Here is a 60948-nt window from a genome sequence, read left to right as displayed (position 1 = left end):
GACTCTGAACGTAGACTTACACATTTTAGATTTGTTGCATTATTGCCTATCACATTTAAGATCCATCTAATAGGCCGGGCGCGGTGGCTCAAGCCTGTAATCCCAGCACTTTGGGAGGCCGAGACGGGCGGATCACGAGGTCAGGAGATCGAGACCATCCTGGCTAACACGGTGAAACCCCGTCTCTATTAAAAATACAAAAAACTAGCCGGGCGAGGTGGCGGGCGCCTGTAGTCCCAGCTACTCCGGAGGCTGAGGCAGGAGAATGGCGTAAAACCCGGGAGGCGGAGCTTGCAGTGAGCTGAGATCCGGCCACTGCACTCCAGCCCGGGCGAAAGAGCAAGACTCCGTCTCAAAAAAAAAAAAAAAAAGATCCATCTAATAAAAGAATCACCGTAGACACAGGTGTACACACATACATAGGGAAAAAGCCAAAGGAATGATCAAAATTAAGTGTTTAAAAATATTCATGTAACTGATGGGAATTTTATGATAAGTAGCAAGGGAATTGGCTCTTACATTTCAGCACAGGGCTTGCTGAGATACAAGTCTGGGGTTACTCAGTGGGGTAAGCAGGCTCATTGAGCTCATAATGTTTTAGTACCTGTTGGGGGATGAACTAATCAGCTCCAAATGGGCAACAGGCAGTGAAGTGTGTGTGTGTGTGTGTGTGTGTGTGTGTGTGAGAGAGAGAGAGAGAGAGAAGTGGGAGTAGGGGGATGGGGTGTGGGAAGGCCGTGTTCAGCCAATGAATGCTGTTCCAGCAGAGTTCGTTTGGGAAAGTTTAATATTCACAAAGTCTTTTCTGTAACATAAATATTTGTTTTGGTCAAATTCTTAGAAACTCTTTCTGAGATTCAAAGAATATGTACTATTGCACTTGGATTCAGAATGTATCATGGCCAAATTGAACCAAGAATTTCCCTTCATTAGTAAAATCATGTTGCTCTGACAGGTTCTAAATCATTCCTGGGACAATGCAGACATTAGCGGAGGTGAAACTATGTGACTTGCAGACATGCCTGGGGAGATGGGGCTGAGCAGCAGACCTGAAACCAATTCCGGGCTTTGGAAAGAGATACTGTGTCTTCTCACTTCATGTGTTATCTTCCAAGGATTCTTTTGGTATAAGCAGTTTTGCTTATCCTTCCATTGTTCATTTTGCTCTCATTTTCTTTGAGGGATTATTTTTCCAGAGGAAAATGTGGTTTAAGGTCATTTCTAATTCCCTACATTTATTACTGTTGGGTTATTGATGTCTTTCTACTCTGATTATGCATGCCTGTCTTAAAGTTTTCTCTTTAAGAACTTTAACTTTTCTTCTTTTCATACACTTCTTATTACTGGCATCACTGCAGCCTAATTGGGCCCTGGACTCAGGAGAGGAAAAAAGCACGGATTCTACTCATCTGAAAAGTCAGTTTAATGCAAGTTTATTTTCATTTATTCTTTTTGTGTAGAGACAGGATCTTGCCATGTTGCCTGGGCTGGTCTCAAATGCCTGGCCTCAAGCCATCCTCCCTCCTTGGGACTCCCAAAGTGCTGGGAGTCTCCCTTTGAAGTCAGCTCTCCTCTCTCCTGGGCAACCAGTGATCTGTTTTCTGTTCCTGTGGCATTGCCTTTTCTAAACTGTCACAGGAACACAATAATATATATAGCTTTTTGATTCTGACTTCCTTCACTTAGCATAATCTATTTAAGATTTATCCATTTAGTATGTATACCAGTAGTCTGTTCTGTTTTATTACTAAGTGGTATTCCATGGCATGGATATACCATAGGCTTTTAATCCATTCAACAGAGGACATTTGGTTTACTTTCACTTTTTGGTAATTATGAAGAAAGCTGCTATGAACATTCAGGTACAGGCTTTTTATGAACATAACTTTTTCATTCCCCTTGGGTAAATGTCTAGGAGTAGAATTACTGGGTCACTGGAGAGTATATGTTTAACTTCATAAAAACCTGCTAAACTGCTTTCCAAAGGTACTTGTACCCTTTTCCAATCCTATTAGCAACATGTGAGAGTTCCAGTTACTCTGTATCCTTGTCAGCACTTGATGTTGTCAGTTAAAAAAAAAAGGAGCCATTTTCATAGATATGAAATGATATCTCACTGTGGTTTTACTGTGTGTGTGTGTGTGTGTGGTTTTTTTTTTTTTTTTTGCCAAATGACTGGTGATATTGAACACGTTTCTCGTGTGTGTGTGTGTTTGCCATCCATATATCTCTTTGTTGAAGTGTATGTTCAAAATTATTGCTCAATTTTATTTTTCCTTATTGTTGAGTTTTGCAAGTTCTTTATATATTCAGCATACAAGTCCCTTATCTGTGGTTTATCTTTTTTTTGTTTTTGAGACAGAGTCTTGATCTGTCGCCCAGGTTGGAGTGCAGTGGTGCGATCTCGGCTCACTGCAAGCTCTGCCTCCCAGATTCATGCCATTCTCCTGCCTCAGCCTCCCGAGTACTGGGACTACAGGCATCTGCCACCATGCCTGGCTAATTTATTTGTATTTTTAGTAGAGACAGGGTTTCACCGTGTTAGCCAGGATGGTCTGGATCTCCTGACCTCATGATCCGCCTGCCTCGGCCTCCCAAAGTGCTGGGATTACAGGAGTGAACCACCGCGCCCAGCTGGTTTATCTTTTTACTTTCTCAACAGTGTCTTGTAGAAGCTTTTCATGTTGATGAGTCCAGTTTATAACTTTTTTCTTTTGTGGTCCAGCTTTTGGTATATTTTCTTGTTTGTTTGTTTTTTGAGATGGAGTCTCACTCTGTCACCCAGGCTCACTACAACCTCTTGGTATATTTTCTAAGAAATCTTCACCTAAGCAAGGCTGTAAATATTTTCTTCTAAATTTTCTTTTAGAAATTTGTGTATAGTTTAGGTTTTGCATTTAGGTCTGTGATCCGTTTTGAGTTAATTTTCGGATAAGGTGAAAGGTATGGGTCGAAGTTCACTTCTTTTCACTTAAGTTTGTGTCTTAGAAAGCTAGCAACAATGTTGAGAGGGGACTGGAGGGACAAGAAAGTTGAATGTTTCTATATTTATCTCTTGTTGTTCTAGGACTTTGCGCATCAGTAGATAAATGGAAAATCATTCCCAACACAGGGATTGCTGGCATTTATGAATCAATCACATTGATGTGGCCAATATGAAAGGTAAAATATTTTTAAAATACATAACAAGTAGCCTGTTGGACATATGACTTGGTGATTTGGCTGTATAGACATAGCTTGAACCCTTCTTTTGACCCTAAATTTACTCCCTTATTTATCACTTGGGAGTTATAAGGAATTTAAAAGGAAGAATGTTTTCTTTTATGTTCTATGATTGTACATCTGAGTGAGATAATTAGTATTACGCTTTGCTAATACTCCTGGTGGTGTCATGATATTAAGGGAAGATGAATTTACTTTGACTAATGGGTAAGAAAATAATCTGTTTTAAGAAAATCCAAGTGTTGTCTTATGAAAGATGAAATTCCAGAGATTCCTCATTTATGTTGTAGACAACAAAAATAATACATAAGCAAATGGGATTGAGGCAGGAGAATAGGGTCTGCAGTTGGGGAACCTAAAGCCATTTCACATTGACTTCCTAGAACTAAATTGAATGGAAAACTCTAACTTTGCACATCTAAGTAACAAAAGGACCAGAGGCTACTCCCTTTGCAAACCCCCACTGCATGGCAGATGGGAAATTGAAAGTACCTCTGATCCCTTGGTTTTTGCATAGGAGTGCAACTTTGTAACTTCACTTCAGCCTCTGATTTGTTGCAGACAGCAACCAATCAGACTGATTGCCGGCCAAGTCTTCGTTTGCATAGACGTTCAACTTTGTAACTTCACCTTAGTCTCTGATTGAGGGCCACCACTTCATTTACATGAGGTGAACACAAAGTGGCCAATGGGAAATCTCTAGGGATATTTGGACCTGAGAAGATTCTGTATCCAGGCCCTTGAGCTGCTGCCGCTGCTGGCTCCCACACTGTGGTGTGTACTTTCACTTTTCATAAATCTCTGCTTTTGTTGTGTCATTCTTTCCTTGCTCTGCTGTGTGTTTTGTCCAATTCTTTGTTCAAAACGTCAAAAACCTGGACAACTTGCAGTCAAGACCCTCTACCGGTAACAGAACTACTTCTACCCATTCTACAACTTCATTTTCAATGAATAGTTTATGCTATTCTTGAATTTCATTTAAATTAATTTAAATTAATTCATTTAAACTATCAAGTGGAAAGCAGAGAAGAGAGGTTTAGGCTGTGGAATCCAAATACTCAGGTTCAAATCCCAGTGTCTCTAACTGCATGACAGGAAAGCTCCTTAAATGCGGTGATCTCATTTCCTCCTCTATAATGTGTGAAAGATGATACTTAGATATATGGCTCTTGTGAAAGTTAATTGAAATAATGCTTTAAATGCTTAACTAAGACTGCTAAGTAGTATGTGATCAATAAATATCAGCTATTCTAAATATTAATAAAATTGAGAGCTTGCTTTAAGCTATTCTATGCATTGTGAAAGGATATAACCATGGAATAACACAGGGCTTCCTTCCTCAGGGAGTTTGCAATTTGCGACTCATTTAGAGATGCAGATGTGTAAAGAATGATCACTTAAAATTCAACCAGAGGCTGGCTCTGCCTACGGAGTGGCCATTCTTTATTCCTTTACTTTCCTAATAAACCTGATTTCACTTCAGAAAAAAAAAAAAAAACTCAACCAGAATGAAACAAGTGTTGTATTATATTTGTTAGATGAGGTGCGGCTAGAGTGATTATCAACCCCTGGGTGGATTAGAGCATGTTTCAGCCAAGGACAGTGTTTAATTTGGACCTTGGAGGAGGAGTAGGGGTCCCGTAAATGGAGAAGCAGAAGAGAATGACTCAGACATTGGTCCAGAAAGGGTTTGGAGAAGAATTCTCTTGAGCTGAAGAAGGAAGGATGGGGGTGGTGGGAAAGACGTGATAGAAAAAGCAAGTAAAGAACAGATCTTAAAGGAACCAGAATGCCAAGAGGAGAGGTTGGGCTTGGGTTTTTCTTTACCATATGTTATACCTTTTTCATATTAGTTCTCGGAAAAAGCCAGCCTGGAAGACTACTCATGACAGGTTTTATTTCTCTTCCTTTCAAAAAAACATATAAAACAAAAAACAAAAACCACCCTTGTAAATCATTAATGGCCCATTTTAAAAAGGAGATTACAGCCTGGGAGTTACTATTTTTCTGTTAGAGAAATAAAAAGGAATATATTGAATTATATGAAATACGAATTGGCCTCTGTGCTCCAGTACCTATCTGGGACAGATTTATAAATACTGAAATGATATAAATGATGGTTATTCAGCCCATTTAACATTAGAGAACTTTTAATGGCAAAGCAAGGACACTGAAAGAAAAAGTTCTAGGGAAAAGTAGTTGTAGTCTGGAAATCTAAGTTATTCTTTATTCTTCCATATTGATTTATATCTATTTAGAACTTGAAGACTTTTAGTGTTTTGCCTACTCTGCCAATTCTTGGAACATTTGCAGAACTGAGAATTTCTTCATTTATTACTTCCTAACTACATTTTAAAGGTAATAGTGAAATCTTAAATTGTTCGTTCTCTTTTCATTGTGCAATGTCATTGAGGTAGAACTAATACTCAGAGAATTAATTTCCAAGATTTTTAATTCTGAAAATGATACAGATTATTTTTTATCAAGTTTAATCTGATGTCTCCTAGAATAATACTGGGGAATCGCACTGGGAACAGAAGATAAAATATTGTTCATATTCTAGATTCGACAAGCTATACTTTAATTAACAGGCTACAGTTGAAAAAATGACTCCAAGAATTAAATGTGAAAACCATCTATTAATTCTCTTAGAAGAGTTTATCTATGTCACAAATGGGAGTGATTTAAATTGTCTGTGGCACCTTTACGTTATTATTGAAAATGGAAAAAAAGAAAAATGCCCACCCTCACAGGCTTTTTGAGGCAAAGTTTGGTGGCACCCACAATTTTAATTCAGCATTGACAGTCTTTCCCCATCTTAGTTGGCACTGGTTTTCAGGGTTTCTACCAAGGCATTTCTTTGGCTTACTCTCTAAAAAGATGTTCTTGTTTCATCAGAGCCAACCTAGTTAGTGTTCCATTTCCACAGGACTCTGATAAATGGTAGAATTTCTGATAAAATAATTTCAGGGTCTAGTGTTTATCCATTTGTTAATTCATTTGGTGTTTATTGGTTGTTATTGGATAAACCTATTTTCATTTGAAAGGAAGTGTGAGAATAACATAGGCTTTAGAGTCTGAAGTTCTGAGTTCAAATTGTGAGTCTATCCTTAACCTCCCAAAGGTCTCTGCTGAACTCATATAACTTTTCTGAATTTCAGGCCTTTCATTTATAGAGTAGTGTGAGAATAACAACCACACAGGGTGATTGTGACTACCCTGAAGGGGATTTGCCAGGTGTAAAGTGCTATTTGACATTTTTTTAAATTAATAAATCCTGCTGAGGGAACACTTTATCATCACAGATTGTTTCTTTTATGGTGTTAGTTTCAGGCATAGGAAGGTGGATATAGAATACTACTTGGGATGTGTGGCAGATTATATGTTCTGAAGATGACTGCAGTGTTCTCTTGTCCCACACGTTCTTTTTGCAATGTGATCTTGACAGTCCCCACATTGGGAGGTCTGTTTCCTCCCCTTGGACCTAAGTGATGTTTTCTCCTGTCTTTGCTTTCTTGGGACACTCACACTTAAAACCCAGCCTTAATGCTGTGAGGAAGCCCTGTTCCACTTACGTGGAGGAAAGGCCACGTGTAGGTTGGCTGGCGGCCTACCTGAGGTCTTAGCTGACAGCCAGCATCACCCAACAGTGGATGGAGATGCTTTCACATTTTGAGTGTCCCCAGCTCGGGCCCTGGATGACATGGAGCAGGGATATGCCATCTATGAAGTATCCCCTTCAAATTCCTAACCTACCAGTAAGGCAGAAGAATAGGGTCTAGACGCAGGAAACTTAAGGCCATTTCATGCTGACTTCCTAGAACTGAATTGAAAGGAAAACCCTAACTTTCCAGGCCTAAGTAACAAAAGGACTGCAGGCTACTCACCAACCTTTTCTGCTGCAGATGGGAAATTGAAAGTACATCTGATTGGTTTGCTTTTTGCAACCAATCAGACATTTGCATAGGAGTGTAACTTTGTAACTTCACTTTAGCCTCTGACTGGTTGCTTTCCACAACCAATCAGACATTTGCATAGGAGTGTGACCTTTGTAACTTCACTTCAGCCCCTGATTGGTTGCTTTCCACAACCAATCAGACTGATTGTGTGCCACCACTTCATTTACTTGAGGTGAACACCTAGTGGTCAATGGGAAACCTCTAGGAGGTATTTGGACCTGAGAAGATTCTGATCAGGGGCCCTTGAGCCCTGCTGGGGCCTGCTCCCACACTTTCACTTTCTATTTCTTTCACTTTTCTATCTCTGCTTTGGTTGCTTCATTCTTTCCTTGCTTGGCTGTGTGTTTTGTCTAATTCTTTGTTCCAAATGCTAAGAACCTGGACAACTTGCTGTGAAGATCCTCTACTGATAAAACCAGAATGCACGAGAATAATAAAATAATTGTTTCATGCCATCAAGTTTGGGAATGGTTTGTTACACAGCAACAGCTAACCAGAACAAGATGGGAGGATTTATCTACACAAAACCTGTTTTTAACATTTTAGTAAGGTTGTAAAGAAAATGTGAATAGTATTTCTATTGTTTCAATAGCTTTAAATCATGATGACAAGCTATAGTTATTTGCTTAATGAAACTTCAGAGTAAAATAGATTAAGAATTACTGGAAATTAGGCTGGGCACGGTGGTTTACACCTGTAATCCCAGCACTTTGGGAGGCTGAGGCGGGCAGATCACAAGGTCAGGAGATCGAGACCATCCTGGCTAACATGGTGAAACCCTGTCTCTACTAAAAATACAAAGAATGAGCCGGGCCTGGTGGCAGGCACCTGTAGTCCCAGCTACTCAAGAGGCTGAGGCAGGAGAATGGCGTGAACCCAGGAGGTGGAGCTTGCAGTGAGCCAAGACTGCACCACTGCACTCCAGCCTGGCCGACAGAGCAAGACTCCATCTCAAAAAAAAAAAAAAAAAAAAAAGTATACTTTCTCACGTAGGATCAAATATCATGAGGCGAATTGTCATAATTGTCATTTTCATTCCCACATCATCTCCTTAGATTTTGAGTACAGGGGCTAGCTGTATTCCTGTTGGCTTCTACTTCTGCAAGGAATGAGAAGTAAGCTTCTCCTTTCTTAATGTCTTCAGAGTGGGATCCCACACACGAACTGTTCTAGCAACTCCTCTCCCTGGCATTCAATCTTTCAGAATCAGTGGCAGGCAGAAAGCAGATGCTCTGTGGATAATCTGGGAAGAGACAGGGGAAGAATTTTATCACTTTGCAGTTCTAAAAGATACTTTAGACTATTGGCTTTTTCTGAACCCAGATGTTTCAGCTCTGTGGTTTATCTCCTTGTCTGTTCAAGAAGATTGTTAGGTCTCTCATGAGCTTTCTCTCTTGAAACCTCAGGGCCTTTGCTCGAATGGTTTATTTTACCCAGAATGGCTCCTTTCAATCCCTAGCCTTCTAAGTCCAGTAGAAATTCCATCTCCTTCATGAAAGTTTCGTGAGTTAGCAGCAGCACTTAGGACTTCTTAGCACTTTGTTGGCACTTCTTTTAGAATTCTTAACGCCGCCAATGCCTGTTTCCCTGATGAGATCGCGATGCCATTCTTGGCAGGGTCTCCATCTTGTTCTCCTTCCTGACCCCTACTGTGGTTTCTTAGGAAATGCTTGTTGAATTCCATAAGACGGCCGGGGGGAGTGCCAAAATTGTGCAATCAGAGTCGAGACACTTGGCTCCCAGTTTGAGGTCTGAGCCAGGTCTGTCAAGAGGAGATTCTGAAAATGGTCTTGTGACCCCAGAAGATTCTTCATGCTCTAGGCCTCCTCAGTTTGCTCCTCTGTAAAGGGAGACATTTAGAGCAGGGCAGTGGTTCTTAACTAGGTACACTTTTTCAACACCATGGTGCCCAGAGGGTCTGATACATCCTTGGTTGTGCATCTTTGGCTGGCTATACAATTTATAAGATACCTTCCCATTCCAGAAATATATGTGGGCTGTTGAATATTACTGTAGCCTGTGGAGTTAGGTGGAAGGAAGTAAGCAGATTGGAATTACAGGTTAGGACTTCAGAGATATAACAAAAAAACCCTCTGAATAATAATAGCTAATATTTATGAAGCTGGGCTTGGAATGCATTATTTCACTTACTAAGGCATAATGCCCTTATGGGGCAGGCACTACTATTATCCCATTTTATAGATAAACTGGTTTAGTGAAGTCAAATAACAACCCAAGTTGCTGAACTAGGTTGCTGAGCACTGGAACTGAGATCAAACCCAGGCTCTCTGACTTCAGAACCTGTATTCCTAACCATTCTCTGGCTGCCTTTCTCTTAGTTTTTGCTTTTATTATGTGGAACTGATCATATGGTTAAGAAGTATTGACTTGATCAGTCTTTGCAATTCTACTCTGTGTTCTGTATAATATTTGGTTACTGGTAGTTAGGAAGTGATGTTCACTTATAACAATCTTTCATAGAGACAGTGCATGGAGGCATGGTTTGGCCATTTAATTTTTGAAAATTGCAGCATACCATACCAGATTCGTACAAAGGTGGCATTTTATTCTTTCACACATACAGTCATGATTAGCTTCATAAGAGGGATACATTCTGAGAGATGCATCACTAGGCAATTTTGTCATTGTGTAAACATCATAGAATGTACTTACACATACCTAGATGGTATAGCCTATGACACACTTGGACTATATGGTACAGCCTATTGTTCCTTGGCTACAAACCTGTACAGCATGTTACTGAACTGAATACTGTAGGCAGTTGTAACACAATGGTATTTTTGCATATAAACATACCTAAACAGAAAAGGTACAGTAAAAATGTGGTATAATCTTACAAGGAGCACTGTTGTCTATATGGTTTGTCATTGGTGGAAAGGAATTTGAAAGGAATTTACTTTCTGAAGGAAATACCTAGAGTTAAAAGAACATCTGGTGTTACAAGGTCATCAAAGACCAGGAAATGTATCAAATCTTCTGGAAACTCACCCAGAGTTCTCATTAGTGATGAGGGAATTGCTATTCTGTAATTGCATAGATGGAACAATGATAACTCATTTCCATTGCAAAATGTTTCACCCCACAGAGTGATTAAGCAATTGGTATTTATTGCACCCAAGATATTGTTCACGTTTCTATTTGTGAACAACTCCCATATCTATTCTTTTACTCCCCATTTCCCTATCATTGGATAATTTCCAGCTGCATCTGTAATGCCTCTGCCTGGTTAAGTGGCTCTTGGCTCCTGCTGAGCATGACTGATGGGCTGAGTTTCCCCTCAGGCTCTTCTAGTGCCCGATTTCCTAGTCTCCGTTGGCGTAACTCCTTTGTCCTATACATACTCTGTCTTAAGGTCAGCTCTGCTCTCAGCTGTGCCCTATCTTCCAGTAGTGGTTCAATCTGGTTCCGTTTGCCTCCGTGACATTACTAAAATCTCTTTCCATCTCTTGGATTCAACAGCTCGAAATCACGTTGTTGTTGTTTTTTTCTATAGAATCATGACTTCCTTTCCCCCACCCCCAGAGTTTACTTTTAGACCTCAATCAGTTTTATTTTCAGCTCCAATCAGTTAAAAAAAAAATTCTGCTCTAAAGTGGTCATGTGATGCCTTCCCTTCCAAGGAGAGTGTGGATAGTGTAAATGGGTCTGGTGTGACCAGCATTAGTGCTTAGGATCACAGGAAGGAAAGGCAATCGGGAAGGATTCCAGTAGAGTAGGTGGAGGAAGGGGCATCAGGCCATTGGTCAGTGCTTCTGGCCTCCCACAAGTCTGCTGGCAATGCAGAGCACATGGTATAGAGGTCAGAATATTCCAGACCTGGCTGTGAGACAGCTCGAAGACATGGGCAAGTAACTCCCTGCCATCTTAGAGTTGCAGTCTCTATGAGAGTGGCCCCCCTGGTGGCCCATCTCCCTTCCTTATATTATTGGGGGTAACAAAGTGCCTCACTAAAAAGTGTACTTTCCAGTCTCCTGGGAAGTTAGATTTAGCCACATAGGTCTGGCTTAGAAGAACTAAATGAAGTTCTGTGGGGACTTAAGCAGAGGAGGCTACTTAAAAGTAGGAGATAACTGAGTGCAGAGCAGCACCCTTTTGGCCTTTTTCCCTTTCTTCCTGCAGCCTGGCATGCAGATGGTGGAATTTCCACAGCCGACTTGCACCATGAGGTGCTTGGTAATAGAAGTATAGTGTATTAGTGCATAGCGCCTAATAGGGTATTTGTGCACAATGCCTATAGGGTATTCGTGCACAGTGCCTACAGGGCATTAGTGCACAGCGCCTATAGTGTATTAGTTTTCTGTTGCTACATAAGAAATTACCAGAAATTTAGTGGCTTAAAACAACACACTTATCATCTTACAGTTTCTGTGGATTTGGAGTCTGAGGATGGATTCTCTGCTCAAGGTCTCGTGAGGCTGAAATGGGCTGTGCTCTCATCTGGAGCTTGGGCCCCTTTTCCAAGCTCATTCAGATTTTGGCAGCATTGAGTTCCTGGCAGTGGTGGAGCTGAAGTCTTGGTTTCTTCTGGGCTGTTGGATGGGGGTCCACACAGCTCCCTGGGGCTGCTCTCACATCCTAGCCTCGTGGCCCCTCCCACATGGCTGCTTTCTTCTTAAAGGCCAACTGGAGAATCTCTCTTAGAGAGGCTCAAAAGTCACCTTGTAATTTCTTTAGGATGAGCCCAATGCCTTTTAAGGGCTCACCTGGTTATCAGGCCCACTCAGGATATTCTCATTTTTAATTAAGTTAAAGTCAACTGATCTGGGTCTTTAATTACATCTGCAATGCCTTTGCAACTTTGTCATGTAATGTAACCTAATCATGGTAGTGAGATCCATCTTATTCACCATTCTGCCTGTGATTGAGGGGAGGGGACTATTCTGAACACCAGGGGCAGGAATCTTGGGACCATCTGAGTTCTGCCTCCTACAAATAAGATGGTGCAGTAGAAATATAGAGCTGGGCTTTCAGGAAGTGTGGCACTTCCTCAGCACCTGTAAGCTGTTTAACTCTGAATTTTTTTTTTTTTTTTTTTTTGATGGAGCGATATCAGCTCACTGCAAGCTCTGCCTCCTGGGTTCACGCCATTCTCCTGCCTCAGCCTCCCAAGTAGCTAGGACTACAGGCGCCTGCCACCACACCTGGCTAATTTTTTGTATTTTTAGTAGAGACGGGGTTTCACTGTGTTAACCACGATAGTCTCGATCTCCTGACCTCGTGATCTGCCAAATGAGAGACATGTTCTTGGTTTATTGAAGCCATATTCAGGCCTCTTTTACTGGCAGCTGAAAACATACCTAAGTGATTCAACACTGAGGTTGAAGAAGCTATTTCTTATTTTATTTTGAGACGGTCTCACTTTGTCGCCCAGGCTGGAGTACGGTAGTGTGACCACAGCCCAATGTAACCTTTAATTCCTGGGTTCAACGGATTCTCCCACCTCAGCCTCCTGAGTAGCTAGGAATACAGGCATGTGCCAACACGCCTGGCTAATTTTTAAATTTTTTGTAGGAATGGGGTCTCACTATGTTGCCCTGGCTTGCCTCGAATGCAGAAGCTATTTCTAAGATTTAATCTTTCCCTTTCTTTGGGGGGCATTCTCTTTGCTGTGTGTATACTGGCTGATGCCGTGTTTGAAATTCAAAACTCTCTTGCTTGCCAGTCGTAGCTCTATGCATCCCAGGTGTACCTCGTAATTCTCCAGTGGCGATTCTGTTTGTTGTAGAGAAGAAGGCGTGGAATTTGAAGTTAGAAGACCTTGCTCCCGGGGTAGGCTTCTTCACTGATCAGCTTTATAATCTTGAGCAAGTTACTTCATATAGTTAAACCTGAATGCCCTTTAAGAAAATAAAGATAATAATCTTACCTCTCTTGCCTACTGTATAGGATTGATGTGAGGAACAAATGAGAGAGAAATATGTGAAGGTGTTTTGAGCCCTGTAACGTTTGCTTGAGCAAATGTTAATGACGTGCCATGACTATCCATGCATTCATCTGTTCATTCTACAAACTTAATCTGAGTGCATTATTTGTTAAGCATTGAACTGGTGCTGGGAATTCTAAGATTAGTAAGAGAGAGTTCCTGCCCTTACAGGGTCATAGTTTTTTGGGGTGGAGGGAGGGACAGACACATAGAGTATGAGATGTGCTAGGATAGAATAATATATGGATTAGTCGTAATCTAGACCTAAGGGGTCATCAGAATCTTTCTAGGGGCTTGGGCAAATAAGAGATAGTCTGATGAATAAGTATTAATAACAATAATTACTATGCATAGAGTATTTGCTATGTATCAGGAACTGTTCTAAGTATGTTTTATGTAGTCGTATGATGTAGGTACTGTTATTCTAGCCTCCATTTTGCAGATAAGGAAACTGAGGCACAGGATAATTAAATAATTTGCCCAAAATAACACAGCTAGTAAGCTGGTGGAGCCCATCTAGGCTGATCCCATAATTGTTCACTCCAGAGCCTGATTTCAGGCTCACTCCAGAGCCTGATACTTTACCTATTATGCACTGAACCAGGTGGGGTGGCCTGTGCAGACAGATGTAACAGAAAGCCTGTTCTGTGGAGAAACTGCAAGTAGTTCATCAGGGTCCCAGCAACTTACCAAAAAGTAAGGATGGGAGAAAGAGGGAGTTAAGGGTAAAAGGGCATAGAGAGGTAGGACAGAAGCTGCACAGCTCTGACGTTCTACCAGCAAGCTTTTATATTATGCAGAGGGAAGTCAGGTAAGGGTCTTGGCCAGGCTTGTTCTTTGTAAAGATCACTGTGGCACAGACGGATAATGGGTTGGAGGAGTAATATTGGACACAGGGAAAATAGTAAGGAAGTGCTGGCAGCTGGGTTTAGGGGAATAGTGAGTCTGGGGACAAAGGCGTGGATATGCAACACATGAAAAAGTTAGGATGATTTGGGTGGTGGTTGACAGAAAAGGAAGAATCAAGAATGAGTTGCAGTATCTGGTTTTACCTGAGAGAAGGGTCCTTTGCAGAGATGAATGCTGGAGGAACAAAAGGAGGAAAGGTGATGAGATTTGAATATATGGAGTGCGAGGTGCTTTTGATTCGTGTAAATAGGCAGTGAAATAGCTGTGAATCTGAGAGATCTGGAATGTGAAGATAGGCTTGGGAATCATCAATATGTGGATTATAATAGAGGTCATGGGGATGGATGAAATTGGCAAGGAGAGTAATGTGGAGAGATATGGACCAAGGACAGAAGCACAGGGAGCACCCATCCTTGAAGTGTGAGCTGGGGGAGACCAGGTGTGCAGAGAGACAGGAGGAGCTCTAGTGCAGGGAAGTTAGAGATGCAAAAGCACTAAGTGCATGGTTTTATGCAGAAAGGAGACTCGATGCACATTAAACAAATAGGACAAGTAAGCGAAGGAGTGAAAAATACTCGTTGGACTTGGCCACAAAAAGATAAGAGCAATTCCAGTGATTGCTCTGCATGGATATCAGGTTGCAGAGGGTTGAAAAATAAATGGAAGGTGCAAAGGTAGAGCTAATAAGTACAAAAACAAATGAACAAAACCAAAAAATAAGAAACAAGCTTTTTCTAGGACTTTGTGACAGAAAGAGGAAGTCCATCGGATAGGTGAAGAGGGTATGGGATCCAAGGAGAGTTTTTTCTTTCTCTTTTCCTATAAGATGGGGACATATGAGCAAGTTTTTAGTGTGAAGGAAAAGAACCACTGGAAAGAGCCTACCTGCGTGGGCAACATAGTGAGAGCCCGTCTCTACAAAAAAATTAAAAACATTAGCAGGCTATCGTTGTATGTGTCCGTAGTCCCAGCTACTTGGGAGGCTGAGGTGGGAGGATCGATTGAGTCTGGGAGGTGGAGGCTGAAGTGAGCTGTGATTGTGCCACTCCATCCTGAGTGACAGAGTGAGATTCTGTCTCAAAAAAAAAAGAGCGGCTAATATAAAGAAAGAAGGATGATAAAGTGAGGTTTCCTGGGGAGGCTGAGGGAACAAGGTTCAGCAGCTGGGTAAGAGGATTCATCATAGGGAGAACGTTTTCTTCCTTTAGATGGAGAGAGAGGAAGCTCTCCCTAGGCTCCCACCGACCACCCACCACCCACCTGACTCTGCCAGGTCCAGGACACTGACCTGCCACACCAACCTCTGCCTTGTGCTGTTGTCATTCAGACATGTGCCAGCATACGTCCATTCAGCAAATACTGGTTGAGTACCTACTAGGAGCCAGCCCCTCTTTGAAGTGCTGGAGATACATTAGTGTTCACAGTAGACAAAAATCCCAGCTCTTGAGTTTACCTATTCTGGTGGGAGGGCAGAGGCAATAAAATAACTGAGTAAATTATGCAGCAGATTAGAAGTTGATAAGCCCTAGGCAGAAAAACAGAAACAAGAGAAAGAGAGGAATGAAGAAGGGTCTGCCTGAGAAGGTGAGACTTGAGCAAAGACATGAAGGAGGCAAGAGAGGAAGTCCTTCCTATGTTTGGAGGAAGAATATTCCAGGCAGAGGCAACAGCAAATGCCAAGGTCCCAAGGCAGGAGTAGGCCTGGCATCTCTGAGGAGCTGAGTGAGTGAGTGGTGAGGGCTGAGAGGTAATGACTGGTTGGAGTGGCAGGTCACTTAGGACCTCATGGGTCATTTGAAGGATGTTGGCTTTTATTCTGAGATGGGAGACCATTGGAAGGTTGTGAGCAGAAAACTGATTTAGGCTTTCTTATGGTTTAAAGGATCGCTCTGGCTGCTATGTTGAGGATTGACCGTGAGGATTGAGGAGGTTGGGGACAAGTGTGAAAGGTGGGAAGCCAGTGAGGAGGCCATTGCAACAATCCAGGTATTGAATGATGTGGCTTGGGAGAGTTGCTTTAGAGGAAATTATGAGCAGTGGCTAGACTTTGTATATATCTTGAAGGTTGAATCGGAAGGGTTTATTGACAGTTTATGAGGAAGACTCCAGAACTTTTGTCTTGAATAATCAGAAAGCCTCTTATCTGTTCCTTGTGAAAAAGAAGCTGGTTTTAATTTTCTTTGTATGTTTCGTAGTTCCAATTGCAATTCTGGGTGAATTTCAAGTTTTTGGTAAAAACTATTTAAATTTAATTGAAAGATTTGTAGCCCTCTAAACTCATGCCCTGTGGGATGATTAAAGTAGCTAATTTGTTGTTTTAAATACACCTTTTCCCTACACTCAACACTAAATCTCTCAAAGTAACATCTACTTTCTGGAAGCAAATGGGACTCATATGGTATGATTCATAGAACAGGTAGGGATTGCTCAGGAATTTTGGGTGGAGGAGAGAAAGAAAAGAGTTGGCCCAAGGAGGCACCACATTGGAAACCTGGAGCAGCTGAGGGCCGTCAGCTGACAGGTGACTGGCAAAGTAAGGGTGGGAATCTGAAAAGCAAGAAAGAAAACCCAGATTTTTTCCCTAACACCTTCAGTGTCTGACAGTGTGTATTCTGACAATGTACATGCCTCTGTATGGCTTGCAAACAACAAGGACTTCGTTGCATCTTAAGTTCTTGAATTACAAGCAGAAGGAAGACAACATTTGGAAATGTGTCCTACTTTTGTGTTCTCTTAAAAAAAGAAAAGCATCAATTTTTTTCTTTCCCCCATGATTTTTTTTTAATTTTTTAAATTTTTTTATTATTTTTTATTTTTTTAATTTTTTTATTATACTTTAAGTTGTAGGGTACATGTGCATAACGTTTATATCATGTATAACTCCCCAATGCAATCCCTCCCTCCTCCCCCCTCCCCATGATAGGCCCCAGTGTGTGATGTTCCCCTTCCCGAGTCCAAGTGATCTCATTGTTCAGTTCCCACCTATGAGTGAGAACATGCGGTGTTTGGTTTTCTGTTCTTGTGATAGTTTGCTAAGAATGATGGTTTCCAGCTGCATCCATGTCCCTACAAAGGACACAAACTCATCCTTTTTTATGGCTGCATAGTATTCCATGGTGTATATGTGCCACATTTTCTTGATCCAGTCTGTCACAGATGGACATTTGGGTTGATTCCAAGTCTTTGCTATTGTGAATAGTGCCGCAATAAACATACGTGTGCATGTGTCTTTGTAGTAGAGTAATTATAATCCTTTGGGTATATACCCAGTAGTGGGATGGCTGGGTCATATGGTACATCTAGTTCTAGATCCTTGAGGAATTGCCATACTGTTTTCCATAATGGTTGAACTAGTTTACAATCCCACCAACAGTGTAAAAGTGTTCCTATTTCTCCACATCCTCTCCAACACCTGTTGTTTCCTGACTTCTTAATGATTGCCATTCTGACTGGTGTGAGATGGTATCTCATTGTGGTTTTGATTTGCATTTCTCTGATGGCGAGTGATGATGAGCATTTTTTCGTGTGTCTGTTGGCTGTATGGATGTCTTCTTTTGAGAAATGTCTGTTCATATCCTTTCCCCACTTTTGGATGGGGTTGTTTTTTTTTTCTTGTATATTTGTTTGAGTTCTTTGTAGATTCTGGATATTAGCCCTTTGTCAGATGAGTAGGTTGCAAAAATTTTCTCCCATTCTGTAGGTTGCCTGTTCACTCTGATGGTAGTTTCTTTAGCTGTGCAAAAGCTCTTTAGTTTAATTAGATCCCATTTTCCCCCATGATTCTACTGGCACTAACGTGCCAGTCACCTGTGTGTTTGCCCTCAGATCCATCCCCACTCTTATCTTTGACTGCTCTGGACTGCGGGTAGCTTCCACTGCAGACTTCACTTCCCAGCTCCCTTCCCCACTGGCTCCAGGTTTAGTGGCTGTGAAGCTCTGCAGGGGATTGCAGGGTGTGAAGTGCTGTGCTGAAGAACCAGGGTATTTCTTCCCCTCCCTTTTCTTCAAGTGATGTTCCAAAAGTAGCTATGTTTTCTCTCCTAAAAGTCACAGATTCCACTGAATGGCTCAGACTACTGGCTCTGTTAATATCACCTCTTCTCTTTTCTCTCCCACTACTAGCTTCTTGATTCTGCTAATTGCTGGACTGCCCTACTGCTTCCTGTTACCTCATTGTTTCCTGTTACCTCTCATAAAAGCTTTGTAACTTGTTCTCCATATTGAATTCCTAATATTGAACTACCTGGTATGTACTGTTTTCTTAGTTGGAACTTGACTGACACATGTATTTATTGTTGAAATTTGGCAAAATGAGAGTTTTGTAGAGCATACAAAGAAGAATATAAAATCACCACTAATCCCACCATCCAAAGGTAGCTATAGTTAGTGTTTTGGTGTGTATCTTTCCAGTTTATTTTCATGTGCATATAAGCATTTTTTTTTTTTTTTGTTCACAACTTTGGAGACATACTGTACTCTTTGCTTTGTAATCTTTTTTTCCCATTTGATATATTGAAAAAATTTCTCAATTATCTGGTATTCTTGTATAACATGATTTTTAAAAATGGTTACTTCTGTGACTTCAAATGGATATACTAGAATTTATTTAACCAGTGCACCACTGCTGGTTGTTCACATCATTTCCAATATTTTGCTGTTATAATACTATATGCAAGTTTGGGGGTATATTTCTGATTGTTTCCTTAGAGTAGATTCAAAAGGTAACTTCTACAAGAGCAGAGGTGTTATCTGGCCTGCCCACTGATGAATTCTCAGTGCCTAAAGCAGTGTGGGAAGGGATACATACAGTCTAGGGATCTCATACATGTTGACCTGCCTCTCATTTGGGGGCTGGGGCTGATTCATCATACAGAAAGCAGTCGGGTCAGAACTGGCTGGCTGCCTGATGTATTGTACAGGATGGAGCCTCCAGGCTACCACAGCTGCTAGGATTCATTCAGCTGGTGGAATTTGCCTTGTTGTAACTGAGAGCCAGCTGGACTGAGAGTGAAGGCCAGAGCTTTGTGGATTCCTGTGAAGTCCACTCTTGTTCCCTCAGGACATCCATTGGCTGTTCTCATGAGGCTCTCATAACTATGCCATGCCAACGCCCAGGCCCTGCCCCAGCTGAATGAAGCCTGCAGGGGTGGGTACTTCTGGTCTCAGATCTTTCTGATGGAATTTTCAGGCCTCTTCGACTCTGAACTCTTAAAAACTGAGATTTTCTTAATTTTAGGCTTTCAACTACACTCTTAAATACACTATTTTGAGGGTTAATTCAGGTCTCAAAGAAAAGCTTGGCCACCAAGTAGATAGTAATTCTGTCCTTTTTGGTAAAGGAAGTTTAACTTAACCTTTACCAAGTTAATCAGCTTGCAAGTTTTTTTTTTCCTTCTTCAGCAAATGAGTCACCACAGGAAGCTGGAACCTGCTATCAACATTTATCTTTGGTTTGCCTAAGACCAAATAAATGACTTTATGCCTCAGGCTAAATAACAACAACATCCCAACAAAATAAAAACCACAAAGGCAAAGTGGAATGCGGAGGACAAGAAGGTTTCATGCTAGGGATTAAACTAGAACATGAAGATGTATCTGGAGATCTCCAGTTCTGAATACCCTGGTCACGGTTAACAGGTTCCAAATGATTTAAAGTACTAATTGAATTGGATAATTGTTTATTGATCATGTAGTATATACTCCATGTCAGAAGCTGCTCTAAGTAGTTTCACCTTAAGCAGAGGAGATTGAGGTACAAATTCACATCTCGGTAAACACTAAAGGGCTTGGTTAAGAGCCCAGGATTGCATTGCCTGTCTAATCCTAGCTCCACCATTACTCGCTGTGTGATCTTGGGGAAGTTGTCAGCTCTTCCTTGGCTTCAGTTTTACACTCTATAAAATAAAGGATGTAATATCCCACAGAGTTATTGGGATAATTAAATGAATTAACATATATAATGTATTTGGAACACTGCCTGGGACATGGCATATCTGCTTTTTTGCTCCACAGCTTCTCTCCAATGCCAAGTTTTCCTCTGGGTTGGGGTGGGGTGTGACTGGGGGAATTGTTGCCCAGCCATTTATTTGGTGTGTGTCCCCTGCATCTGCAGGGACTTCCTAGCTTCCACCTCTTTGTGGCTTCCTAACCTTGCACTTGAAATACATGACCTTTGGTCAACCCCCAGCTTGCCCCTCAGTGAGTGGTTAATGTAACACACTAGGCTAGGGAACATAGAAGATAGGGAATTGTAAGGAGTGGTCTTTCCTTGACGTGTTCGGCCTGTGAGGGTCTAACATACCTGGTCCAGGAGGAGATACCTTAGAGAAGGATGCTGGCATTGGTATGGGGTTCCTTAAAATCGTTGAAAGGAGGCCTAGTCCCTGAGAATGATTCTTAGCAACTGAACAGCCTGCCAATATGAGGACAATGTACTCAAGACAATCTAGCCTTTCACCCAAATTCAGGAATCTTTGGACACTATCCCTTGGGAGATGATCATTTAATTTCTGCTCTAACATTTTATTCATTTGTTCACTCACTCACTGAGTTAGGCCAGTCATGGGGACTTCACCACTTTGTCCTATCAGAGCATAGTGAATTCTCCCAAACGACTTCCAGCAGGTCGTTCTTATTCTGGTTTTTCATACAACAAGTCAAATCTCTATTTTATATATTTAATGGCATACATTATCTTCCTGAATCTTTTCCTCTTCAGACTTGTTTGTTCTAATTCAGGTCATTCAATAAATATGGCATGATTTCCACACGCTCTGACATTCTGATTGCATTCTTGGGAAGATTCTCAGTCTGAGAATCTCCTTAAAATAAAGCACAGATGATGGCTGAATAGGAACAGCTCCGGTCTGCAGCTCCCAGTGAGATCAACGCAGAAGGCAGGTGATTTCTGCATTTCCAACTGAGGTACCCAGCTCATCTCATTGAGTCTGGTTAGATAGTGGGTACAGCCCACAGAGGGTGAGCCGAAGCAGGGTGGGGTGTCCCCTCACTCAAGAAGTGCAACGGTTGGGGAACTCCCTCCCCTAGCCAAGGGAAGCCATAAGGGATTGTGCCACGAGGAACAGTGCATTCCAACCTGGATACTACGCTTTTCCCACCGTCTTTGCAACCTGCAGACCAGGAGATTCTCTTGGGTGCCTACACCACTAGGGCCCTGGTTTTCAAGTACAAAACTGGATGGATGTTTGGGCAGAAACTGAGCTAGCTGCAGAAGTTTTTTTTCATACCCCAGTGGTGCCTGAAATGCCAGCAAGACAGAACCATTCACTCTCCTGGAAAGAGGGCTGAAGCCAGGGAGCCAAGTGGTCTAGCTCAGCAGATCCCACCCCCACAGAGCCCAGCAAGCTAAGATCCATTGGCTTGAAATTCTTGCTGCCAGCACAGCAGTCTAAAGTTGACCTGGGATGCTCGAGTTTGGTGCAGGGGAGGGGCATCCACCATTACTGAGGCTTGAATAGGCAGTTTTCCCCTCACAGTGTAAACAAAGCTGCGTGGAAGTTCCAACTGGGCGGATCCCACCGCAGCTTGGCAAAGCCACTGTAGCCAGACTGCCTCTCTAGATTCCTCCTCTCTGGGGAGGGCGTCTCTGAAAGAAAGGTGGCAGCCTTAGTCAGGAGCTTATAGGTAAAACTTCCATCTCCCTGGGACAGAGCCCCTGGGGGAAGGGGCAGCTGTGGGCATAGCTTCAGCAGACTTAAATGTTCATGCCTGCCAGCTCTGAAGACAGCAGTGGCTCTCCCAGCACGGTGTTCGAGCTCTGCTAGGGGACAGACTGCCTCCTCAAGTGGGTCCCTGACCCCGGTGCCTCCTGACTGGGAGACACCTCCCAGCAGGGGTCAGCAGACACCTCATACAGGAGAGCTCTGGCTGGCATCTGGCAGGTGTCCCTCTGGGACAAGGCTTCCAGAGGAAGGAGCAGGCAGCAATCTTTGCTGTTCTGCAGCCTCTGCTGGTAATACCCAGGCAAACAGGGTCTGGAGTGGACCTCCAGCAGACCTGCAACAGAGGGGCCTGACTGTTAGAAGGAAAACTAACAAACAGAAAGGAATAGCATCAATATTAACAAAAAGGATGTCCACACAGAAACCCCACCTGAAGGTCACCAACATCAAAGATCAAAGGTAGATAAATCCACAAAGATGAGGAAAAACCAGTGCCAAAAGGCTGAAAATTAAAAAAACAGAATGCCTCTTCTCCTCTAAAGGATCACAACGTCTCACCAGCAAGGGAACAAAACTGGATGGAGAATGAGTTTGACGAGTTGACAGAAGTAGGATTCAGAAGGTGGGTGATAACAAACTCCTCTGAGCTAAAGGATCATGTTCTAACCTAATGCAAGGAAGCTAAGAACCTTGAACAAAGGTTAGAGGAATTGCTTACTAGAATAATCGGTTTAGAGGAGAACATAAATGACCTGATGGAGCTGAAAAACACAGCACGAGAACTTCATGAAGCACACACAAGTATCAATAGCTGAATTGATCAAGTGGAAGAAAGGATATCAGATTGAAGATCAACTTAATAAAGCGTGAAGCCAAAATTAGAGAAAAAAGAATGAAATGAAATAAAGCCTCCAAGAAATATGGGACTATGTGAAAAGACCTATGTTTGATTGTTATACCAGGAAGTGATGGGGAGAATGGAACCAAGTTGGAAAACACTCTTCAGGATATTATCCAGGAGAACTTCCCCAACCTAGTAAGACAGGCCAACATTCAAATTCGGGAAATACAGAGAACACCACCAAGATACTCCTTGAGAAGAGCAACCCCAAGACACATAATTGTCAGATTCACCAAAGTTGAAATGAAGGAAAAAATGTTAAGGACAGCCAAAGAGAAAGGTCGGGTTACCCACAAAAAGAAGCCCATCAGATTAACAGTGGATCTCTCTGCAGAAACCCTACAAGCCAGAAGAGAGTGGGGGCCAATATTGAACATTGTCAAAGAAAAGGATTTTCAACCCAGAATTTCATATCCAGCCAAACTAAGCTCATAAGCGAAGGAGAAATAACATTATTTTATGGACAAGCAAATGCTGAGAGATTTTGTCACCACCAGGCCTGCTTTATAAGAGCTCCTGAAGGAATCACTAAACATGGAAAGGAAAAACTGGCACCAGCCACTGCAAAAACATACCAAATTGTAAAGACCATCAACACTATGAAGAAACTGCATCAACTAATGGGAAAAATAACCAGCTAGCATAATAATGGACATGATCTAATTCACACATAACAATATTAACCTTAAATGTAAATGGGCTAAATGCCCCAATTAAAAGACACAGACTGGCAAATTGGATAAAGAGTCAAGACCCATTGGTGTGCTGTATTCAGGAGACCCATCTCACGTGCAAAGACACACATAGGAAGTTTACCTTAACCTTTACCAAGTTAACCAGCTCACAAGTTGGTTGTGATGGAGGAATATTTACCAAGCCAATGGAAAGCAAAAAACAAGGGTTGCAATCCTAGTCTCTGATAAAACAGACTTTAAACCAACAAAGATCAAAAAAGACATAGAAGGGCATTACCTAATGGTAAAGGGATCGATACAACAAGAAGAGCTAACTATCCTAAATACATATGCAACCCATACAGGAACACCCAGATTTATAAAGCAAGTTCTTAGAGACCTACAAAAATACTTAGACTCCCAGACAATAAGAATGGGAGACTTTAACACCACACTTAACACCCAGATTCCTAAAGCAAGTTCTTAGAGACCTACAAAAAGATTTATACTCCCACACAGTAATAGTGGAAGATTTTGACATCCCACTTTCAGTATTAGGTAGACCAACAAGTCAGAAAATTAACAAGGATATTCAGGACTTGAACTCAGCTCTGGACCAAGCAGACCTAATAGACATCTACTGAACTCTCTGCCCCAAATCAACAATATACATTCTTCTTGGCACCACATCGCACTTATTCTAAAATTGACCACATAATTGGAAGTAAAACACTCCTCAGCAAATGCAAAAGAACAGAAATCACAACAGACAGTCTCTCAGACCACAGTGCATTCAAATTAGAACTCAGGATTACAAAACTCACTCAGAACTATACAACTACATGGAAACTGAACAACCTGCTCCTGAATGACTCCTGGGTAAATAACAAAATTAAGGCAGAAATAAATAAACTTTCACTGGTTTCTTCAAAACCAGTGAAAACAAAGACACAATGTACCAGAATCTCTGGGTCACAGATAAAGCAGTGTTCAGAGGGAAATTTATAGCACTAAATGTCCATAGGAGAAAGCGAGAAAGATCTAAAATTGACACCCTAACATCACAATTAAAAGAACCAGAGAAGCAAGAGCAAACAAATTCAAAAGCTAGCAGAAGACAAGAAATAACTAAGATCAGAGCAGAACTGAAGGATGTAGAGACACAAAAAACCCTTCAAAAAATCAATGAATCCAGGAGCTGTTTTTTTTTTTTGAAAAGATTAACAAAAATAGACCACTAGCCAGACTAATGAAGAAAAGAGAGAAGAATCAAATAGATACAACAAAAATGATAAAGGGGATATCACCACTGATCCCACAGAAATAAACTACCATCAGAGAATACTATAAACACCTCTATGCAAATAAACTAGAAAATCTAGAAGAACTAGATAAATTCCTGGATACATAAACCCTCCCAAGACTAAACCAGGAAGAAGTTGAATCCCTGAATAGACCAATAATAAGTTCTGAAATTGAGGTAGTGATTAATAGCCTACCAACCAAAAAAAAAAAAAAAAAAAAAACCCAGGACCAGATGGATTCACAGCCAAATTCTACCAGAGGTACAAAGAGGAGCTGGTACCATTCCTTCTGAAACTATTCCAGACAATAGAAAAAGAGGGACTCTTCCCTAACTCATTTTATGAGGCCAGCATTATCCTGATACCACAACCTGGCAGAGGTACAAAAAAAAATTTCAGGCCAATCTTTCTGATGAACATCAATGCAAAAATCCTCAATAAAATACTGGCAAACAGAATCCAGCAGCACATCAAAAAGCTTATCCACCACAATCAAGTTGGCCTCATCCCTGGGATGCAAGGCTGGTTCAACATACACAAATCAGTAAATGTCATCCATCACATAGACAGAACCAGTGTCAAAAACCACATGATTATCTCAATAGATGCAGAAAAAGCCTTCGATAAAATTCAACACCACTCCATGCTAAAAACTCTCAAACTAGGTATCGATAGAATGTATCTCAAAATAGTAGCTATTTATGACAAACCCACAGCCAGTATCATACTGACTGGGCAAAAGCTGGAAGCATTCTCTTTGAAAACTGGCAGAAGACAAGGATATCCTCTCTCACCACTCCTGTTCAACATAGTATTGGAAGTTCTGGCCAGGGCAATCAGGCAAGAGAAAGAAATAAAGGTATTTAAATAGGAAGAGAGGAAGTAAAATTGTCTCTGTTTGCAGATAACAGGATTGTATATTTAGAAAACCCCATTGTCTCCGCTTAAAATCTCCTTAAGCTGTAAGTAACTTCAGCAAAGTCTCAGGATACAAAATCAATGTGCAAAAATCACAAGCATTCCTATACACCAATAACAGACAAACAGACAAATTATGAGTGAACTCCCATTCACAATTTCTACAAAGAGAATAAAATAAGTAGGAATACAAGTTACAAAGGATATGAAGGACCTCTTCAAGGAAAACTGCAAACCACGGGTCAAGGAAATGAAAGAAGATGCAAACAAATGGAAAAACATTCCATGCTCATGGATAGGAAGAAGAATCAATATCATGAAAATGGCCATACTGTCCAAAGTAGATTCAATGCTATCCCCATCAGACTACCACTGACTTACTTCACAGAATTAGAAAAAAACTACTTTAAATTTTGTGTGGAACCAAAAAAGAGCCTATATAGCCAAGACAATCCTAAGCAAAAAGAAAAAAGCTGGAGGCATCATGCTACCTGACTTCAAACTATACTACAAGGCTACAGTAACCAAAACAGCATGGTACTGGTACCAAAACAGATATATAGACCAATGGAACAGAACAGTGTCCTCAGAAATAACACCACACATTTACAACCATCTGATCTTTGACAAACCTGGCAAAAACAACCACTGGGGAAAGGATTCCCTATTTAATAAATGTTGTTGGGAAAACTGGCTAGCGATATGCAGAAAACTGAAACTGGACCCCTTCCTTACACCTTATACAAAAATTAACTCAAGATGGATTAAAGACTTAAACATAAGACCTAAAACCATAAAAATCCTAGAAGACAACCTAGGCAATAATTCAGGATATAGGCATGATGGTCAAAGACTTCGTGACTAAAACACTGAAAGCAATAGCAACAAAAGCCAAAATTGACAAATGGGATCTAATTAAAGAGCTTCTGCACAGCAAAAGAAACTATCATCAGAGTGAACAGACAACCTACAGAATGGGGGAAAATTTTTTGCAATCTATCCATCTGACAAAAGGCTAATATCCAGAATCTGCAAAGCACTTAAATTTACAAGAAAAAACCCTATCAAAAAGTGGGTGAAGGATATAAACAGACACTTCTCAAAAGAAGACATGTGGCCAACAAATATATGAAAAAAAGCTCATCACTGGTCATTAAAGAAATGCAAATCAAAACCACAATGAGATACCATCCCACACCAGTTAGAATGGCGATCATTAAAAAGTCAGGAAACAACAGATGCTGGAGAGGATGTGGAGAAATAGGAATGCTTTTACACTGTTGGTGGGAGTGTAAATTAGTTCACCCATTGTGGAAAACAGTGTGGTGATTCCTCAAGGATTTAGAACCAGAAATAACATTTGACCCAGCAATCCCATTACTGGGTATATACCCAAAGGGTTATAAATCATTCTACTATAAAGACACATGCATATGTATGTTTATTGCAGCACTTTTCACAATAGCAAAGACATGGAACCAACCCAAATGCCCATCAATGATAGACTGGATAGAGAAAATGTGGCATATATGTACCATGGAATACTATGCAGCCATAAAAAGGATGAGTTCATGTCCTTTGCAGGGACATGGATGAAGCTGGAAACTATCATCCTCAGCAAACTAACACAGGAACAGAAAACCAAACACTGCATGTTCTCACTCATAACTGGGAGTTGAACAATGAGAACACATGGACACAGGGAGGGGAACATCACACACTGGGACCTGTCAATGGGTAGGGGTTTAGGAGAGGGATAGCATTAGGAGAAATACCTAATGTAGATGATGGGTTAATGGGTGCAGTAAACCACCATGGCATGTGTATACCTATGTAACAAATCTGCTTGTTCTGCACATGTATCCCAAAACTTAAAGTATAATTTAAAAAATGCAGCACAGAGATTTAGTCTCAACACTCCATATGCAGAATAAGAGTCTCCTTGGTGGATCTACTAATAAGGCCTAACACTGTTTTAGCTTTTAAAGGAAAATTTTAAATGAGTCATTATTTGCCCAATTTTCTTCCACACGATAGCTATGTAATTGACTTTGTAAATCTACATGTAACAGTTTAATTTCACTGCAGCTCACTTATCCTCTGATGTAATTTTGAATTTGCCAGTTAGAGGTATTTCTGGTGCCCATAATTTTGATAAGAACAAGGCTGAATTAGAAAGGCAAGGACGGCATACTCTAGCACCCCAGTACAAATTTTGCTCTGAGATGAATACCCATCTACTAATCAACACTCTTTGACTTTGGATTCAACTAGTTGATTCTTCCCACAGGTCAGTCTATAGTTGCTACTCATGTGTCTGATTCAGTTTGGGTTGCTGTAACAGAATACCATGGACTAGGTGATTTAAACCACAGAAATGTGTTTTTAATAGTTCTGGAGGCTGGGGTAGTCCAAGGTCAAGGCACTGGCAGGTGTCTGGTGACATCCTCTTCCTGGCTTGCAGTTGGCCATTTTCTTTTCTATCCTCACATGAGGGTAGAGCAGAAAGAGAGGAAGCTCTGTCATGTCTCTTTGTATGTATATATGGGCACTGATTTCATCGTGACACCTCAACCCTCATGACCTAATTGTTTCCTGAAGGCCCCATCTCCACAGACCCTCACATTGGAGATTTAGGCTTCAAAATGCAAATTTTGGGGAGACGTAAACGTTCAGTCCGAAGCACCAATTTTGAAGTTCTTCGCTTATTAGTAGGGCGACATTGAGAAAGTTATGTATAATAACTTCTTTGAACCTCACTATCATCTGTAAAGTGGAGGTGCCTTGAAGTGAGGGCTAAGATAAATTATAGCAAAGGTTTATCACAGTGTCAATCATTTAATAAATGTCAGTTATTTAATATGTTATTTCTCCATCTTGTCCACTAGATACCACAAAATTGATCTGATAATTCACAGTTTCAATATTTTCCTGTCTTTTTTTTTTTTTTTTTTTTTGAGATGGAGTCTTGCTCTGTCTCCCAGCTAGAATGCAGTGGCACGATCTCAGCTCACTGCAAACTCTGCCTCCTGAGTTCACACCCTTCTCCTGTCTCGGCCTCCTGAGTAGCTGGGACTACAGGCACCTGCCACCATGCCCAGCTAATTTTTTGTATTTTTAGTAGAAACAGAGTTTCATCGTGTTAGCCAGGATGGTCTGGATCTCCTAACCTCATGATCTAACCACCTCGGCCTCCCAAAGTCCTGGGATTAGAGGCATGAGCTACCATGCCTGGTCGAGCTTTTCCTATTTTTAATGACTTTTAAAGGATTAATTGGCAATGATCTTGATATGAGCCTAGAGATTTGTTTAACAACTAAGAGCAATTATGACTTCCTATAGAGCACTAGATTAGCCTAGTGACTGATACAAATAATATCATTAATTTGGGTGCTGGGGAGAGGAGCTCCACAAGAGCTGAGAATCAGACCTGGAAGTCAGACAGTAGCTTTTTTTTTTTTAAAATGTGGTATGCAGAAATGGAAGACCATGCAGGATAATTTCTATGAGATTTTATTACAGAACATTCAGCAGGAATGTTACTGCTCAGATTGGGGTGGGTGATGGTTGCATTTACTTGGACATTGTTTATCTAATAGTATCATGATGATTAGGAGGTTCTGGGATCAGACTGCCCTGTCTCTATCATTTGCCAGTGTGTGTAAGGTCACAGCTGGAACCTTGACTGAGTCTCAGTTTGCTCATCACTTAAATGGTATCTAGAATATAAGACGGTTTGAGGATCATGGGGAAATGTGTGTCTGAAGCGCTTATCCTGGTTCCTAGTCCAAAGTAATGGACTCAGTAAATGGTAGCTGTGATTTTAACTATGGTAAGAGAAAATTTCACAAAGGAACTGGCCACTGAACACCACTAAAAATTTAATCATTGCCTTTTTTACAGCAGGCAGATTATGTGAATACTTGCTTCCTTTTCTCTCAAGGATGTAACACTGTGACGAAAAGAGAGTGTTTTCTCTCAGTGACTCGCCGACTTCCCTTTCACTAGAATCCAGCTTATTAGCTGCATGGTTAACTCTTGGAGTCAGGAAAATGTCCTGCACATGACACTGCCATCAAGCAGAGGAGACCTGTTTCTCAGCCTCCCCTCTCTGAGACTTAATAGCTTGTGAAGGCTAGCCTTTACTGACTCATGAAGCTGTGTCTGCCTGGGGTCAGTGGTGGAGACACTGTGTTAACCCCAGCAAGCGAGCCATCACCAGAGCTTTGCACAGGGAGAGATACCACATAGCGAGAAAAGCAGGTGAGGCAACACACACCCCATCCCCAGATGGCTGTGGGTCCCCAGAGACAGGAAAAATACATGTTTTCTTAAAGAATTAGAAAATAAAACCTCTTGCTTTTTTCTGTGTGGCTCATTGGTAGGAGATCTCAAATTCTAACCCTTGTTTTCTCTTTTACCTCTGTGTCTGCTGAAAAGCAGTGCTTAGATCCAGTATCTAGGATGGTGAACCTCCTGGATGCAGTGCTGCAGTGACCACGCTGGGATAAAAAAACAAAACAAAAACCACTGGGAAAGGAGGAAAATGATGTTTTTCTCTCTTTCAATAAAGCATTTGAAATATCTAGTTCTGTTTTCTCCTTTCTCTCTCTGGTGTCCCATGTTTGCGTTGATGAGAAAGGAAGTCCTTCCATCTGGTGTTTGTGACTGAATTATTCCTAATCAATGTTTATGCTGCTCTATCAGTAGTAGTTCCACAGGTGCAGGTCACCTTCCTCTCTCAGGACTCCCTTTACTCCAGGCTGTTTCTGGGATAGGTGTTCATGGTTGGGGAGAAACTGTACTCTCAACATTATCAGAGAACATTTACTGAGTGACTGTAAATTGGTCCCTAGAGAGAGGTCCTGGGACATTTTCTTAGTGAGCCAATGCTGACTTCTGGAGAGCATTCCTTAGTAGGTGTCAGGATCAGCTTCATAATCACCCGTTCTAGAACTTTGTTAAGCTCAAGCTTTACAATAATTTGTGTCCATTTGTAATTATCACCTCTAATAATCATCTGGAAATGTAGAGTTCAATTTGTGTGCAAAGGTGCCCACTGCCTTGGTTTTCTAGTCTGTTTTATGTAGTCTATTCTGTGCTTTATAAGTTGACATACATTTTCTTTGGTAGACAAGGAATGGGTCTCCTGTTAGTAATGAAGAGAATGGTCAAAAAAGGCTGGGGATATGGTAGGGGTTAGATTTGTGCTATCCACATATGGTGGGTGGCAACCATATTGGACGGTGTAGATACAGAACATTTCCATGATCACAGAAAGCTCTACTGGGTTTGTCAGATCTGTGTTAGATGACCAAAAGAGTAGGACCACCTCCTGCTGGCCTGGAAGTCTCCATTAGTAGAAGCCAAGAGAGTGCTGTAGAATTCTTCAGACTCCTATAAAGACCACTGTCACTTATGTCTTCTCTACCTCTGCTGCTGGAGACCACAGGGCTACTCTCATCATGTCACTTATCACATGAAGCCCAGGACTGCCTGGCCATTTTCATGCCAAGACTCCTCCATGACTTTGTACTTCTCTTAAAGGATTTCACTGGTGCTTTGGAATTTTAAGGTCAACTGTCAGCATAATCTCCCAAATCCTCAACTCTTCACTGAATCTTCTCCTCACTTCCTTGCTCTTCCCAAGACACCGCTTCCCTTGCAGCTCTCTTGAAAGATGGACATTTTCTCTCCCATCCTTCTTATACTGCTGGACCTGGAGGTGGGTGAATTATTTTGCCTTAATTTCTGCCAGCACAGTGGCTCACACCTGTAATCCCAGCACTTTGGGAGGTGAAGGTGGGTGGATCTCTTGAGCCCAGAAGTTGGAGGCCAGCCAGGGCAACATAATGAAACCACTTCTCTACTAAAAATACAAAAATTAGCTGGATGTGGTGGCGCATGCCTGTAGTCCCAGCTACTTGAGAGTCTGAGGTGGGAGGATCAGTTGAGCTCAGGAAGTGGAGGTTGCAATGAGCTATGATTGTGCCACTATACTCCAGCCTGGGCAACAGAGTGAGACCCCTCAAACCAAAAAACACTTCTGCCTCTAGACCTTTATCTCTCTCCTCTTTAAAATCTGTTATAAATCTCATGTTATCAATTTAGATCACCCTATATCCCTGCTCCCTTGCTGTAGTCCGTGAGGATGCCTTGGGTCACTCTGCCTGGTTTCTTGACCTTTTAGCTTGTGGTTCACTGCCATTCCCTCATCATTATTTCTTTCTTAATTGTTAGTAATTTAAAGAGACATGTAAAGGATTCTTGACTTTTTCTCCTCTGGTTATCTTGTCCTCTGTCTTATCTTAGTAACTCTCTTTCGTAGTTGTCAGCCTAAATAACAGAGCTCTCTAAGAAATATGTTTGTTTGCAAATAGAGCACTGCCTTGTGAATATGTGTGCCATGATAAACTATGTGCATATTCAGGGAGGTGAAGGAAGACAAAGGTTTATTTTTTATGTTTTAATTTTTTTATTTTTATTTTTAGAGACAGGATCTCACTATGTTGCCCCAGCTGGCCTCGACTTCCTGGCCTCAAGTGATCCTGTCATGTCAGCCTCCTTAGTAGCTGGAATTACAGGCATGTGCCACTGCAGGTAAAGGTTTTTAAAGGAAAAAATGAGGAATACATACTCATTTTGAAATAATTATCCTTGGCTACAAAGATCAATAACAACAGTGATACCAGTTCAAGGTTGGACAAGCAGTTGCTGGGCCAGTGTCCTTGCAGAAGTATTTTTTTTGTGTGAGGTTGCGATGGCCTTTGTGCAAGGTTGTAGTTTTTGCAGTTTTTCGTGATAGTTTTTACTGTCAGGCATCCTAGCCAGGAGAACCCTCACTTCTTGGCCTTCCCTGGCTCTGTAAGGGTCTTTAAATTTGTTTTTTTTTTTTAACATTGAGCATTTTTTGTTACTGTGTGGTTGTTTATAACACAACATGGTAAATAGAGATTTATGTTTTAAATGTTTAAACCTACATGCAATCTTTATATGTTTCCATATTCAGCCTTTATATACATTTGGTAAGACTTTGGAAAAGCTGTCATTAGATAAGGATGTTGAGTGCACAGGTTGCTGTTAATTCCAGTGGAAACAAACTCATTTTTTCTACTTTGCTGATTTTCTAAACAATTGCCATCTTTTTAAATTTCAAAATTATAATTTTGTTGACATTCAGAAATATTGACAATGCATTTAAAGGTATGCACAATGCATAGAATATATTACAGCATGGAATGAAATTGCATATTAGTCTACATTAATCTAATTGTGAATTGTAAAAAATATATAAATTGCATTGAACAATAAAATACATTTTTAATTTTATCTTTTTTATTTTAAACAAGCTCTATTTTTATTTTACATGTGGATTACATTCTGTACCACACCTGGATTCTTCATTAAATTTTCTGTCATATTTAAAGGATCATTTTGTGCAGCAGAGTAACAGCAGCTGTTTTGCAGATCCACTTAAACCCCTGTCTTCATGCAGTGCATAACTTCACAAAAACATGCGTCCCCGACACAGAGTCCTAAAACATGTTTTGGGAAATTGAAAATAGTTCCTTAAGGCTAAGGTGTTCAGTGAGGAGGAAAGAAGGGCAAGGGATAAAACTTCGTAGAAAATATCCACACTTACTGTCTTTACTTTCTTTGGTTCAGTGTCTTAGTGAGCCAGGCTTTTGGACTCTCAACTTTGAATGGAAAGATCTAAGGCTGGGTATGCTTACGTTTCAGACAAATCATCTGTCTTTGCTCCTTATGGTTCACACTTGGCATCTGTCAGCAGGGCCGCCTCCTTGGGATGCTGACTGGTGGTCACAAAAGAGAAGCCCCACAGCCTTTCATGAAACGGCTGTATATCCCTGCACCATAGATCACAGAGAACCAAAATGTGTGGTTTAGGAAATGTCAAGCACGTTCAGGAATCTTAGACTTAATTCATTTGCCATTAGTTGACATTTGATTGGTATTTCTTTGCCCACAATTGGCTCCTTGAAAACCGAATCCCAACTCTTAGAGCAGTGCTTGCACAGTCTTTCCATAAGGATGAAATAATATGGGTGATGCAGCCACAAATTAGGCCTCTCAAATTTTTCAGCTGATTTTTCCTCCAGAGGGTGTCTGTAGGCTGTACAGGAAGCATGGCACGGGCATCTGCTCAACTTCTGGCAAGCCCTCAGGTAGCTTACAATCATGGTGGAAGGTGAAGGCAGGAGCCAGGGCATCACATGGTGAGAGAGGGAGCAAAAGAGATTTTTTTTTTTTTTTTTTTTTGTTGAGACGGAGTTTCACTCTGTCGCCCAGGCTGGAGTGCAGTGGCCGGATCTCAGCTCACTGCAAGCTCTGCCTCCCGGGTTTACGCCATTCTCCTGCCTCAGCCTCCCGAGTAGCTGGGACTACAGGCGCCCGCCACCTCACCCGGCTAGCTTTCTGTATTTTTTTTAGTAGAGACGGGGTTTCACCGTGTTAGCCAGGGTGGTCTTGATCTCCTGACCTCGTGATCCGCCCGTCTCGGCCTCCCAAAGTGCTGGGATTACAGGCTTGAGCCACCGCGCCCGGCCGAGATTTTTTTCTTTTAAACACTAGTAACTCCATTTTGGTTCTGAAAATTTTCACATGGTCTTACACCAGTAGATCTTGTGCTTACTCTTAACTGGAACCTTGCCAGAAACTTAATTTCAAACATTCAGCTCCTAGATCATGTCTTTCATCTTAATAGCCCACTTTTTGCAGCAGCCTAACTCCAACAATCTTTCAACACACCCAGGATGTTCAATCTAGTATCTCCACTAGTCAAACAGCAGAGGCAACCCCTCTGGGTGGATGAATTAAGAAAAGGTGTCTTCTCTGAGCATGAGACACAGACTAGATTTTGGCCCTCTTTTACCCCTTTCAGACACAGCTTAAAAAAAAACAACTGTGCTGCCCGTTCACTCTTCGAATTCAGGATCATTAACCTCAAGTGAGCCATGATTCCTCCCATCAGTTTGACTGTATTTCCTTTGCATATTATTTTCTGTTTGCCTAGACAATGATTTAATTTCCTCTTTCTTCTCTTCAGACCTTTAACATCTCCTCCCTCACTGAGTTTCAACGGATGACCTTGCTTCCCAATCCACCAAGGAAATTGGAGCTATGACAAGAAAAATTCCACAAGTTCTTCTCAGCACATCTAATCACCCATGTACATGTCTGTCCACATGCTCTGCCTTCTCTTTGGCTTGTGTTCCCTCACTTGCTTTTGCCTACTCAAGGGCACTGCTGCCAGAATTCTCTCTTCTCCTTTTTATCACCAAATAATGTCTTTACATTGGATCATTCCTACCAGAATCTAGGCATTATTTCCTTCCTCTTCAACATAGGTCTCTATAGACCTTATTTCCCTCTTCAGTTGCTCTGTTTTTCTATTTTCTTTCATAGGAAAATTTCTCAAATGTATTGTCTGCACTTGAGGTCTCCATGACTGTGGTCAGTCTTTTACCTCTCCACTCTACTGCTCTTGTTAAGGTCACCAGTGACAACCACATTCTCAAATACAGTGATCAACTTATCAATCTTCCTCTCCTTGGCCTATTAGAGGCATTTAACATAGTAGGTTGGTCTCTCTTCCTTGGAATATTTTTCCATTTAGCTTCATGGACACCACACTATTCTGGTTTCCATTAACCTTTTTTCAAAGTGATTTCTCCTCTACTGGTTCTTCCTTAACTCTAACCTCTAAATATTGGAACGCCCCAGCGTTCGTTCTTGGTCTTCTCTTTCTGTCTCTCTCTAAATGATCTTATCCAGTCTCATGGCTTTAAGTAACATTTTCATGTTGATAATTCCCAAATTTATATCTATCTTCATACTGGACACTCCATAGAATTTCAGACTTGTACTTCATACCCCCATTGCCTAATCAGAATTTTTACTTGGATATCAAATGGGCATCACAAATTGAACAAGATCAAACTGAACAACTCATATCCATCTCTCCTCTCAAAGAAACTGCTACTCCCATGGTCTTCTTTATCTCTAAAATGGCAATTCCATTATTTTAGTTGATTAGCCCCCAAACCTTGGAGTTAATTCATCTTTTGTCTCACACTATCAACAAATCCTATTGACTCTAGCTTTAAGATATGTCCCGAATCAAGTCACTCATCTCCTCCATGGCTACCATCTTAGGTGAACCACCATCATCTCTCATTGGATACTTGTAATAGCTTCCTAACTGGTCTCCTTGCTTTCACCTTTGCTCTGTTTTCTGTTTTCCACACAGCAGCCAAGGTAATCTTTCCAAAACAGGCCATATCATGTCATTCCTCTACTCATAATACTGCAATGTTTTTCCAGATTGCTCAGATAAAAGCCAATGCCCTATGCATGACCTACAAAGCCTTACATGATCTGGCTCCCTGTTACTTCTATCCAAAGTTACTCTCTGATCTCCTCTTCCATCACATTTCCTTCCTCTGTTTTAGTCACACTGCTTTCCTGAGTTCACCAGATAGGCTTTCGCCTCAGGACATTTACACCTGCCATTCCCATGCTCAAAATGTCCTTTGTCCAGATACCCATGTGGTTCAAGTCCTCACTCCTTTCAGGTGTTTATTCAAAAGCTTTAGTGAGGACTTTTGCAGATAACTTCTCTAAAATTTCATTCTCCTATGCATACTTTGTTTCCTTCTCTGCTTTTTCTCCTTAGCACTACTTATCACTATCTAATGTACTTTATATTTTATACCATCTTGTTTTTCATCTGACTGTTTCACCAGAATTTAAGTTCCATGGCAGCAGGATGTTTCAGTTGTCTGTATTGTTCGTTTTGCTCTCTGTTGTGTCTCCAGTGCTTAAAAACGTGTGGGGCTCCCAGCAGGTGGTTAAGAAATGTTTGTTGAATGACTAATTGAAGTTAAAGAGGTATCAGCCAATACTGCCTCTTTCTACAAGGCATTATAACCTACTGATTAAGAGCATGGGCTCAAAATCCTGCCTGTGTAACATTAGGTAGGTTATTTAATCTGTTTTCCCCTGTGCAAAATGGGGTAATAAAAGTTCCTACTGCAGGCCGGGCGTGGTGGCTCACGCCTGTAATCCCAGCACTTTGGGAGGCCAAGGCAGGCAGATCACGAGATCAGGAGATCAAGACCATCCCGGCGAACATGGTGAAACCCCGTCTCTACTAAAAATACAAAAAAAAAAAAAAAATTAGCCGGGCATGGTTGCGGGCACCTGTAGTCCCACCTACTCGGGAGGCTGAGGCAGGAGAATGGCATGAACCCGGGGTGAGGAGCTTGCAGTGAGCCAAGATTGTGCCACTGTACTCCAACCTGGGTGACAAAGCAAGATTCTGTTTCCAAAAAAAAAAAAATTTCCTACTGCATAGGGTTATTGGGAACATAGAGAAAACATATATGGAGAAATAACTGTAGAGATGAAATATTTAGACTAAGTGCACGATAAGTTTTTGTTTGGTTGGTTTTTTTAGAGACAGGGTCTTACTCTGTCACCCAGACTGTAGTGCAGTGGTGTGATCATGGCTCACTGTGGTCTTAAACTCTGGAGCTCAAGTGATCCTCCCACTTCAGCCTCCTGAGCAGTTGGGACTTTAGGCATGGGTCACCACACCTGGCTAATTTTAAAATTTTTAGTAGAGACGGGGTCTTGCTATGTTGCCCAAACTGGTCTCAAACTGGTCCCATGAGCAATCCTCCTGCTTCAGCCTCCCAAAGTGCTGGGATTAAAGTTGTAAGCCATCGCAGGCAGCCAAGGAGTCTTAATTTTCATTTTTATTGTTGTCCTCTCTTAATATTATGTCATCTTCCCATCTGTTCATTACACCATCCTTACAAGTTGTTTATACACTATAAACCTGTTTATAGGAATTCCAGCTCTGCTGCTCATTAGCTGCGTGATTTAAGGCAATGTGCCTAATCTTTCTGAACCTCAGTTGTCTTATCTTTAGATTAGAGATAACAGTACTTACTTTGCAGAGTCATGGTGAGGATTAAAAGATATTTAAAAGCAGTTAACAACTTGCCCTGACTCATAGTAAATGTTCGGTAAGTAAAAGCTCTTAGCTGTGTTGTGAGGGTGCAAGATATGGAGGAGGCATTCTGGCTAGGCAAGCGCGAGCCAGGTTGTGGAGCTGGTTGGACTGCTTGTGTTCAAGTTCTTCTAAAATTGAAACTCATAAACAAGCAGCCTGTGCAATCACTGTCTTTAATTCAGTTCTTTACCTAAAGATCGCTCAGGAATTTTTTTTAGTAGAGATTGTAATTTTTAGACTTTCTGGAGATGTGTTTCTTTTTATAGTTGCATCTTCCATAGGCTCTTGTCTCTGATTTCAAAATATTCTATCTAGTGTCTAAGAGAACACACATGTATCTATTCTCCCTTTCTTTGTTTTTGTTCAACTTGAAGATAACACTATCTCTTCCAAGGTTTTAGTAGCTTCCTTATCACCAGTTCTTCCTTGTTGATTGGAATCACACACAGAGTAGCAAATTCACTTGTCTCCCCTCTACCCTTTGAGCATCCAGTAAAGAGATGGAGATTATTTTTATGTTACAGAGCAACTACGTGAAGTTGTCTAAACTGACCTGTTTTAACCTAATATTCCCTTAAGCCAGACCTAACTAGCTTTTGTACAAGCCTGAGAATACCTAACAAGCTGATTTTCAATACTACCCACTTCACCCACATACATTCTTAGGTATTGTTGCCCAAACTCATCTTCTGTCCTGATTTCAGAAGGAACTCCATGAATGGAAGAATCCCTGAGGGGACAGAAGTGAAGGTTAAATCCTACACTAAATACATGAGCTCATCTTTTTAGAATCCTGCAGAGCTGAGAGTGGAATTATGCCAACATTTCACATTGACCAGGCAAACTGTCAACATTGTCTATTTCCTTTTTATTTTACACAGCGTAAATATCTTTATTTTTTTTTTTTTTTTATTTTTTTTGAGGCAGAGTCTCGCTCTGTCGCCCGGACTGGAGTGCAGTGGCCGGATCTCAGCTCACTGCAAGCTCCGTCTCCCAGGTTTACGCCATTCTCCTGCCTCAGCCTCCCGAGTAGCTGGGACTACAGGCGCCCGCCACCTCGCCCGGCTAGTTTTTGTATTTTTAGTAGAGACGGGGTTTCACCGTGTTCGCCAGGATGGTCTCGATCTCCTGACCTCGTGATCCGCCCGTCTCGGCCTCCCAAAGTGCTGGGATTACAGGCTTGAGCCACCGCGCCCGGCCAGACAGCGTAAATATCTTTAAAATAACCTACTAAAAAACTACAGAGTGAGAAAGACCACCCTCATCCTAGTCATGATTTGAATTTTAAGTGGGTGTGCACAATGAAGTAAAATGATTAGACACAGAGAACACATTTTAAATATAATTTTAAAATAATTTTTCCTGTAAGTAAAAGTGTTGAGTTTGGGTGGTAACAGAATTCTTGGAGCTAAGGGACTTTCCAATTGTGGAATATGACATATTTTGTTATGAGCCATAGTATGGTACAGTTTTGGAAGGAAGTGAACATGATTGCTAATTAGCTTGAATTTATTTAATGCATGAAATAAATCCTCTTCAGTATTTTGATTACATATGGCGGTGTACTACCTCCTGCAGAAATGAAATAAATACTAATTGAACTGACAGTTTTTCTTCTAATGAAGTAAGAACTTGTTAACTTCTCCCCCTCAAATCTGTCATCTTCTCTTTATGTAATTCTTAAGTATCCATCCTGATTCTGTGTCTCCCACATTCATCCAGCCCTTGAAAGCAAGCTTAAAAAAAAAGAAATGGAATTTTCAAAGTTGTTTTGCATTCTCATTTAGGTTTTTAAAGAATGTCATCAACGAGTTTCTCCGGAAACACCATTAGCTGTGCCTCTGTTGGGTGGGTCATGCCATGGGAAGAGCTCAAACTTCTGAAATCAGGATACATTTTTTCTTTTCTATTTTTTCCCCTTTTCTTTTTATTGAATGCATTTTTTTTTTTACATACAGAAAAGTACTTACCCTAGGTGTCCACTCAATGCATAATCATGAAAATCACATACATTAGGGACTTGCCCAAGGTCACAAAGCTTGTGACAAACAGGGACTACAGCTTCCTTATTCTTCATCCACTACTTTTTTATGCCCCATTCTACTCAAAACCCCTTTAAACTGTGTGTCTCATCCATGAAGTTATTCTTTAGAGCTGACCACAATGGTCTAACAAAAGATCCTGGGTAGAAAGCAAGGCTCACCATGACCTTAGTGGGCTCCTAAAAATGTTTGCCTCTCCTTGAGATTTACAGAATCTTTACCCCTGTGCTGTCTTACAAAATCCATACCAGGATATAATTTTTTCTGAGATGTTGAGAATATCAATAGTACTGGTAGGTAACTCACTGCTCAGTCAAGTGGCGTGATATACAGGGGATGCTTTTTTAGTTCTAGTTTTCTGGTCCAGTAAGGGAATGGCCTTTCTCCTCTTATTTTCAAGCTAAAGAGTGAACTGTAGCCCCAGAACCCATCTAGACTTCTCCTTGTGTGCATTCCCAAAGTACTCTTGCATTCCTATGTCATTTTAACCCTTGAATATGCCTTGCACTGCTCTATAAGGGTTTACTGTCTTATCTGCCCAACGAGATTGTCTCATCTCACTACGCAAGAAGAGAGTAAGTCTTAAATGCCATCTCAGGAAATGGACACTTCAAAGAGCATTTCTCAATGCGTAGTCCTCAACATCATAATCAGAAACATCTGGGACAGCTCAACAAAAATGCAGATTCTTAGCCCCTACCCATGTTGCTTATAATCCAGTAATGGCTGTGGTGAGAACCATGAAGAGTTTCACAGTGTCCACAGTTGATTCCTATGCACACTAAACTTTGAGAAACACAGGCTTATATGCATGAGGCAGATTCTTGATGATTGGTCTGAACAGCCTCCCACTGTTTCCCCATGAATACCTTCAGCAGAGTATCTCGAAGCTCACACAGGCCAGCATGGCTAGGCCTACGAGTAGAATTCATGCATACATTCACTTAACATATATTAACTCTGAGTTTACTCTGCCCAATGTAGGTATATGATGGGCCATATGGTTTGGCAGTGTCCCCACCCAAGTCTCATCTTGAATAGTTCCCATAATTGCCATATGTCATGGGAGGTAATCTAATCATGGGGGCAGTTACCCTCATGCTGTTCTTGTGACAGTGAGTTCTCACGAGAGCTGAAGGTTTTATAAGGGTCTTTTCTCCCTTTTGCTTGGCACTTCCTCTTGCTGCTGCCACTTGAAGAAGGACTTGTTTACTTCCCCTTCTGCCATGATTGTAATTTTCCTGAGGCCTCCTCAGCCACGCTGAACTGTGAGCCAATTAAACCTCTTTCCTTCATAAATTACCCAGTTTTGGGTATATCTTTAGTAGCATGAGAAGGGACTAATACAGTGGGGAACTAGATAGATAGACACAGTTCCCTTGTGGATCATACAGTCTAATTATATAATGTAAGGGACTGGAAATAGTTCCTTTCTCCATCAGCATCTTCTCTTTATTTTCCTTTTATATTCCTCACATATTTTATGAATACCTTCCATTAGCCAGATTCTTTTCTATGATGAACAAGACAGATAAAGGCTCCTTTCCTCTCATGGGGTTTACCCTTCAGTGAGGAGAAAAAGAAAATTAGTAAACCCAAAGCCCCAAGTTAATTATAGATTGTGACAATTGCACTGAAGTAAATAAAGTAATGTGTGGAGAGACTGACTTCAAAGGGTGAAGGTTAGGCAAAGTCACTTATGAGGTGCCATCTGATGAGAAGTGATGGATGGAGGCCTTTGGGTCATGACTAGAACTGGGGCAGACTGTGAGTCATTTGAGGCACACATGCCTTTGGTGGAATACTACCTCTACTACTAACACCACCAGCTATTATTTATTGAGCATTTCCTGTGTACCAGACTGTGTGTTAAACATTTTGCATACTTTATTCAATCTTTGCAGGAAACCTAGGAAATGGGTATTATTACTTCTATTTTCCGATGAGGAAACTGAGGAAGCTCAGAGATGTCAGGTGATTTGTTCAGGGACACACAATAAGTGGCAGAGTGGGCAATTAAATTTGGCTCTGTGTGGTGGCAAAGCCTGCAGTCTTTGACACCACAAGATTTCCACCTTTGGTGATACAAGGCTGTGCTGCTGACTGCAGAGGAAGCATGACGAAATAGCAAGTACACAGCCTTGCTATGGTAAGGATGGTTAATATTAAAAAGAGTAATAGTAATGATTTAACCCTATCGAGCACCTACCCTATTCAAGGTTCATGCAAAGCACCTTAACATTCATTAGTTCATATGATCTTCAAAATAATCCTATGAAATACAGATGGGGAAAGTGGGTTTTAAAAAGGTTAAGCAACTGGGCCATGGCCACTAAACTGGTAAGTGGTAGGACCAGATTCACACCATGAGGTCTGGTTCTGAATCTTGGACTCCCTGCCCTTCTGCTTCCCTAATAAAAGGAGTTAATGCCTGTGCAATGGTCTTAGACATAGACAGAGTAAAGCTTGAAATAACTCACCTCCTTCATTCCTGCCATAGCTCTCTTTTTTTTTTTTTTCCTGGCCTGGTTCCTGATTTGTGTGACCTTATCTTCTTGACTTGTGGGACAGTTGCTACAGAATTGCTATGCTCTCTTTCCCCATTCTGATTTATGAGGGTTGACAGTTATTGGCAAGTACCTGGTCATGTCACAGGATAATTTGCCACTTTTTTCTATCTTTAGAATGCTGTCAACCCAGCATTAAATCACCTTCAATCATGAATAAGCTGGTACGGGTTATCTGTCATCATCTTTCCATAGACGGGGGGTAGCAGCAAGCAGGACACAGAGCAGCTAAGCTGGGATGCTAAGGAGGATGCCTGGCCAGGTTCAGAGCCTGTGGCAGGCTCGGGAGCAAAGCCTTAGCAAGGACTCTGAAAAGCCAGGGTGGAAATGAAGATGGAGACTCCCAGGGATTGTGGTCCCTCCAGGAAGGAAAGAGGCTCCTTGAAATGCAGGAAGAATAGAGAAACAAAGCAAACTTCAGTTTTGCCCAGTGCAGCCTTTCCATGTTCACATTCATGCTGAATCCACGCTGGTGCCACAATGGTACCAGTCTATATCATATTGCTCTATCACAGCAATGATGGCATCAGATGGCAGTGAATACTGGGTGAATACAGGGTTTACATCTCCATGTTGCTCTTCAACTGTGGTTAAAATCGAGCCTTACCCTGTTTTTGGCAAATCTACTTTTGGAATGTTTGACCTGTTCTGCTTGGGCTAGTCCATGGCTTGGATTGGATGACATGTCAGGGGAAGACCTGGCAGCATTCCCTTCACCCTCGGGATTGATTTGTTTTGGGGTTAGTGGGATATGGCCTCATTCTCTATGATTTGGGACTGAGCTGCACTGGGTTTGGGAGAGAAATGAAGTTCATTCTTTATCCGCCAACCCTAGATTTTCAGGTCTATACCACCATGGTTTCAATACCTGCCATGCGGCTGCACTGTTTGAAATTCCTTTTATTTTTAAAAACTTAAATCTGAAAAAATGGTGGGAAGTTGTATATTCAAAGAGTGGCTTTATGCCTCACCTTCATCTTGGATTTTTGTGTGAAAAAGTATTTTGGCATCAGTGTTCCATGTTCTTTTCAGGCTAGCTGTATATAATAACCAGGTATCCATGCTAGATACATGAAAACTGTTAATTGGTTCACTGTTGAAAAAGGATTAGAATTGGGCCTGTGAAATGTTTTACAGAATAGCTTTATGTGGAAGAAGTTCTCAGTAAAAGCTAGAACAATATCAGCATCGTCTCTAATGTTTGAAGGTTGATCAGCACAGTAAGCCAGAAGTCAGTGGATTCTGCTTTTTGCTTTGGCCTTAACTAGCTGTGTGACAGTGCCAAATCTCCTTGCTCTTTAAGTCTTATTTCCTCAAAGTAAGGTTTGGGGGTGGAGTGTGGAAGACAGGAGGCTGCAGTAGCTGAGTCCTATGCACCCTTCTAACCATGATTACTTTTTAATGAAAGTGAATCTAGACTTCTACAAACTGTCTTTTTGAGTCACTGTCAGAGGCAGCAACTTGACTTTGAAAGCTCTTGTGTTTTCACATTCTAACATATAGTTTCTATCTGTATTTTAAAATCATGATGGCAATCTTTGCCATGAATTCGGGGTTCAGCATTCTATTTCAGGCTCTGATAGTTGTGTGATAACGGGGTGAAAATATTTTCACTGAATCTTTTAAATTGTAGGGTATCTTCTCTTTGGGTTTTCAAATTATAACTTTGAACATAATCTTTTCTCATTAGCAGAGGCTTTGTTGAAGCTTTAGACACAGATATCAAAAATCAGTCAGCTTTCTGGACTTTAAAAAAAATCTTTTTGGCAAGCTTCAATGTGTTGGAACAACCATGATACATAAAGGGACTACTTTGCCCGTTAATAGAAGTGCTAAAGACCAGGCTAACAGGTTTGCTGCTGTGCTAATACAGAATAATCTCTGATAACTATAATTAACTTGAACGCTCCTGTCATAGGTTGACTCACCAGAACACTCACACCCTTCTGGACTGATATTCATTCCTCTTTCAGATACGAGCAGATGCTTCCAACAACTGTCTACAGCCACGATGCCTTAGCCTTGGTTTGTACGCATTTATCCCTGGCAGGCGCACTATCTATTTTAGGAAGGTATTTTGACACTTTACCTCTTGGCTACAGTGTCTCCAAAAATGCACTCAGTGGACAGAACAGTCTCTCTCCTTGCAGGCGTGCAGGCGACAGTCAGCCCCAGCATGTTCTGTGGCAGAGTCAGCTGGCCCAAGACCAAAGCAGCTCATCAGCATTGGGTCTGTTCTAGGGCTCAAGGAAGATGCCCTGCCATTCACTGACAGCTTTTCTCTGGGCTTTCTCTCCTCGCAGCCATTCTTATTCTGTGAAAGGGCTACACAGCTATGCTTGGAAATTCTAATCAAGGTGTCATTGGATAAGGATGATCGTGTTGTGGGGCTTCAAGTCTGGACTCTTCTGACTGCTCTCTAGTTTTTCCTGGCAATCCTGTAAACTGATTGGCTTTTCAGGGAAAGCTGTTCTTTCTCTGCATGAGTTTAGCAGAGAGTTGGGGAGACTATCTGCTGCTTCCTTTTGGGGCAAAGGTAGGAATCACGATGATGAAACATTTAGCAAATGAGGCAAGTAACGAATGCCTCTCTGACATGCAAATAAATGTGCATAGACACAAAAATTAAGGGATTTATGTGAAATATGGTCATAGTTTATTTTCTAGATCTGGGCCAGATAAGTTATATCAGGAGAGACAAATCTAAGCCAATGAGAATACATTAGTGAAGTTTCACTAGGAAGTAGTAGTGAGGAGGTGCTTCAGTGAGGCTTCTTAATGGAGTGGGCTTCAGGAATGATGTGATGGTCGTATTTTCTGAACAATTTTTGGTTTGCTAGAAATCCATCTTCTCCATATTCTCAAACCCTAACCTCATAGCACGTAAACCGCACTGTCAAGTGAACCTGCTGATTGGTGCTAATGACATTTACCAAAAACACAAAGTGCTTTTAGAGGAAAAAGAAGTCTATTCTTAATGCTGTTTATAGGAAATATTTTAAAAAATTACAGAATAGCAGCTGTCAAGTTTTCTGGCATGAAACATAGTTTTATTTGTTTTCGGACATCTTGGGAAAGTCTTAATTTGTTCTTTATTACATTTTCCTTATTTTTTTTCTTAGGCTTACACGTCCCCTCTAATGGATTTTTGTAAGTCAGTCATTAGAAGGGGTAAGGATTCATACATTTCTTTAACATTATCCTGCGAGAAGGAAAATCTCATTACATTATGTGTCCTGAATAAGAAAAGCTGTACAAATTGTTGAGAATAATATCTATGTGAGCAATCACATTGTCAAAAAACCCAGAAACAACTATTAGACGGGGCATGTATTCTTTTGGAGTTATCAAAGGTAACTGATGAGATTTGCTGTGAATCTCTATTAGTGCCAGCAAGACTGGAGGAGAAAACAGAGTTTTCCCAGATCTGGAAAATTTGGGCAATGTCTCCCAAACAACCACGTAAAGATCTCCATGCATTGACAGCTCCAAGATTCTAAGAGAGATAATCTGTTCCAGGATTTAGAAAATAGTGGTTGAGAATCAGGACATTTCCTGAGGATGAACGACCAGCTGGAAGGAATTAATTCACAGCATTAAGTTCAACTAAGTGCCATTAACCCACCTGTTCCTGGTATTGCTCTGGACTGGTCATCATTTCTGCGGGACACATGTGCTGCTTTCCATCCAGGTGAACTGGAGACAGCAGAACAATTGTTCCTGGATAAGATGTCCCATAATACTATTCTTGTGAGTTTGAAAGTTTCCTTAAATGGCAGGGGCCATTAGCAGGGAAGTTTAATGCTGTTACTGGCAACTGAGGCTGGAAGGGTGGATCTAGCAGGCAACAGGGCAGAGAACTGGCATGGTGCCTCTAGTCTGTTGGTTGTGCCAACAATCTCCAAACTCCACGTGCCTAGGGGTGTTCAACAAATCCATAATCTTGTAAATCTCAGCACTGGAACCTATCTCAGGGCAACTTTTTGAAAGTTAAATAAGTTTGAGAGGAGGTAAAAGGAGTGATTGAATTAAATTAGAGGAAAAGAGAAATAACTGCCTGGGAGTATTCATAAAACTATTGTTATTACTTTTTAGGCCTTTGCAATTATAATTCAAAGTCAGGGAGCATCTTCAAAATTTCTCTATTTTCTTTTAGTCATTAATGATATCCTCTATTTGTTATTCTTTTACAGTACAGCATTTTTCAAAGTGAGTGAATTGGAATTTTTATTAAGCAGATAAGCAGAGCAGTAAAGTAAAGAAGTCGGTGCAATTTCTAGATGGGAGAATCTCTTGTTACTTTAGTTACAATATCTGCAGTTAAATTGTTTTGATTATTAGTCTACTGAAATATACAGTACAATTTACATTTTGCTTCATTTTGAGAGCTTAAAGCATATTTCAAATGATAGCAAAAATCACATTTGAACATTTTTACCTTTAGAAATTCACATTTTAGTTTTCTACTGATTAAATGCATTCTCAAAAAAACAAAAAAACAAAAAAACAAAAAACAGTGTATCTGAGTATAAAAGGGAATATCTGGAATACAATTATTTAAAATATTCCACTTTGCATTTATAATACATTTCAGAATGTAGAATGAATATTTTATGCAGAATCCATTTTTGACTTGAAGATGGTTTTATATTGAAAAGTCTCTACTCAAGTGTGTCCTCAAAAAGAATTCATTCAGCTATCCCTTGTTTTCATGTTGAAGCTATTGTCAGAAGGGAGTATTCAATGATAGTCTAAGAGTAATTTTTTTTCCATTTGTAGAAAAAAATTATTGGGGCTTTTATGTTAATGTGGTATATTTAGCTGACCTTTGATTCTCTGCAAGGTCAAGTAAGCAGATAGTAATATTTTTAGGTTTTCATCTGAAAATGAAAGCATGCCACTTCTCTGCAGACTTTAAGGTAGGAGATTCAGATTGAAATACGATTTATTGAATTCCAAGATTATGCTACGAACTCCCCTTACATTGTCTTTGTTTTCACAGAAAATAGGTGAATGTGAGTAACATAGATAAAGACAGAAATGGCTTGATGTTTTAGGTGACATCTGTCTCCTCATGTGGCCCATCCTGGGCCCTGCTCTTTAGTCCCATCTCTTTGTGCTCTGCAACTGGGGATCCTGCTCTCTGAGTTCTTTCTCTCCATGCTCTGTTGGTGGGAAGGTTTATGATCCCTGCCTAAGGTCACTGAGCTGAAACCTGTCCTCTGTTGAGCAAAAGACTGAAAGGGCTAACATTTTCTGTGAACAGCCACAAGAAGCCTCCTGCCAACACCGGACTGTAGCAGCCAAAAGGCATTAGTTACTGTTTAGCCATATCATATTCTATATAGCATGAGCTACAAATATACACGAACAAGTTTAGCTTACAAATTCGCAGAAAGCTGGGTCCAGAAGAAGGCTTTGAGCTCATTTAGTGCAGTGAGTTTCAGACTTTCCCCGTGGTATGGGGGTTAGGGAAGGGGATAGGAAGGAAGGCTCAGCCCCTCTCAACAAGAACAGGTCAGCGTTTGTTTTATATATTGTGGTTTTGAGTAGGATTTCTTTAGGGAAAAAGCATTATGCCTTTGCTTTCCACTAAAATATTTGAGAACCTCTGGTCCTGTCTTTTTACAGATGAGGAGATAGAACCCCAGAGAGATGTGCCTTTATTCAATGTTGCTTGCAAATACAGAGATTTTCCCGAGGCCTACATTTCTAGTTTAGTATGTAATGTGTTACCCTTTTCTCGAAACTTCTTGGCTGGAAAGACATGAGCAGAGCATCTATGTGGCCTGTCTCTGTGCAGTTGCTTCACTCTTGCAAGCGTACCACCTCAGCGTGTGTCAACATGTGTGTGCGTTACGCTCATGCTTGCTTGCACGAGGCTGTGTGAGCCCATGAAGTCTACAAGCCTGTAGAATTTGGGGATCAAGTGGACCACCTCAGTAGCTGAGGGGACAGTGCTCATAATACTTCCCTGAGTTTTCCATGATATGGCAGGTGCTACTTGCTGTAGGAAGCAGATGATAAATACAATCTCAAACTCCTTGGCTCCTATCACCACCAACATGGTTCTGAAATTGGTGTTGATTGGAGACCTGTGGATGGATTGGGGGCAGCCACTAGTTTAATAAGAGTATTCTGTCCTGGGTGCTGTATGCAGGCCCTTTAGTGCAAGCTTGTCAGATAGGGGGAAAGGGCAACAAGACACTACCACTCCTTTGCTGCCAGTGCAGCCAAGGATCCCATACCTATAGTTGCAATCTGATCAGAAATTGCTGATTTCCAACTTTGTTTCTGAAGATCGTGAAATGGGCATCTAATTTCCCTCTTGTGTATTGTAGTCTGTTCAGTTTGGTCCAGCAAACATTTCTGCAAGCCTCCTCTGTGCCACACATAGGCTATAAACCACATGTGAAGAGAACACTCCTCTGAGTTAACATAGGCCATGATGTTCATATTTCTTCCTAAAAGATTATTTTAAAACCGTTTTTACATTGTTGGTGGAAATGCAAAATGGTGCAGCTTCTATGGAAAATAGTATGGAGATTCCTAATAAAATTAAAGATAAGACTACCATATAATTCAGCTAATCCCAGTTTTGGGTGTTTATTCAAAAGAATCAAAAGCAGCATCTTGAAGAGAGATTAGCACTCCTATGTTCATTGCTGCACTATTCACAATAATGATAATGTGTTCATCAACAAATAAAGGGATAAAGAAAATGTGGCCTATACGTGTACAATGGAACACTATTCAGCCTTAAAAAAGTAGAAAATTCTTTAATAGTAGACATCATGAATGAGCTGTGAGGACATTATGCTGAGTGAAATAAGCCAACAGAAGGACAAATAGTGCATGATGATTCCACTTATAGGAGGCATCTAATAATAGTCAAAGTTTTAAAGTGAGGAGCTGAGGAAGCCCATCTAAGGGGCTAGCCATTTCTGGTCAATTGTTAGCATGTAAAATCATGGTGTTATTGTTGCCATATCTTACGATTCAAATCCAGATTTTAAAAAATGTTTCATATCTCATTTTGTAAATGTTGGCAATGAAGTAAAAAAAAAAAAAAAATTGCAAAGCCCACATCTGTGAGCTGCATCTAGTTCACAGAAAGCCCGATTTTCCAACGCTTTACAGTAACCTTTGAATGTGATCGCAGCATTTGTAGTTGACTGTCCTGCTATGTGAAACATATTGTCTCTGAGTCCATGATGCTGGAAGGCTTGCGCTGCACATATGGTTTTGTAGAAATATTGTGAGCAGCCAGTGAGTATTAATCATTAGCAGCAGTTTTATCACCACCATTATGCAAGTTTGGGAAAGGTACCATAGAGCAGTAAGTAGCAAGCCTGCAACAGTAATCATGGGACTACTTTGGGCAGTGATGATCTAGAATTAGATTTCACTCACACACTTAAAAGCAATTATAAGTAGTAAGAGAGATATATGATTATACCATGGTCAAAAGGCCAGGATATTTTAAACTAGTTTTTAAGTTTCTATAGATTGAAGAATCAAGCAACTTGCACTCCATGAAGCCCTAGTACAGTTTGATTATAAAAATATATATTTTGGCTACTCGGTTTTATAGAAAGAGTGGTGTTTATTTGCTCAATTGGCTATGGCTGCTGCAGCTGTTGCTGCTCTATTATATACAATCATAAGCATAAGCACTTGCTTTCTAGATTTTATAATTGTATAATAGAGACAAAGTTTAACAGGCTATTTCCTGAAAATAAAAAAATATATTTTTATGAAAATGAGTTGAGGTGATAATGTGTATATTACTTTAACAAGATTAAAAGATTACAAGTTGTGATTAAGATTAAAATTCACAACTTCAAATCTGCATTTATACAAAGTCGAATCAGTATTTAGAGCCAGGAGAAATCTTAGAGATCATCTACTTTAACTCTAGTCTTTCTGATGGGTAAACCAAAGCACAGAGAGGTTAAGTGATCAATCCAGTGCCACACAGCTATACAGCACTAGAATTCAAACCTTCAGCACTGAGTGTACAAACTTGCGACATTTATAGATTTAACACTGTGGTCTCAATTACATGCCAATGACCTAAAATCCATGAACTGTAGTACTTATAATTTTGCTCAACCAGGGATTTGAATGCACATGTAGTGATGCTGATACAATGAGATGAGTCACTTCCCTGGTGAATGAACCCAGCTGACTACTTGGTATTTAATCTCAATCCAGCTGTCTTGTTTTCTGCTCCAAAGAGGTCACTTAAATTGTTTGATTATATTTTATTGCCTGGCTTATGTAGCAGGCTTGCAATAAAATGTTTCTTAAATAAAGCAGGGAATAAAATATTGCATTTTATAAAGAGTTATTTGCTGCAGAGGTATTTGAAAATATGAGCATTCAAAATTTCTCATGATGTCAGTCTTCGTGAATGTTAAGGGTCAGCTGTAGTTTCTATGAATAGAAAAGATCCTTGGGTACAGAGGTAGAGTCCCCAGTGGTTTCTCCAAAGGGAATTTGCTCCAGACTCATAATTTGGTGGGGCTAAAAGGTAAGACTGAAACAGAGACTTAAAATTGTTGAATCAAATTCTTTCAGTTCTAAAACTAGTCCCTGAGATTAAGTTAGGGACTTTGAAAACTCCAGCCCTTTCCAGTCTTCTGTGTCCTGTTCAATAAATTATTGCTTTAGGGATAAAAAATGTCATGCCTAGATGCTGTATGGTGTAATATGATCAGGATTCCCCTTCTAAATGTATGTATTTGACTTAGGCAAGGCACGTAGCCTCTCTACTTATTGGTTTCCTCATCGGTAAAATTGACAATGATGCCTGCTGCTAGAAAGGTTCTTGGAAGTTCACAGGAGCCCCTTGGGAAGTCTGGGTTGGGCACTCTCCAGTGTTCCTTCCCATCAGCCTCTCCTTCCTCTATGCACAACATTGCAGTTGTCCCTTGTTTGTGTGTGACATTTCACATCAAGCTGTTAGCTCTGGGAGGAGTGGGAGAATGTCTTGCTCTCTTTTCTGTCCAGCTCGGTAAATATTTATTGAATGAATAAAATTTCGCAATGCGAATGTAAGCAATTGTTGTAATTTCATCTAGGAAGTCTGGTTCCTCAATTTGATGGTGTTAGTACTTCCTTGACTCTGGGCATGCTCTGACTTCCTGTATTTAGTTTTCTCACCCCCAAAAAGGCTGATGGAGAATCCTTACAACCCAGATAGAGGGGATTTTGGCACATGATTTCACTGTGCCAAAATGTTTATTGGATTGGCATTTTCTGAGCAGGCCTTGGGATTAGCCTACCGTTGATGAAATCTGTTCTTTTTTGTACTTTTCTAATGGAATACACTGATCCAGTCTCTCACTCAGGGTTAAATAACAAACCTATAGAATAAATATTAAATAATATAGCCATGGGAAGGACCGGCACAATCTATGGCTCATAGTGAGTTTCATGAATGCTAGTTTTACTGCCCCCCTTGCAAACCTTCCAAACCCAGTTTAGTATTTCTGCTACTGATGATTTTCCTGTCTGACTTAGATGAAGATATTTATGACTTGAGCAGGCTTCTCTCCATAGTAGTCATAAATGAGATTCACCTTGGCCTCACTCTTCTAAATTTTGTGTTGGCTTTAGTCCACCCAATGGTAGATTGAAAGCCAGTGGTGACTCAGGGCAATGTTGGATCTAAAGGTTGATTTTTGTAAGTTTCCTGGATGGGGTCCTCACAGTGGGTGGGGCTGACAGCCTTTTGTAGGTGTCTCCCTTTCCTGATAGGGTATGGGAATGTGTTCTCTGGCTCCTGGCAATGCCCGCTTGCTTGTCTCTCTTGCCACGTGATAGCCTCTTCCTGGGCTCCACAAAGACCAAACCCTTCCTGCTCAAAAACTTGCCCCTGTTAGCCAAAGCAATGTACTCAGCTCAATGAAGAAAGTAGGGGAGGCTGTGTCGTGTGTGTGTGTGTGTGTGTGTGTGTGTGTGTACATAGTATACATCAAAGAGGGGGCTGTCATTGGATTTTGTATTGGGTACCATTTTGCTGCATTATGTCACTGCCCCTACACTGTAATAAGGATCATTGTTTTGAAGACTGGCTTCTCAGGGCCTTTGTTAAGCTAAAAATAATAAAGATTATAAGAAATTATTGAAGTAGAATTGGGAAAGTTCACGACTCTGAGACTGCTTTTAATGCAATAAAGCATTCACTTGCTATAATATTTTATTGTTTTATTCTCCCCAAAGAACAATTTACAATGGTTTTGTTAAAGGGTTTCAAGTCATTTTGGTAAGTGATCTTTTGTTTATGTGCCTTGTAATTACCCAGATCAGTTTTTCCTTGACTTCAACTCATCTTAAAAATTTTCAGCCGGGCGCGGTGGCTCAAGCCTGTAATCCCAGCACTTTGGGAGGCTGAGACGGGCGGATCACGAGGTCAGGAGATCGAGACCATCCTGGCGAACACGGTGAAACCCCGTCTCTACTAAAAATACAAAAACTAGCCGGGCGAGGCGGCGGGCGCCTGTAGTCCCAGCTACTCGGGAGGCTGAGGCAGGAGAATGGCGTAAACCCGGGAGGCGGAGCTTGCAGTGAGCTGAGATCCGGCCACTGCACTCCAGTCTGGGCAACAGAGCGAGACTCCGCCTCAAAAAAAAAAAAAAAAAAAAAAAAAATTTTCAAAGGCTGTGCCAGGATAGCTTAGGGGGCACCAGGTTTCTTGCTAAAAAGCCAGAAACCACTATATATTTATTTGTTCTGGGGAATTGTAAAAAATTAAAAGGTGTAAGGGAGTGGTTTTTGTAATCATATATTCTTCTTGGGCCCTAAACCAGTTGCATGCTCTCTCCTAAGCCTAAACCCAAGGCTGTCTTTGGCACTGGAATGGAAAAGCATCATGCCAGAGAAAATTATGCTGAAGTCTTTCTTGGGGACTTGACACAACCAGGCTGACACTTCGTGAGGAAAGCCTTGTGGTTCTGGAGCCTTTGCCTGGGGCTGTTTACACAGTCTTCTTTTAAAGACACAGGCCCTTCTAGGAGAAATTGTCAGTGTCCTTGGAACTCCTCAAACCTTTTCACTGTAAGCAAGTTGCAGGCTTTCTTATGGGCATGGAGTCAAGTAAATAAACACTTTAAAATGAATTTCTGATGTCCACTCATGAATGTTTCATGTCTGTAAGACATAACATTTTTTTGGAGAGCAGAGGTCTGGTGTAACCACATTTTCAAGGTTGCTTCATTATTGTAAAACTCAATCTGCAATCCTATGACACGTGTCCCCAGGGGGAAAAAAACAATGAACACCCATTGTTCCATCAATCATGGATAATCGAGTCCAGTTGCACAATGAGTGCATTGTGCAGGAGAGGAAGCAGCAGCCTAGACAGTGTACATGTCTTGCTCAGCATCCCCCAGAGCTTTGTTCTCTCCCCTCTATTGTCTTCTCTAGCTGTTCCCCACCCCCTGCAAGCCCAGCCCTGTCTTAGTCTCTAGGACTAAACCCCACCTTAGATACCTTAAGGAGCTCCACCCCAGACCCTGAGGCTCAGAGTAAAGTCACTGTTTCTGCTGGATTGGCTTTGAGTCTGACTTAGACTTTGCACTCCAGCTATGAAAACTGACCTTCTGAGACTCTGCCCTTGTTTCTCATCCAGTCCCTGTATTTGTGTTCCATCTTGTTCCCATGTGCCTGACTCCTCACCAAGGTCACCCAGGGCCCTACTTTCTCCACAACGGGTCCTTTCCTGATCCTGCCAGTTTCCTTTCTAGTGCCTGGAGCCTTTTACTGAGCACAGGCAGGTGACAGAAGCTCTGATTTAAAATAACAAAGAAAAAGACAGTAGTTAACATTTATGAGGTACTTACTATGTGCTGGGCACTACACTTTGCATATGTCATCCTATTTAATCTTCACAGATATGCTGTAAAGTATATATTACTGACATCTCCACTTTTCATTGTATAAACTGAGGTTCAAAAAGGTTGAATACTTTTCTAATCATGACTGTGCTTTTCAGTATGGAGCCCCTTGCTGAGATGAGAATGCAGCCTTTACTCTGAGACATTGCACTCTTGTGCTGTGTGAGGACAGACTTATGCTCAATGCCTGTCCAGATTGCCAAGTGCCACCCCCTCCTGAGCCCCCTGTAGCTCTGCTCTATCTCCTGTTGGGGCACCTAGACTCCATGTCAGGTCTGTCTGGTGAGGCATCCTGATGCTAATGAAACCACCTTTGCAAAATTACATCAGAAAAATCTGACATGGTTGACCCCATCTTGCTTCTGACTGCTAAGCTGTCCTCGGTCATTCCTGAGCATATGCCAAACTAACTTTGGGAGGAATTTAGTCTATAGTTTGTCCTTAAAGCAAGGATGATAATAGCCCCTCCCCAAACTAAAGTGTCTTTGGAAAACTGAGAGGCCACAGGGTTAGGATTATGTGAGGTGTCTGAATTCTGCTGAGACATAGATGTAGTATCTATAATCCTTTACTGCTCAGGAGTCATGAGGCCAGAGGTCGCAAGATTTGTGACTTCCCCAATTGCTCCTATGGATAACATCATTGTAGAATCTAAGATTGGTCTTTTGAGACTTTTTTAGACTTTTTGGCAACTGATTGACCCTGCGTGGACGTGTAACTCATGACTCAACCGGTCCTATAGCCTCACCCAATGGTGAGGAATCACTTGACAAGGACTTTTTCCACACTCCTGTGACTTCATTCCCCAACCAATCAGCAGCACACATTCCCTAGCCCACCACATTGTCCATAAAAACTCTAGCCTCCAAGCCTTCGGGGAGACTGATTTGCGATTTGAGTGATAACTCTGTCTTGTGTGTGGCCAGCCTCACATCAATTAAACTCTTTCTCTGCTGCAATGCCTCTTTCTCAGTGAATTGGTTTTGTCTGTGCAGCAGTCAGGAAGAACCCAAATGGTGATTACACTGACAGCCCTACTGGACCACAACTGTTGTCTGTTGCCTGGCACTTTGGATACTGTTTTGCTTCCTTGAATGCACTTCTTCCCATCACAATCACCTGTCAGGGCCAGTTTCAACTCAGCCCCCGAGTCTGCCCTGTTCTATTGCTGATTTGGCTTTGCCCTTGGTATGATGGTATTTAGCTTGCAAGGGATTGAATTGGGTAGTAGGAAAAGAGATGGACATTTAGCTTGAAGCCAGCATTCAAATCATACAGAGAAAAAAACCCCACAATTTTAAATGATATCAATGGTTCCTTTGCATTATAGGAAGAAAAGAAAATTTAGGAAGTAACTCTTAAAGTTCAGGAACACAACTTCTAGAGATCTTTCTAGAATACTCATAGATAACTTCATGAGTTTTCCATAACTTATTATATTGTGAACATTTTAGATGGTCTGAAAAAACTTGCTTTTTTTTTTCAGTCTAAATATGGTAAAGATTATCCCTTATCTCTTACAGTTATAATAAATTTAGTCCAGAATTACTCAAAACTAAACTGTTGGTCCATCATTTAAGCTCCGATCAGATTGTACCTATATGAATGCCTGTGTACATGTTCCCAGCTGCCTGTTCATGTCTACATATGTTCTCACAATGCTTAAGTTTTAACCCAAATATCTAAATATCCTGTATCAGTCCCATATAATTTGGGCCACTTCCCACACCTGATCCCTCTCTTCCCCACAAAGAACCTCAGTGCCTTGTATATCTGCACTTTTTAAATGTTTTGCACATAGTTCTTTTTTTTTTTAAATGATTTTTAAATTTAATTTAATTTAATTTTATTGAGACAGAGTCTCGCTCTGTCACCCAGGCTGGAGTGCAGTGGCCAGATCTCGGCTCACTGCAAGCTCCGCTTCCTGGGCTCCCGCCATTCTCCTGCCTCAGCCTCCCGAGTAGCTGGGACTACAGGCGCCGCCACCTCGCCCGGCTAGTGTTTTTGTATTTTTTTTAGTAGAGACGGGGTTTCACTGGGTTAGCCAGGATGGTCTCAATCTCCTGACCTCATGATCCGCCCGTCTCGGCCTCCCAAAGTGCTAGGATTACAGGCTTGAGCCACCACGCCCGGCTGCACATAGTTCTATTTACTCTGACATCTGCATCCCGTCCTCCTCACCTTGACTTGTCTCTGCAGTTTTTAGGTGGGTGGCTTTTTATTAGTCAATCTATGCTTCCGTGACATCATCAATAAGGTGGGGAATAATAACCTTACACAGAGTGCTTACAGGAGTGATTGGCCTCTAGGAAGTTGTGAAGGATAAAGGAACTCCATCTTGGATGCTAATCTACCATGTTGACTTCTGATTGACCCCAGATCTAGGAAGGCCTCTAAGATTTTATCTATTGTTCGTGTTCTTACTGTAAATCCTGCCCTTAAGTCAAAACAACCTTGATGTTATTGTACTTAATATAAATCCTGCCTTTGAGCAACTGTCCTATACATTCCTCCCCTATCCTATAAGAGCTCTGGGTCTGATGGGTAATGACCCGGGATGCACCATTTTGTCTCACCACCCCCTAAGACACAGACATAGCTTCTGTTTATAAGTCCCCATTAAATGTGTGTGTGTGTGTGTGTGTGTGTGTGTGTGTGTATGTCCTGAGAAACTGGATATGTGAGTCTCTTTCTTTGGCCTCTCAGTTTCCTTGGACTTTGTGCATAGGTTTGCATAGCCCCACTCACATTGGTATAGAAGTGCTCAATACTGGCTGGCTAAATCTTCTCTCCACCACAAACAGGTAACTCTACTTTAAGAACTGTTCTGTCTCCCATTCTACTATATGGGCAAAGGACCTCAAATTGTGGGTAGAATGAGATTAATACCATTTTCTGAGCACCTTCTCAGCTTTAGCCTCACTACTAAGCACCTTCTATTAATCATTTCACTTAATCCTCACAATGACCACAAAGAGGCAGATGTCATCACCCCTGTTTATGGACAATGAGTTTGGGGTTCAGAGAGGATAAGTAACTTGCTTCTCAGAGACCATGTCTTGGACCACTTTCTACACCTTGGGCTTGCTTGATGTTGTTGGTGTGGTTCAGCAGTGTGTTTTTGGTTTCCATGTAAGATAAAGTTGGTGAAGCAGGAGCAGTCTTTGGGGACACTGTAGTCTCCCCCAAACTTTTAACATTTTGGAGAATGTAGGAAGTTTTTGGTAATGTGGTTACAGAGGTATGTATTCCTTGTGGGTACTCCAGGAAAAAGAGGATTGTTGGAGTCCAGAGAAGACCGGGGAATGGCAACCATCATAGGATAATATTAACAAAATCCCAGATAATTTTGCAAAAGTAACTTATTTAGTTACGTTCATTTGACGAATAATTGAGGACATTGGAAAAAAGCTGGAGATGTCTTGCAACCCCGTGATCTGAGAATGAGAAACTGAATGGCAGGGTGCCCTGGAAACTGTCTGTGATCCCTTCACTGTGGTGGCCCTGCCAAGACCCTGCAGCATGGAGTAGGGGGACTCCAAATCTGTAAGATTTGGAAAGGGTCTGGATGAAGTGGCTCTCAGGGACTCTGCTGTGTGTCTGATGGAGAAAGTGACAAGGCAGGGAATTGTGGGTTAATTTTGGCACTATTTCCAAGGTAAATATATATGATTAGTATTAAGATTTCTGTTAGATGGAAAGAAAACCAGAACATTTGACCCTAAATCCCTAACATCCAACTATTATTATTTCACAGTTGCTACTATAGGTTCTAAAGAGAGAAGAGCAGAGGAAACAGTTTGGGCAAAAGTACCCAGTTTGTTGCTGTTGGGCTTTGGTCTCAAATCCTGGCGTGTAGAATGAGCTGGATTGGAGCATGTGTTAGCTGTGAGCATGCCCTTTGCCTGTCTAGGTTAAGGTGGAAGATTGATAGCTTAAAGATAGAGTCAAGATAGAATGAGAATAAGTCTAATTGGAGTCAGAGCCAAGAAAGCACAGTCCTAAAGACAAACTTGAAAGGGAGGGAATGCTATGCTCATAAATGAGACAAGCATGAGATTGGCCTCATTGAAGTTTCTGGCTTCTACTGTTATGTCCGGAGCCGTGAGGCCCGGAAATTGCTGCGGCCTCTGTTGCTTAAGCTCCGCATTGCGGAGACAAGATGGCGCACTTCCTGGTTCTTCATCATCAACTTTTCCCGCTTGCGCGAACTTTTCCCGGGCGCGCGTAGATAACTTCCCGCGCCCGGGAAAGACTAAGTCTACCGAGCATGCGCCTGGTGACGTCTCTCATTATTCTCCTCCCCGCCTGCTCTGCCGCACTTCCTCTTCCCTGCCAGCCTATATAAGGCATTGCACCGCCGCCATTAAACGAGACTTGATCAGGATACTGCCTTGTCTCCATTTCTTGTGTCTCTTGTCTCTCTAAATTCCCACCCCCTCCTCCAAGGTCTGTGTTAACGATCCCGCTGGACGGGACACTGTTAGAGGTAGTGAGGTAGTGAGACCAGGTGGGAGAAACCTTCCACTTGTCCCAGTAGCTGGAATGCGCCTAAAGCCCTAACTAGAGCATTCTTAGAGTTCTTGCAGGAAAGTTTGTGTTCTCTGGGGCTCTAGATTTGAGTCGACTACAGTGGTTTTCACACTTTTTCTTTTGTAATAAAATACTTCTTTTTGGCATAAAAATTTGCTGAGATATAATATATAACCTGTTAAAAAGTATTTCTATTGGTATAAATTTATTTTATTTTGTATTTTATTTTTTGAGATGGAGTCTTTCTCTGTCACCCGGGCTGGAGTGCAGTGTTGTAGTTTCGGCTCACTGCAACCTCTGCCTCCCATTTTGGGCAATTCTTCCATCTTGCCCTCCTGAGTAGCTGAAATTACAGGTGCACATCACCAGGCCCAGCTAATTTTTGTATTTTTAGTAGAGATGGGGTTTCACCATATTAATCAGACTGGTGTCGAATTCCTGACCTAAAGTGATCCTCCTGTCTTGGCCTCCCAAAGTGCTAGGATTACAGGCATGAGCCACCACACCCTGCCATGAATTTATTTTATAAATTCTAATGTGTAACACTTGGATGCACACCCTCTTTACAAGATACATAATAATAAGACAGAGGGAGAGAGACAGGGAAGGGGAGCAGATATCCACTCATTTAAAGGGAATCTGCAAACCAGATTTCCAAAAGAAGTAAAAAGTTCAGTAACACAGTTAAAAAAGCAACAATCCAAACATAAGTCTGTCCCATGGAGTAGTCTGAGGAAGACATTAACATAAATATCTTTAGAATGCTCAATGAGATAGATTAAAGAATGATTTTGTTTAAAGGGGCAAGAAATTATGAAATAATTCTGATAAAAATGAAAAACATTGGGGGGTTGGTGAAGAAAAGCTAAGAAAAATGGAGAATAGATTAAAAGACTCCAGAATATTATTCAATAGGAATTCCAGAAGAATAAAATGGAGGGAATGGAATGGTGAAGAATCTTTCTTTCTTTCTTTCTTTCTTTCTTTCTTTCTTTCTTTCTTTCTTTCTTTCTTTCTTCTCTTTCTCTCTCTCTCTCTCTGTCTTTCTCTTTCTCTCTTTCTTTCTCTCTCTCTCACTCTCTCTCTTTTGACAGAGTTTTACTCTGTTGCTCAGGCTGGAGTGCAGTGGCATGATCTTGGCTCACTACAACCTCCATCTCCCAGGTTCAGGTGATTCTCCTGCCTCAGCTTCCTGAGTAGCTGAAATTTCAGGCTCCTGCCACTATGCCCAGCTAATTTTTGTATTTTTAGTAGAGACAAATTTCACCATGTTGGCTAGGCTGATCTTGAACTCCTGGGCTCAAGTGATGCACCTGCCTCAGCCTCCCAAAGTGCTGGGATCACCGGTGTGAGCTACCGTGCCTGGCCAAGAATCAGTATTCTAAAAGATGATCATTGAGAAATGTACTGAAATTGAGGAAGGACATGAGTCTTTGGATTGAAATTGTGCTGTAAGTACCAATAAGAATGGATGAAAATAAATTCATAAGTAGATACATGATGGTGAAACTGCAGAGTATCAAGGATAAGGAATGAATCTTAACAGCTATCAATGAGAGAAGATTCTCACAAATGAGTAGACATCAGACTAGCAGCAGACTTTACCTCAGCAACAACATATGCCAGAAGGTGAAGGAGCAAGAACTTCCATTTACTGAGGAGGAACAGTAACTACTGATTTGTGTTTAAAACTAAGCTAAACTATTATTATAAAATGAAGCATAGTTAGGTAATTTTGTCAAGGCCACAACATTGGTAAATAGTAGGGCCAGGCTTTGACTTCAGACAGTCTGACTCCAGAACCTGTGCTCTTAACCATTATGCTATTAGGAACAAAAAAGGACATATCCATAGTTATAATATTATCTTACAAACAAGAAAATATGAGCAAGTTTGTGTCAGTAAGTTTGAAAATTTAGGGGAAATTACTATTTTTTTAAAGAAAAATATAAACTATTAAGGATGCAAAAGGAAGTAGAAAACCTGATTAAATTTTAATTAATATAGATGTTTAGTGAGAAGTCAAAGTTTTCTCTTTTAAAAAGTAAACAGGTGCAGGCGCAGTGTAATCCCAGCACTCTGGGAGGCCGAAGCAGGCGGATCATGAGGTCAGGAGTTTGAGACCGGCCTGACCAACATGGTGAAACCCCATCTCTACTAAAAATACACAAAATTAGCCAGGCATGGTGGTGCATGCTTGTAATCCCAGTTACTCAAGAGGCTGAGGCAGGAGAATCGCTTGAACCCAGGAGGCGGAGGTTGCAGTGAGCTGAGATCATGCCATTGCACTCCAGCCTGGGTGACAGAGCGACACTCCATCTCAAAAAAAAGTTAAGAGGCCCAGTTGATT

General features: G+C 41.2%; 1 long non-coding RNA gene across 1 annotated transcript; it reads left to right on the top strand.

Annotated features, from left to right (window-relative positions):
- The first annotated feature begins 3827 nt into the window (after nucleotides 1-3827).
- On the top strand, nucleotides 3828-30101 carry LOC117091086. The gene is made up of 4 exons (XR_004440231.1): nucleotides 3828-3892; nucleotides 5481-5580; nucleotides 20753-20958; nucleotides 29457-30101. It is a non-coding gene; the product is annotated as an uncharacterized LOC117091086 (long non-coding RNA).
- The last annotated feature ends 30847 nt before the right edge of the window (nucleotides 30102-60948 follow it).

Source organism: Trachypithecus francoisi, unplaced genomic scaffold (assembly GCF_009764315.1).
Source record: "Trachypithecus francoisi isolate TF-2019V2 unplaced genomic scaffold, Tfra_2.0 Lachesis_group11, whole genome shotgun sequence".
NCBI lineage: Eukaryota > Metazoa > Chordata > Mammalia > Primates > Cercopithecidae > Trachypithecus > Trachypithecus francoisi.
Note: the sequence above shows the minus strand (reverse complement) of the source record. Positions and strands in the feature narration are given on the sequence as shown.